This window comes from Ischnura elegans, chromosome 3 (genome assembly GCF_921293095.1).
Source record: "Ischnura elegans chromosome 3, ioIscEleg1.1, whole genome shotgun sequence".
In the NCBI taxonomy this organism is placed as follows: Eukaryota; Metazoa; Arthropoda; class Insecta; order Odonata; family Coenagrionidae; genus Ischnura; species Ischnura elegans.
This window is the reverse complement of record NC_060248.1, coordinates 5,288,336-5,349,283: the sequence shown is the minus strand read 5'-3', so window position 1 is coordinate 5,349,283 and position 60,948 is coordinate 5,288,336. Positions and strand designations below refer to the sequence as shown.

Here is a 60,948-nt window from a genome sequence, read left to right as displayed (position 1 = left end):
AATAATGAACAGTGGCATTTTTCGGCATTGGCAGCGACGAAAAAATATTGTGGCAGTAAAATGAAGACAAAGCCCTTTGTAAACTTCCGCAGATTTTTTTCTTATCTCGTTAACGATCTAGCATCATTCGGAACATCGTTATAAAAACACGAAATCTTGCCCAAAAGTTGTAAACGGGGGGAATTTTAGAGAGGAAAAGGGTCATTGTGTAAAGAATTTGCCGGTCGTCCACGAAGTAACGCGGCAACGCCTTCGCATATAGTAATTTTTAAACGGTCAAATATGCGACGCAAATTGAACTGCGCGCTAGCGCTCCTAAAAAGGGATGTCAACAAATCAGCATTCATATTATTTAGGTAAGTAATTTAGTTATTTTATAAATGCATAATTTTTTACTTAGCAGACAGCTCTCGTGTTATATATATTTTGCGATGGTGGAAAAAGGTCTAGCGCCGGCTTTTCAAGTGACACCTACGATTTACGTACGCTACGGAAAATTCTGGGAATAAATAATACCTATTAGCATATTTATAATTAGAATGAAAGGGAGGATTGGATTAAAATAATTTAAAAAATAAATTTGCTTTATAACAATCAATTATATTTAATATATTGAATAACTTATTAAATATTTTCATGTAATGTTGTACGTATGTACTTACAGAGTTTTCAATTAAAATTTTCAAACAATTTACGACATAATTTTATTTTTTATATTCTTGTCACAATACGTAAGAAAAGAGGATGCGGATTCAAAGATCATCTAAGAAGTGAATCTCATTTTAATTAAAAATCCAGAAGCGATTACTCTGTCAAATGTGTGAAATGTAACGGATAATTTTCTATTTTTCACGGCATTATGATATTTCGAAGCACTTGGAGACGCAAGAGCATAAAAGATATTTAAATACTGCTGCATCTTCCTCCAAAATACAGACATTTTTATTAAAAACAATTTATGGAGACGAAGAAAAGAAACTAGCATTAGCAGAAGGATGTCTTTCTATGCTATTTTTCATAGTCATTCCTTCAGATCTAAGGCTTGTATATCACAAGTTATCAAATCGATTTTGCGGCGCACATGATACATAACGCCGTTCAAACAGCTGCTGTTTTGTTGCCCGCAGATGTGGAAAATATTGTCATTAAAATATATTTCTATTTCTACATTACACTCTGCGTCTTCAAATGCTGAAAGAATTTTGTGAAACTGCGGAAGTCGCATGTATAAGAAAATACTTGGTTACTGTAAAACGCGCTAGTTACCTCTTTCATCAGCTGTAGATAGAATTTTTAAATTATACCACACCATGAATTCCTACTTTCTATATCAGGCTTAATGTCCTAGAATTGTAGAAGAGAGTTTGGAGAAAGAATCCTCAAAGTTAGCTAGAGTTTAAAAACAATCAATCACCTTTTTTAAAAATGCTATTGAAGTTATTGAGGGTGATAAAATATTGGTAATAGAAGTAGCGAATGAAGTTTAAAATATCTGAATCAAAAGCGGTCAGAAAGTCAAAGCGGTCGACTAAAATCTCTATGACCTTTGACCCCCATTATGACTTTCTGAGGTCAAAATAAATTGGTGTACGGATGAATGAGCTGCGTAACCGACTTTGGCACCCTTCAAAACCTATGGTTTGACACGTTGGTTGTCATGATGGCCAGACATTCAACTCTATGACCTTTGACCCCCATTGAGACCTCGGTGGTCAAAAAATCAGCAATACGGATCTATTAACTGAAAAATCCACTTTGGCACCCTTCAAAACATCTGGTTCGAAACCTGGGTGTCACGATGGCCGGACGTTTACCTCTATGGTCTTTGACCTCCGTATTAACCTTGGAGGTCGATTAGTGAATAATACGGGTATTTGGACAATACCAATGACTTGGGCACCCTACAAAACCCATGGATCGACACCTTTGTTGGTATGCTATTCCTTTTGCCACCCTTATGACCTTGACGGTGACCTTACTGGGTTAACGGTTGAATTTTCGTAAATGAAAGTGTTTTTTTTCGGGTTTCTTGTGTCCGTGTTGTTCCTAATTTGTTTGAGTTAATCCCGCCCCATAGAATGATTTTTGTATGTCTTTTGTTTGTTTCATTGAATAGTGGGTAAAAAGAATGTGAATAAGTGAATATAAAATGTTAACTCGTTGGACTAACTGCTAGAGTTTTATTTCTGAAGTGAACCGAAATTTAAAACGTAAAAGTAATGCTAGAGAGGATTCTAGCCTCGTATTTTAACAGTCCGAAAACCCAAGAATTGACATTTTGGTCAATGAAATTCAGACATTTTTCAATCTCGATAACCACAACCACATAAGGCAAATTAAAATTTTAACTCAACAAAACTTAGGACCTTTCCCCATAAGTGTGCCAATTTTCATGAATATTGCTCGGTGCAAAGTTACTAAAATTACGGGTTAAAAATGACACACGACCGTTGGGACAGTCTTAATATTCATTTTCTAGGAATGTCACCGTTAGGTTAATCTACTAGTAATAAGTAATATTTCTAAAATAATTTTGCCTTTTTATGGACCCCTCCCTTCATCCTTTGTGAGATATCGTGGGATTTTGCTCCACGCCTTCTTTCTAATCTCACGTAGGATTTTTCAAAATGCGTATTTTCAGTGTAAATACGTTAATCTAGGCTTCATTGTGTTGGGTTTATAAATAAAACGATTTGTTTAATTATTTTTATTGAAGATTACCGAGATAGCAATAAACTGGTTTTTGCGGAAAAAATTACGTGATATTTGCCAGAACCCCTTCTTTTTACCTAGAGGGGGTGAAGCCATGGTCTAGGGGGAGGAAAGCCATGGTCTAGGGGGGGAAGCCATGATCTAGGAGGGGGGGGGGCAAGCCAAGTTGTGACATTTTAGCATGGAAAAGATGAATGAAACCAACATTATAAGAACATTATAACAGCGCTTTATTAGTTTATGAGATTATTTCCTTGAAAAAATAGTTTTATTTCAGTTACTTAACTTATACTAATACATATCATTTTTCGTTGGTTTGAAGAAAATTTGTTGAATACTTTCATTTCAATTCAATACTGATTTTGCTTAAAGACTTATGCGATTTTTGCTTCCAGGGGGACAGCTGCTCCCCCTGCCCTTCGCTGGGTACGCCCATGTTTACATATGACATTCTTACTCAATAGGGTGGTTTCCCACACAGAAAATAAACATCTATTAGATATCTAGTAGATATCTACAGATAGATAAATAGTTATCTAATAGACATCTATCATAGATATCTATTAGATATATTATTGTCAAAATAGCAGCAGTTCTAATAGATATCTACGGTAGATGTCTATTAGACATCTATACTGTATGTTGAATTAAAACTTTTGGGCTATGTCGCCGCGTCAGATTTTGGGTGGCCCCAACGTTTCCCGACCGATGCTGGTCGCTTTCTCAAGGGAATCTGAAGAGGTGGGATTTAAAATTGGTATATTTAGGTATACGTGTCAGGTGGTGGGGGGAGGGGAGTGAGAGGTTGGAGGAGTAGGTTGTCGATTATTTTTGCCGATTACGGGTTGCCAAGTACGGCTGATTTTAAGGCCAGTGTCTCTGTTAAAGTTGTTTTTCTTCTCTTTAGATATTTCTATTGCTTCTCTTACGAGTCTCTGTTTAAAGCCTTTCACTCTCGCCACAATTTTTGCTTCCTTAAGGTCGATTGTGTGGCCCAGCGCTGCGTGTTCGGCTACTGCGGACTTCGTTGACTGCCCCAGTCGAATTGCTCTCTCGTGCTCCTCTAGACGTGTTTTAACCGATCTGCCTGTTTCGCCGATGTTTTTAACGAAGAATCTATACTGTAGATGTCTATTAGATATTTAATTATCTGTTTTATACTTATCTATATCTATAAAAACTTTTCTCATGTCTATGCTTGATGCAATTAACATTAGTGAAAAAATTGTCGCCGTATGATCAAAATGAAAACTACAAAAAAATACCGCAACGTGGCATTGAACTTATGCTCCCCGTTCCATAGCCAATCGCGCTCACCACTACACCAACTGATCCTGCTGTTTAGTTAGAGCTTTTTTGAAATTATATAACGACTGTTAAAAATACCACTCGGAAATAAATTAATTACAGCCAAACTAAGGCCCATTCAATGGAATCATACATCTATTCATAGATGAAAATAGACAATATATAGATACATTTGGCATAGTCGCCACGCATCGTTCTACGCGTCGCAAAATTTTTCAAGTCCGCCATCACTCCAGTAAGGAACCAAAAAAATTGTCCCTAAATCAAATGTTATATCGCCTCCATAGCTCATGAATCGCGTTTTAAAACACACTTTCGGATATGTATCCAAAATCGCCCCTTGTCACCTGCACATCTAATAGATGTCTAATAGATATCTATTAGATATACATCTATTCATAGATGAAAATAGACAATATATAGATATCTATAGATATCTATTTTCCGTGTGGGTTCCTATTATTTTTTTATTGCTTTAATAGAAAGATTATTACTCCTGGAGTACGTATTTCACGCTTTTAGATTTTTAAATGACAACATCTATTTTTCGCGATTAAATGAAAAGTGAAAAATTTCAAGCGCGCGAAAACGCGACGCTTAAGTATGAATGCCGGGAAATATCTCCGTACGTCGTATTTCTGGTTCCCCCTCCCGCCCGGTGAGGTGATCTTGAGGCGAGGCTTAGCACTGATATGTCGCAGGATGCTAGCGGATAGCTGAGTACCTTGCTGCATGGTAGCGCTGGGCTTAAAAAAGGTTTATTAATACCTTATCAAACGAAGAAAACTTTCCGAACTTAGCCAGTTTTAATAGGTGATTATTAAGACATGTTTCCCTGAGCTCTGTGCCTCATGCATGCCCAGCAAGGAAAAACTGATTTCCATGAGATTTGACACTGATTTCCAACAGGTTTGACGCACTGATTTTCTTCTCCTTTGAATCTGTTTTGAAAATTGAAACAGCTGGAAATCAGTAGGAGGACAGTGGGAAATCAGTTGTGAAGGTCCAACATGGCGGCTGTTTTCCTACTCATTTCCATGAATGTGGTTTGACTCTGGTTTCCACCGTTCAACAGATTTGAATCCGGTTTCCCCGTTTAAGCTATTTCGAATCTGTTTTCCACCTTCATACCTATCTGAATCTTGTTTGCGACTCGATTCTCACCTCCTATGACCTGCTGGTGCATAAGTTAACTTCGGATACATAAATTAACTGCTGATACCCGAGGCGGAAATAATTATTTCCGCCAATTCCAAGTTTCGCAGAGCTGCACTCAACCAACGTTTCTAACTTCACATGCTACATCTCTATCATCAATCTGGATGTAGACTCAGCTGAAAAAAGTTGACAAAATACAGCCTAACAAAATGAACTTCATGTAAGTCTCCCACCACAACAAAATAACACAGGCTCTATTAACGTATTTATTAAGAATGCACAAACTCTGTTGGAAGTACATATTCAATTGAAAATACATAGTCATCTAATTTGGTAAACTTCTGCGGCAGAATACACTTAAAATCTCAATTTCATGCGTTAGAAATAATTTAGGGAAACACAGAATTTACAGATGAAATCTCATTAGAAGGAGAGTTAGACAAACTAGTTGTGCTTTTTGTAATTGTTTATCAGTTCTTGAAAAGTCATCGAAAGGCAAAAGCTTTGCCAAGAGTAACAGAACAGTCACTGCACCAGAACAACAACAACTTGCATGAGATTCCACAATCTTGAATTATCGAGGAGCACAAATTTTTCCGTGATTAACAGAAAAATCACAACACTAGAAAATATTTCAGATGCCTTTATGAAAGAAAGACTTCTTTACGTGACTTATGAAAATAATTCTGGTTCAGAATTAAGCCAACGATATCTGTATGTTACACTACAGAAACTTGCCATTAATGTTTAAATACATGAACACGGTCGTTTCACTTAGCACAAACAAACCAGCAAGATACACAATACTCTGAAAATCCTGGTAGGTTCTCTTCGGCGACGTAACGCAAGTACATATTATACATATTGCATACAAAAATATTAGTAATCGCTCAAAATCTGTTGACACAAGATAAATTATTCAATGAAAACACAAACGATCGAAATCACATCAGGCTTCCACTGTCGCTTGAAGACTGAAGAGATGCACGAATGGCTTAATTCAACACTGCGGGAATTTAGCACTGGTTAAATAATACTGATATGATTATTTTTTCTCCACGCTCTATTACTTTAGCACAAAACAGAACCACAAGCACGTAAACATTCAGAACGGAATCGGCGTATCGGCGTTGCTACTTTGGTTTGCTATCTTTTGTAGTTAGGTGGCAGCACTATGCCCGCTATATTTTTTTAAAAGGCGAAGTCGCAAAGTGAAGTTTAAACGTGCTTAAGCCGTATTAGCCACTTAAATTGCATGCCCGGTGAGCTCCAGCAGGTGAAATGATGCACAATACAAAATGTGGATGATGTACAGTAAATTTTTTGCATCACCCGTGAATTTTTGCAAGACGGCAAAGTACATATTTCCTCTACGTCATTATTTCTGACCATGATTTTGAACTAATTATACTCATTGAAACCTCAGAAGAAGTAATTTTCCAATCAACGCAGTCGTAAAGCCTGTGTGAGATAGGTTTTTATAAGACACTCATTTCCAGAGAATTTCAAATTCATTCTACAATTCAACTCTGTTGGAAAGCACTTGTGGAAAACACTTTCAAGCCAATAAATAAGGAAAAGAGTTTCAAATGACATTCAATTCAGTGTCAATACAGTCCATGTGGAAGACGGCTGGAAACCAGTTACAATGAAAATGAGATTCAAATCACTTCCTTCCATTTCCTGTCCGCTGGAAACCAGTGGAAATCAGTGTCAACACAGAGTCAAATCAGATTTTAAGGATTCAGATCAGATTCAAATGAGGTTCAAAACTGTTGGAAATCAGTTTTTCTTTCCTGGGTGCATTGGTAACCTCAGACGATGTATAACTCCTATCCTCTCGCGTAGAAACTAGGTCCCTGTGACGTCATGCGGAGTGCAATCGCATGGGCGCCAATCTGGCCTTTTTCAAATGAGGATAAAATTTGACCCTTGCCATTCGTCAAAACCGGTATTTCAAAAACCAAATAATTAGTGTATTATGAATACACTAATGGTGGGTAACGAATCTCAATCAATGCCTTTCGTTTTCTTTGATGAAGGAAACTACCCTATTTATTTAATACGATCGCTTCTCGCTTTATCTTGATTTATTTAGCTTTTTGCGCACAGTCAAGGCTATAAAATGCCTTAGGTCATCGTAAAAATATATTTATTAAGTGTATAATCATTTTGCGTGCCCAATATAGTCACTTTTCAGTGACTTTGCAGCGGATGAGCGTTAAAATATCTCTAGCGCGAATACGGAACATCGTCTGCAGTCCCAACCGTGACGTCACGCTCCCTCATCCCACTCACTTCCCCGTCGTGCGATGTTGGCCACAGTGTTCCGCCCGAATGGCAGGTCTACTTACTTAAATGGTCTAAAGTCACCTAATTCAAACAAATGAATACTGTCCTCCGTATCGCAAAGTTGACGAGGTTACCTCCTTTACCCGCAATCCGAGGTTACCAGCAATATGTCAATGTTATGATTGGATACGATGCAATCGGCGATGGATTCCAAGGATAGAAAAGAATCTAATCCCGATGGCAGCAGCTTTCAAAATCTCTTGGCACTATGGGAAGGGCATAGTTGCGGCGTTGAAGTACGAAACAGAGTCATAGCATCTGCCTTCTTAAATATCACTGTGTGGAGCCCGCATTTGCTTACTTTACAGAAATTTATATTTTCAGTTTGGCCTCTATACCTTGGGATTAGTTAGCCTGGGATTAGCACTGAAAACTGTGAGACCAGTGAGTATTAGCGTGTGGTTTTACCATTAATTGCACTTAAAACCTTACCGTTCTTATAACCTTTGGACTGTCAGTTTCTTAGGCTAAGAACACCTCAAGACATTCCTTCCAGCTTCCTGAGAAAAAATATGAGCTTCAATGGTAGAATCATTCGAGTTGAGCCGACTAATGATTCGCCCGTATTGATAGTTCAGCACAACCCTATTTTTCGTCTAACAGCAGGCGAAGATGTGGATTCAGGATTGCCTGTTAAACCTATTGGCACAGATATTGGACCCAACGGACTGGCATGGATGCATTACTTACTAGTTGGAAAGGAAGTGACATTTACCTTGATGAAGAAGAGTCCGGATGTTGTTCACTGCATTGTTACGAGAAATGTAAGTTATCTTCAAAACTTGAGGCATAACTTTTCCTTTTTTAAATCATGCCATATCCATCGTAATGAAAGACCGGAAATTATTTTCAGAGTAATGATGTTGGTATGAATTTGGTTTCCCTGGGATTTGCTTCGGTGTCAGCATTTGACTTAAGTCTATCCCAGAACAGCAACTACAAGAATTACTACAAGAAGTTACTTCAGGCCGAGAATCGAGCAGAGAAACGTGGAGTTGGAATGTGGAGAGGAGGAGGGAGCATCTTGTATATGTATTGGTACAAGTTGTGGTCTAGGCTAAACAGGAAGAAGCTTGTAGCCATCGCTTAAAGCTGAGGCTCACTGAAAAGGGTTGGTACTTGACATTGTGCCTTCAAGTAGTTAATCTTTTCTTGTAAATAAAAGTTAATATTTTTCACCAAGGCTGTAAGTGGTGTGTATTCAATTTTGACAAATTATTAAAAATTTTAAGCTGTGACTCTTAGCTTTATTTCTCATCTTTGGATTATATGACGGTAACAGTCATAATAGTATAGCGAATACATCATTAATCAATAAAATAATAGAAAATGTAGAAAAAGAATACTGAAATAGCCAACGTGTAAACTAGTTTGAATCTAGCAAAAATAAACTATCATGTTGGCACAAAAATTATATATATATATATATAGCTGCAAATATCTCACTGGAAACAGCAATAAAAACATAGTTGCCTCTTTGGAGAATAGGTAAATGATGGTAACGTGAGAAGTCAAAGATCCATTACAGGTACTTAAGGGTGGTGATTACGAGATCGAGGGGACTGGTTCCTTAAAAATAATGTGTGCCTGGATCGAGCGTCACCGCCCACTTTTGAATCAACAGACGTGTTTTTGCAGCTTCTCAACGGAGTTCTCCTGTAATAATGTAAAACGGGGAAAACATCACTCGACTGCCCAATCAGGTCTATTGTCAAATGAGAACGTAACTGTGTGAATGCATGCATGTACCTTAGCGACTGGTGGTGGCATCCGTAATTTCTATCCCGAAAGGAATGAATCGGAGATTCGATGTTAAAAGGACTGTACAGTTTCGTTGGTGTCCGGCCCAACAATTGCCGAGACCTTGACCGAGGAGTGTTTGACGGCGTGCAAGGAGACGTATCATTCTTCAACGGCATTCGGCGTCTTGTTGACCTCCGTAGCTTCTAAAAACAGCAGTGAAAGCTATTAATGCCATTAGTTTCATAAATGGTAGTTAGAAGATTATACTCTCACATTACGTACCTGCGAGAGAGTTCCGAATGTTATTTTCACCTCTCTGAATGTCTTAGTTAGCTTTTCTGCCCCGTCCCGAATGGCTTGTCGCGGCTGAAGACCTACGGACGGGAACGTGAAGTTAGTGATGGTGCTCCTCAGGGTACGTTCACTTTTAAATGGAGTTGGAACCGAATGATTGTTTTCAAATCGATCCTGTATTCTCCTACGAACGCTATGATTTGTCGCCGCATTTTCTGAGCCCTGAAGGCCTGAATGCCATGTGAAGGAAACACTCCTCGCGTCAGGCCTCATTTTTCAAATTGTTTGGTAAAAATTTGAACGACACCGCTGATAAAACGATCATTGGCGCTGCGGAAGTACTTCTCCACCGGTACCAGAATCAAACAGTTGGCTATCGTAGTGCGTGAAATGATGAACGTAGAAAAATCCCGAGGTGGCATTGGGGAATTATACAATTATTGAAATATAAGTGGGCGTTCATGTCAGTTTGCCTCGACTATTTAATTGAGTATATCTCTCTCTCCGCTGTACGTCTTTCATTGATTTTAATAAACTAATGTGAAGGTGTAATTATGGAAACATCACAAGAGGAATCTATGTCTTGGGAAGGTAAATAGAAGCGATGGGTGGTTGTGTTAAGTACATGTTAAACATGTTTTGCTCTTCGAAATTTTAGTGTGTTGCCAATTTAGAAAGAATCGTTTTTAATTGCTAATTACCCTCCTTTTTTTGAAGAGTTGCGGAAAGTCGCCAGACAACTGGAAAATGAAATTGACCTCAAACTGGTTTCCTTCAGCAAAATTGGTGCTGGACACCGAGGAAGTTCTTTTCAGTCAGGAAGGTAACGAAGGATAATTTATATAGCTGTAATGACTGTCAATGTATTGTATATACGTGTCTTAAATGTGTTATTGTATTCATGTCTCAAGTTTTGATGAGAAAGTACAGTCACTTGTTGCTAGTTTTTATGTTCACGTAATGATTTCTTTTGGACTCAAAGTCCTTCGCAGTAGCAATTTTCGAATACGACATTTCTAAGATAAAGTGCTGCAGTTTATAGCGCTAAAATTCAAGTAAATGTGTTAAACCGTGGTTCCAGAAATTTCAACACGATTTTTAATAAGTTAGTAGGGTATTTGATGGTTGAATCTATTAACTATTTATTTCTTTATGGAAGTTTATAATGGCCTAATTGGAAGTGTATAATGGGAGTTCAGTCTGATTAAAAATTCTCATTTTTAACATCAATTTCAAAATTGACTGAAGTCTATTAATATTTTTTTACGTATACAGTAATATCACGGTTGTAAAACTTGAAGTTTGGTAGTCAATTAGATTATGATTCAACCTATAGGTTTCGATAGTTTAGGGTAGGTAGATCTCACCCCCAGATTAATCAATTACAATGTAGGTCTCTGAGCATTGCTCATTCAGGGTAGGGTACCATCTCTTTCACACAGCTGCCTCGCTCTGCAAGTAATTCTTTTGGAGTGTTTTTAATCCGGGATTTGAACCCATGATCCTTCAATCAGAAGATCAGCTCACTACCCCTAGGCTGACACTATAGACTTATACTGATGAATCACATTGGCGTAACAGAGAGAAACTGCCGTTTTTCAGACACTATGGTCTCTGATGGCAGTTGTACCTCAGAGAAGACTCATGAAGAATTGTACAAGCTGCATATAACATTACACTATCCAGGTTCCTGATTTCTTATGGCAAATGTACTGAGGCTGATGGTATTTTTTTAGCTCATGTAAATTTGTTCTCTAGGCAATTCATTTTAATTTTATTGCTGTTCATGCTTTGGAATTGACATATTTAACTTTACCTCAGTGATGGATTCGATAATCAGTTTTTGTATGAATTGTGGAATTGGAAAAATAAATTGAGCCTTATTTTTCAATCTGTCCTCTACTTCTAAGAATTATTCATGGTGCAGAATGTACTTCCGTGACCCTTTCACAGATTGGTTGATGATTCAACAATTCTTTCCGAGTGGATTATTGCTCAACAGCTGCACCTCTCCGCCTCGTATTGTTGTGTAAACTCTTTTGAGCAGTTCCTTTCCTCAGTCAGCAGTTATTCCTCAACCAGTTAATAAATGAACCAATCATCCCTCCAATGACATCGCCAATTCATTATAGCGGGTGGCAACTTTTGCAATTTTTTTATTTTAAATGAGAGAAGTATGGCTATATGAGGAAGATTATTTTATTCTTTTTACATATCTTTCTCTTCTGTCTGCTGATTTCTTTTGATGCATTGCGATTTCATGTCAGAGTTAATGATCCTCCTGAGGCAAAAGATGAATGAGGCTGTAAGATAATGGCTTTTAGGGTTTTCTCATAAACGTGTAAGCAACAGAGAAGCATGTGCGGCGTATCACTATCAACAATAGAAAAAAATGTGGTGATTTTTTTTTTAAGTAGGCTTAAATTAATGACCCCTTGTGTTTAAATGCATCTGATTCTGGTTTGTTGCAGTGATACTGCTCCTCTTCTTGGTGATGACTCTTTTGAGGAAATGCAAGCTGACTTGGAGCAACTTCTTTCAAAGGTATGCTCCCTCCTGATTTTTTTAATGTACGCTTTCTCCTCAGTGAAGCATCAAGCCGACGGAGATAAACTATTGGACACATCCAATTTGATTGGCAGTTAGTGTCCTTTTGAGAATGGAACTTAAATCAATTGAGGAAATTGATGCTTTAAAATTTTTTAGGTTATTCCTGGAGTTTAAAATGTCAGAGAGCCCGACTTGACTGATTCCTTTCACACTTATAAAATTAAAAGTTATTGACAATTTTCCTAAAATACTGAGTACAGTGGAAGCTCGTTTTAGTGGGTGTGGCATATAGTCGAGGAAAGTTAAGACGAGTGATTAGCAGTGTGCCGTCAAGAGGCCAATGATTAGCACGTAAAAAAAATATGAATATAGCTGGTAGAGGAAGTCCCTACCATGGTGTGCACTTGGTATTACGAGGTATATCTCTTCTAAGTGGTGCATAAGTGGTTAAATGTAAAGTAAATGGAGGTCACTCATTTTACGGGTAACGGTGGAAGTAATTACTCTGAAAACTGGTACTCAACTTATATTTTGCTGCCTTTAAATGTCTAATCATTCCAAATGCAATGCACTGAACCTCATCAATTAAATCGATGGGTACAACTTAACTGAATGATTACTCACATTGCGGTCACAGAATCCTTACAAAAGATGTGCAAAATTAAGGCTAGCATAGCATTGTGCAATGCATAGACTCGTGCTGGGCTGCCAGCTGTTGATCGGGGGCGGTGTCGAGGATAGTGTTGAGGGCTTACAGAGAATTCTCACCGTACTGATCCATGCCATGCCAGGCTGGTTAATACTGCACAGGAGGTAGGCAGAGATCTTGCCGTAAATGTATGTATTTTCTATCTGTACTTTTTAACTACAAGCTAGAATGCAAGATGTGCCACGTCTAAGGTATGGAAAGTCCGAGCATTGCTTTAGTATTGACAACTCGTTGAAGCCATGCTGCTGACTCCAATTGTGCTCTGATGTACTGGTCTACAAGACAATTAAGTAACACATTATGTATGGCCTCTCATGGTTCATAAAATCACAGTCTTAGGTAGTTTTTGAAATCAGAATTCATGAAGTGGGAGGCTGATAAGCATCCAATAAGATGATATCAAGGAGTGATGGTGTGGATAAAATGTGTCGCTTTTGCATGGATGGAGTTGAGGGGTTGGGGAACGATCAATTGGGTGATAATTGAGTTGATATCAGTGTGCACGTTCTGTCCACCAAAAATCTCTGCCGTCAATTGATTTGTTTTTTTTTCCCTCCATATTTTCTCCTCCCGGCTCCCATGTGTTTCAGCTTATGCCATTAATTAAACTAAATGAAACCACAGAAGCATCCTATCTGGGAAGTTAAATCTTCAGACCTGTAAAATAAAAATTACAATGAAACAGGATGTGCTGATTACAGAAGCTGTGTGTGCACCAGCTTGTCTCAGTCCCTCTCAATCCTGGACAGTGAAAAGGAAGGGTGAGCAACACTGGCTTATGAAGAGGGCAAATATGCCCACTAAAAGATCTATGGCCACAAGTGCTTTTATTCTGGAGCATCACATCTGCTGGCTGCATGGTGCACAAATTGTTTCCGATCGTCCTGGACGATGCAGTTGTGCTGCATGCTCATCAAACCGCACTCCACTGCAACTGTCTCTCTCGCGACTTTGTGTGATGCAACTGTTGGTGGAGTATCTAGAATGTGGTTTTTACTATTGCTCAGCAATTTGATGCATTTTACTCATCCTGTATGATCCCAGGTTCACGATTAAGTCGCTACCTATTGTGTGTATTGTACAACCATTGATGGGTGGGCTTCGGAAATGACCTCTGACCTCCAGAATTGATTTATGATATTTTGTGTGCAGAACGATGTCAAATATGCGAGTGAATGCGAACACAGATCTTATTCCTCTGTGAATTTGTACCAATGCAAAAAAAGTAATAAGTAAAGATGAAGGTGGGAATGAAGGAGCTTCACCTCCTGATGTAATGAGTGCCTGATATAGCGAGTCATTTTTCCGGGATAATCGGCTCTCGTTGAACTGAGTTTCCACTGTATATATTTACATTCATCACACACTCTGGGAATACTCTTATTTTCAACAGAGAACGTTCCTCTTCCTTTCAAAAACACATTCATGTCACCCACGGCACTCTCAATAATATCCGACCATCTCCGCAGTCGGGATGGGGTTGCCTCCCCTGGCCTTTCGTCCCTCTCAAACAGCGTGTGCACGCCCCTCGGCAACATGCTCCCCTCCCCTCTGCTCTCGCACAATCCGGCACCAGGCCATGCATCGCCCAGCCACCTCTTCTGGTCTCATGTAAAGCACGTGTTCGCATACCACTTATTGAGAAATTTGTGGGATATTACATGTAAATTTTAATTGTGGATGCAGTAGTATATATACAGTAGACTCTCATTATTAAGAAGATCACGGGACTGAAAACTCAGAGGTTTGTAATAATGAAGTTCATTTGAACGTTTCTTTTAGCAATCGTTGCAAAAAAGCACACCTTACCAAAATTTCATCTCTCTTCAATCTCACGTACTTGTAGTTGCACTGTGGAACAGCTTTAGAGCTATATGTACTATATGTGCGATTAAATATACACATATATATTTACATATAGCATATATATACAGTAGGGTTATGACTTTTTTGTAACCCCATATTCCTGTGCTATAAATTGATGAATATTTGTTCAAAAGTAAAGAAAAAGACATTATTTCTATTCAGTTTTTGAAAAAGGTCACCCCCAACCCAAAAAAAACTATTTCTACCATAGTAGCGTATAAGGTAAAAAAATCATTTTGTGGCAGTTTTTTATTTAATTTACAAATCAAATTATAATGATGCAATTTTATAATGCCTATGTAGTAACACACATCCTTCCAGTGGCGTGGCGAGGGGGGGGTCTGGACCAACCCCCACCACCGAAATATAAAACACAATTACTTCCCCTCGTAAAAGAAAACAAAATATTGAAATATCCTGAATTTACAAAAGATTTCTTTGACAAATGAAGTTTTTTCCTTATGAAAAGTGTTAAAATTAGTTTTAAAACTTGTACTTGCTACCCTGTTTTTCAAAAATTCTTCCCCCTGGTTTCCGACCCCTCCCCTCGCGCACGTAATTCATGGCTACCCCAGTGGATCTGCCCAACTGTTTTAGATTAATCTAAAAGTTCTGAGTAGCGAAGTTCTTTTTTCTGGTAAAAGAATAAATGACAATAGAGCTATTATTGATTAGGAATTCCACCTGGCGTTACTTAAATTGGGTATTTTCTGAAACTTTACTGTAGGAAATCATCGGAAACGGAAAATCCGAGTTAAATGAAATAGAAATTTCATATGCTGACGTTATCCTGCTGATTCAGTAATATCTTCTTTGCCATTCTTGAAATTCATTCATTCATAATTAATTACAAGTACCTGAATAAATGGATATTATCAAAGTTGGGATACGTCTCGTTTTCTCCAAGTCCTAATCCATTACTAAGCGAAGAACTCGATCAAGAACATGGTGCTGACAGGCAATGAATTGTGGCTTTTCTAGTTCCTTTTCTGCAAACACTGAATAACAACTCCATTCTTTCTTCCAGTATTCACATTTGTAGTGTCCGCAACAGTCATGTTTACACTTTTCCATAAAGTTTTCCATTTGTTGCCATTCCAATTTCCATTAATTTTTTAAAATTAGAAATTTTTCTAATTGTGGCATTTTCTTCATTTCTCCTTTCATTGTTGTGGTAAATCAAGTATCTGAGTTATTAATCTGGATGCAACTCATTATTTATTAATTCCATCTGTATATATGGATATTTACTATTGCACACACATCAGCCTCCTTGGCATAACAATCAGGTAATTAGCAACACAAACAAAACAGTTGCCAAGAGGCAAGTTACTAGAGACACTTAGCAACATAAATAAAATAGATATACAACACTCCCACATCAAGTTCCAATTAAATTTACAATAACATTTCAATTTACACCCTTAAATCACAATTACATATTACATAACAATACAATTATGCATTACAAATTTAACCTATCTGGTGGTTTTATAAGTCTTTTTGGTCTACTTGTTGTTGTCATCTCTTCATTATTTTTACACCCAATATTCTTCTCAATCCTGCAATCCAAATCTTTACTTGGACCTTCATTACCCTTAACATCAACAGGTTTCAATAATATTCTACCACTTTCACTCTCAATTGGGTTCATCACTTTGTCATTAGTTTCACAATCAATTGGACTTGAATAAGGTTCAATTCTACCATAAAAAGGTTCCTTGTACAACTCATTTTTAGTGTTAATTTCTTCGAAGTCACTATTCATAACATGCCCTTGCTCCAAACCTGAATTGAACTCGCACGTTTTAATCATCTGATCAGCATGTCTACGCCATATTAAATCTTCATTTTCAAGTTTAACAATATAATTTCTGCAGCCCAACACTTCTTCCACCCTACATTTTTGCCATACTCTTCTGTTAGCATTCCGATAATCTCTAGCATAAACAATTTCTCCTACATCAAAGTATACCTCCCTACCACTTGGTTTCCGAGAAGGTTTGCAATCTAATGTAGTTTCTTTCAGATAATCAAATCTACTTCTAACTTTCCTATTGAACATCCTATAAGAAGGACTTTCATTGGTTATCCAGTGTGGAGTATTTCTATAGCTAAACAAAAATCTATTTATCAGTGTATTTAATGAGCAACCTTTGTGTTTATCATCACTTAACAGTTTACATAAAGAATATTTGAAAGTCTTAACAGCATTTTCAGCAGCACCATTGGTTGCTGGATGAAATGGAGCAGAAGTAACATGTTTAATTTTATTCACAGCACAAAAGTTTGCAAATTCTTGTGAAACAAACTGCCTTCCATTGTCACTCACTAGCAATTTTGGTATTCCAAACCTTGCAAATATGTCTCTCAATTTTTCAATAGTTGTTTCTGAATCTAGCTTTGCCATTTCATATACCTCAGGCCATTTTGAAAAGCTGTCTGTTACAATGAGATACTGCTTACCTTTAATTGGACCTAGGAAATCTGCATGAATTCGATCAAATACCTCTTTAGTTTCTGGCCAATTTATCACTTCACATTTCTTTGGGTTTATGCTATTTGACATACAAACATTACAACTTTTACAAAATTTTTCAATTTCATCATCTAAATTTGGCCACCAAAAATAACCTCTGGCTAAATTTTTCATCTTTGACATTCCCATATGAGTAGAATGCAGCTCAGTTAATAACTGAATTTTAAACTTCTCTGGAATGACTATTCTATAACCCCACATGATTGCTCCATTTTCAATACACAATTCATTTTTCCGTACAAAATAAGGCTTCAATTCCAATGAATCGCAATTATCTAACCATCCTGACTTAATGTAATACAAAACCTTACTAAGAACCTTGTCTTTTTTTGTATCAATTCTTATTTGATCATTATCAATAGGTACACAATTACTAACTAAGTTTATATAATCATTCACAAAATTCTCAGTTTCATCCTTAATGTCATTTTCATCAACTGGTAGTCGAGAGAATGCATCTGCCAAATTACTGCTGCCTTTAATGTATTTTATTGTATAGTCATATTCAGACAGAAACAACGCCCACCTCTGCAACCGATTAGCTCCCATTTGTGGAATACCTTTATGTTCACCAAATAATGCTATCAAAGGCCTGTGATCTGTCTCCAAAATGGATTTTCTTCCCAACAAGTATTGAGAAAATTTTTTTATTGACCAATAAATTGCTAAGGCTTCTTTGTGAATTACAGAATAATTCATTTCAGCAGGTGATAGAACTCTTGACACAAAGCATATAGGTTTTTCCTCACCATTCTCAAAAATATGCACCAACACCCCAGCAATTCCCTTACTGCTGGCATCGCAAATCAATTTTACTGGTAAATCAGGATTATAATGCACTAATATCACATCTGATGACATAATTCTTTTAACTTGAATGAAAGCTCTCTCACAATCATCATTCCATTCATATTTTACTCCTTTTTGCAACAATTTATACAATGGACCTAATACTTTTGACATATTAGGAACAAATTTCCCATAGTGATTGCAGGTACCAACGAAAGATCTAACCTCAGTCACATTAGTAGGCCTGGCCGCCTTAACTATAGCTTTCACCTTGCAAGGATCCTTTCTAATTCCCGCAGCATCAATAATATGACCTAAGTATGAAATTTCTGTTTCAAAAAATTTACATTTATCAAAATTCAATCGAAATCCAGCTTCTCTAAGCCTGGAAAAAACTAACCTCAAGTTATGTAAATGTTCTTCATCACTTTTACCAGTGACTATGACATCATCCAAGAAATTTTTTACACCATCCAAACCCTGCAACACTTTTTCCAACTCTTTTTGAAAAATAGCACAAGCTGGCTTCACACCAAATGGCAATCTATTAGGAATATAAATACCTTTATGTGTACTCCATGCCAACAAAGGTTTTGTTTCTTCCCCTAGCTCTAATTGATTATAAGCATTTGACATATCAAGTTTTGAAAATTTCTTTCCACCTTGAACTGCTTGAAATATTTCCTCCACTCTGGGCATGACATGATTAACATCATCAAGATAACGATTAATTTAATCAAAATTCAATCGAAATCCAGCTTCTCTAAGCCTGGAAAAAACTAACCTCAAGTTATGTAAATGTTCTTCATCACTTTTACCAGTGACTATGACATCATCCAAGACATTTTTTACACCATCCAAACCCCCCAACACTTCTGTATCTGTATATATTAGTGATGGGTCGATCATGAACGATTCGATCAAAAAGATTGAATCACTAGGTGAATCAAATGACTCATGATTCATTTCGTTAAACAAGTCGATCATCAATCATCAATCACTCCGACTTCCGGTTTCATATCAATCATCTCGGTTTCCGGTTTGATTCAAAATTTGGAACGACCGATGCTTAAGCCCGTATGACACTTCCCAATTTATTGGCCAATCCATTGGATATTGGATTGTGGACCCACTGACACACACCAATTTCTAGCCCAATCTCCGTTTCACAATATTGGGGACAATTTCTTGGCCAATCTAGATTTTAGAACGGGTTCTATTTTCTCGGGGCCAATCTCCAATCAGAACTCAGTCTTGTCGACTCCTAGTGGCCAAATCTAGAAGCTCTTTGCAAAACATTTCACCTCTGAATTTTAATATCATATATAAAAACTTTAGAAGCATAGCAATCCATGGAATAGCTCAAATAATTAATATGTACTTTGAGAGAACATAAATTCACAAACATCAACTGTCTAAAGTGGGTAATTTGGAAATAACATTTCGGATATGTAATGAATAAAAACGTCGTGATTCTCCTCGATTGCGTCTATATTTTGTTTAAATTACAATTATTAAACTATTTTTAATGATTTTAGCGCTAAAGTTTCGGGTGAAAGTCCCAATTGATGACACAATCTCTGTTTATTCGATGAACATATTCCAGCCAAAACGAGCCGCTACGTTATCTTGGCTCATCTATGAGATCACAATATTTCCTATCTCTCATCATTCAAGGAACTCACCCGAATGAAATTTCGAGCAATTCGAAAATATCTTTGCAGCCCCTCGAAATAGTTATTAAATTTACAATTATTATGCCATCTCCCATTCTGTAGCTCTTTGGCAATCAATCTGCGTCTTGAGATGCTCTTTCGTCATTTTGTGATTTTGTGTTATGTGGCGTTCTCTAGTGGGGTATTAGAACACTATAACGGCCAATATTGGTGTAAATATTGGTACGTGTCATACGATGCCTAAAGCCCAATATTTTAACCAATATTGCGCCCCGATATATTGGCCAATAAATTGGCAAGTGTCATACGGGCATTAATCTCTTTTCGTCAGGGCAGAAATAGTTGTGATAAAATTAAATACTATGTTATGAAGAACTGAATACTTGTGTAATCTTTTTCTTAAATGTTTTCCAGCAGTTATCAGTATTAATAACACCAATACACGTAAAAGGAAAATATTAAGATGACTCCTGTAGGAGAACGTTAAGAAGTAGAAATTAAAGCTGGTTATATTTTATTGTGCCGTTCATAAAATTATCCTGCAGATCAGATTCATGCATAGTGTGTGGTGTATTTTGTGTTATATTTTGATCAACTATAGTTAGAAATTATTTTATTAGTGTTAAGAAACTGTGGCAGTTTCGCCTTCCCAAATATTTTCATGACACTGCTTCCTTCATTTTTGCAATCTAATTTACTCATCTAGGAATTCACAATTAAAATAGTATATGAAATGATAATATGGATAGCAATCAGCGTTACCAATGCTCTTCGCAGATGAGCCAGTATTTATTCGATTATTCAAAGTGATTTATTACATCCATTGATTGAGTCTTTTCGATCTTGATTCCTTTTGAGTCTTTTCGATCATGATTCCTTTTGAGTCTTTTCAATCATGACTCCTTTGAGTCTTTTCGATCATAGTGATTGAATCTTGATTTGAGTCTTTTCGATCATAGTGATTGAATCAATTGATTGAATCACTTATGTGACTCGAGTCAAAATGATTGAATCACTAAAATGATCGACTTTGCCCATCACTAGTATATATGGATATTTACTATTGCACACACATCAGCCTCCTTGGCATAACAATCAGGTAATTAGCAACACAAACAAAACAGTTGCCAAGAGGCAAGTTACTAGAGACACTTAGCAACATAAATAAAATAGATATACAACAATTGTAATGGCTTCTTTGATTGTGGATCTGTAAGTACCCGATTGTGAAGGCATATCCACATTAATCCCGTCTTGAAATAGCTGTTTACAAACTGCTGATGCTTTGCTGGTTGAAAGATGTTACTGATTTTGTTGCAGTTTTGGTTTCGCTGTACTTCTTGCATGTGCTTGGGGGTTCTTTTTCTTCGGATCTTGATATTAACTCTCTGTCTCTGATACACAAGTTGACATAATTTTTGCAGTTGCTGTTGATGAAATAGATGCCAAAGGCATTTTTTTTTCATTAGGATGGATGTCTAGACTCATTATTTACAGCCTTTTCAGTAGTATACCCTACTTTTCCTTTACTCTCACTCTGTAGATGATATAACTTTCTGTCCTCACTGCACAGCCATTCACCATTTTTATTGTTATGACAAATACTTCACTAAATGAATAGTATTTTCCTCGCTTTACGCCAGGGTTGATAAAAATCATGATTTTTTTCAAAAAAATCATATTTGTTGATTTTTTTGATTTAAATCGGATTTTATTGATTTAAATCTGATTTTTTTGATTTAAATGAGATTTTTATGATTCTCCATCCATCAAAGATTCAGTTAATTACAAAACTAACTATTTGGGCAGCATAATGGAGAATGATCGTTTGCTGAAACAATAAGAGGCAACAGACTCTAAACTTGATACAACATTTAGTCAATCAGGGGAGAGAACTATGGAAATGCAAATGGTATCAAATTACAAATTAGGCCAGCATAGTACAAAATTGTCATTGGAAGTATCAAATGTGCTATACCTATTACGCGGTTCTAAAGCATTTGAAGTTTAGAAAAATTCTGTAATTGCAACTTTGTACGGTGCCTACGCTTAGAAGTTAAATCAGAAAACAATTTTTTTTCAATGGATACACTAGTATTCTAACCAAAGCCTTTGACTGTGAGCCATGAACCAGTAGTATGGGTTGAAATGGCAATGCTCAAGCAGTACAATGTATAGGTAATGTGATCTCAGCAGTTAAGAAATCAAGATGGAGACGAAGTGAGGTGATCTCTGGCCCCAACTAGCTTTGTGATGCAATATGAAGTCTTCACCCCTCAATACCCAAAAATACAAAATGTAACAGTATCTTTATGATTCTCCATTCACCAAAAATTCAGTTATTTGCAAAACTAATTTTTTTGGGCAGCATATTGGAGAATGATCGTTTGCAGAAACAATAACAGGCAACATACTCTAAACCAGATGAGCACCAAGGAAATTCTATTGTAAGAATAATTGAACCGCTTTTCATTTTCCCAGCATCATCAGCTGGGGAGGAAAGTCTTTTCCACTTTTAACTTAGTTCATTCAAAATTGCAGAATAAATTAGGGCACAATAAAGCTGCAACGTTAGTTGTCTTATAGAAGCATTTAAATGATAGCCATCCAATGTAGGTGTCCTCATTGCACAGTGTTGATAGGAATACTATATGATAAGTACATGGTTTTCTTTTTGTATATACGAACTTCTCAATATAAAAACACTTGTTAACCATGATTAGTGAGTGACATGAGGTATTTATTAACATCCTATATCACTCACATTGTCTGTAATTGGCTAAATCATTAAAGTGCATGACAACTTATATTTGCTCTTCATGCTGTAAAATATGCAACTTCGTTATAAAATTTTTGTTTAATCTAATTGTCGAATGTTATCTTTTTCCTTTATTGTGCCTTCATTTATGTGACATAGTGCCTTCCCCTTGTAATTAGAAGAAAAAACAATTTTTTCCTTGATCCCACATGTACTTTGACCTGACAGACCGACTACTCACTTCTAACATTAAAAATTGACGTAGGTCATGGAATTTTTCTAAGAATTAAATGTGGCTCAATTTATTATCTGTCAATTTTACTGATGATTTTCTTTGCGCTAATTGTATTTTCTATTAAAAAACTGAAATGTAAGATTTTTTTAAATTTTCATATTACATGCATTCCTACAGTATCATTTATATTTAACAGCCACCATTGTGCTGATAATTGTCAAATCAATGTATGAATTAAGACATAAAAATCAAAATTATACATGTACAGCTTCCTTTTCTTGACTCTTTAAAAATCAAACATATTGATCACATTATGATTTAAATCACCTGATTTTTAAAAATAAAAATCGAGTGATTTAAATCGTGATTTAAATGGAAGTGATTTAAATCAATCAACCCTGCTTTACGCACTCATCATAAGTTTTAGCATTTGTTCTTGTTTTGATTTTACTACTTGATATGATAATGTTAGGTACTTTAATTTCTTTTGCCACAAACTTATAACTTCTTTCATAATTTCTTTCATTCTTTCCTTCCTTTGATATATGGTCCAAGAGTTTAAAAGCGGCCACCAACGTAGATTTTCAGTGTTACCCTGCTTTTCTTTTCCAGTGGTTGTTCTTCTAGTGGAACAGTTTTTCTTTTCCTATGTGAATTTTGAAATTGAGTAAGACTCCTTTCCCAGATCTTCTTGTTCCTTTCAAAAGTAGTTGCATTTATCTTATGAGACATTATAATTTCAAATTGCAGTTTGAGACTTGGAACAAATAAATTAGAAATTAAGAATAAAAATTACTGAGAAGAGCACCAACTTATAGAGTTATATATACTAAAAAAATGGAGAATTTTCTAGAACTTTCTGGACACTTCTATTAAGAAATATAAAGGTCAATACTGTCATATAAGATTGCAGAGAGTCTTATAAACATCCTGACTCCTCTATATAGTCCCATCATACAGATTGAGATCTTCGAGGAATGTTTGACAAGGCTCAAGGAAGAACAGGGATGTACCTTGTATATGACTGAAATTCCAATTAGCAATTTCTTGTTGGGGGTGACTTTTTTAGAAATGGAACGAAACTAAGACTTCTAGCATTATTTTTGTGCAAAAGTTCATCCTTCTGTGGCACAGGAAATCAAATTTTGTGCAAAAAGTCATAACCCTAATATACAGCATATTCATTTGATTTTATCAATAGAAGAATGCAGCTAAACTATGAACGTCATTTATCCGAGAACTTCCTCAATCATAGCATTCCATTAAGGAAAAACTAAATAATATGTAACTTTAATTAAATTTTAGAATAATCGCATCTACCAGGGAATGCTTGATTGAAATCAAATCGACGTATCCAAAATAAAAAATAGTGTAAGTCGCTAGATCATCTGGGTCTGTCGAGGGGTCATCAGGGAACCAATTAAGACGCCTACACAAAGGGTTCAAAGACTCTCGCTTTATTCATCCATTTATTTATTTATTTTTTCCCACTTCCCCGTAAACAGCACATTGTGGCCTTTATAACGGGTTTACAACATTAACAAAGCACAACACAAAAATTCATGCCCTGGTTTGGGATCACCTACCCAGGCGGGATTCGAACCCACGACCTACGGATTGGCAGGCAAGGACTTTACCCTACCGCCACTGAGGCCAGCAAATGCCGGCATTGCGTATAGTATATCAACCAAGACTCACTCTAGTTCTTGAGCGCACTTCGCAGCTGCTCGGCATCACCACATGACTTCCCCGTTGGCTTCCATCGCTCGTTCGTCGTCTCCTAGTCACCTCATGCATTTGCAACTTGAGTTCTCCTGCTGAGCATGCACTAGCAATTCCTCGGTGGGTGGGTAGAAGAGCTGATAAAGTGGTATGGGACAAACAAGGAATGGGAAGTGGGTGGAATGTGGAGTGGGAAGAAAGGTGCCGAGTCATTGGGTGCACTTACAATAGCTTCTTATCAGTTGTACGAAATTAAGCATTATTGGCACACACTAGAATTTTTTGCAATTAAAGAGGTAAATTTCTTACAAAATAATGTCTTTTAATGTACTGATTTGGCTTTGAAGTCGCCTACTTGAAAAGTGATCCTTGGGAAAACATAATTTTCGACTGCTTAGCTCATGCCCTCCAAATTCATACGGCAGTTTCGTGTCATCCTCTCTTTGACATGGCCATTCGCCATCAAACACATCCATGTGTACGATGTGTATTGTGAACACGCAATTTCCTTGGCTGCTGCACGACACATTGGAGGTTGGATATCTTCCCGATTAGAGAAAGACCTCAACATCCGAAAAAATGCATTGCAAGACCTTTTTCAAGAGTTGATAAACCTATGCAAGGCATCAAAAAGGGTTGTTATCCTGTGGAACGCGTCACTGCATTGCAATTTTGGCTTCACTCACCGTTGTGATAAACCGATCCCTCTGGATGGGCAATGCAGCTGGAGCCGAAAAAAATTTGCTGACCACGGGAAGGAAGAACGAGCGAAATGCTGAACAGTTCTTCACTTCACGACAGATTGTTTAGATTGTGCCCAAATGCTCGATCCTCTGCACCACACTGTGTCGCAGCGGCCAAATTTGAAATTTCAGGCATACTTCAGTTTTTCAAATTTTCATACCTACGAAAGTATGTAGGAAGAGAATTTACTATAAGGCCAATTTATGGCCGATAATAAGTGGGTCACCACATGATTCCACAGGAATTAAGCTTATTGTATGATGTTGTGTGGGTGTAATGAAGTATCTCCTGCTGAAGAAAGAACAATCATTGATGCTCTTGGCCACTGTGCACGAGGAGAACTTGAGGGTAGCGCAATGGTTACAATGTATAGTAGTGTATATCCACCTAAATGCCATTGTTTATCAATGGAACTATGTAATAAAGTTCTTTTTGTATCCGCCAGGACTGGGACTGTGGTTAGTAATTTTGTAATAATTAAAATTCAATAAAAACGTTTCTTTTGCAATAGAATGGAATAGTCTTTTTGTCTGGGCCAACAATTTGCTTCATAAAAACGAGAACTTCAAAATAAGGTTGATCATATTAATGAGAGTTACTGTATTTTAGAATTACACCTGATTAAACCTGTAACCTATTCTCTGTAAACCTGCGCAAGTGTCTCCTTGGCAAGGGACCCCCTTTTGCATTAAAGTATTTCTGAAAACCTAAATCCTTACCAAGCAACCCAATGATCCCGAACTTACCTTCACCATTTCAATGTGCACTGTCTCTGTAGTTCCCGGTTATCATTTCTCAATAATTATTTTATTTTTAAAGTCTAACATTATAAAACAATCTGTTAAACTCATCATCCAGGATCTTTTGCCTATTTTTTCAAATAACCCACCTGCTGGCAAAACTTCCCCAACGCCTCCATTGCTCCTGTTTCTCTTATGCACATCAAGTACAGTCTTTCCAACATGTATTCAAAGCCATCAAACTCTTATTTAAAACTTAAATCCCTTCCTAATTCCCTCACAACCGTGCTGCACTTGCCAAACATATTTTATTCTCAGTACCACCCACTTCTGAGTAAAATTTTGCATCAGTCCTTTCCCCTCTGTACCATTTCCCTCCTGCAGCACTAGCAACATACCATATGTCTCCGAATATAGTCCCCCTCTGAACATAGTCCCCCCCCCCTAATTTTGAGGCCTCAGTTTTGTGAAAAAATAAAAAAAAATATGCTTGAATGTGGTCCCCCTCTTTACTTTTTACACTACTTTGACTATATTCAGATAAATGTGGTGTATAATTTATATCCTCCAAGGCCAAATTTGCACAGTTACGTGAAAAAATTAAAATACCAAAACTTAGTCAGGTGCATCACAATGTCTAATGGATTGGAAACATTTGCTGTTAAACAGGTAACGAAAAAATGATCTAGCTTAGATTTCAGGCTGGATTTTCCACTTTTTCTTTAGTGTAGAAAATAACATTATTTTAACGTAATACATACATGTAAATTTAGTTTGGTCTTAGAAAGGGTTTGCCCTCGAGAGGGAATTACAGGTACAAGAATTTTCATAGAATAAGTCCAGTTCTGCTGTGGCCCTGTGCCAAAGTGCTAATACTGCCGGGAAAAATATTTGCATATCAATTTGTTCTCCTTACCCATTTATTTAATTTCCAAGTATTTATAGTTTGAATGAAATTTCTCTCATAATTATTGGAACTAAAATAGTAAAATCCTTTATTTATGTAAAACTTGAAAAGTTGCATTTTTTCAAATAAAACCACTTAAATGAACTCAGTTAAACTCAACCCTTCAAAATGTGAAATTATGCTTAAATTTTATATTTAGACTTTTGTGGACGCCCTGCTGTTTTAAGTCTATATTAATGATACATATTCTTATAACATGCCTTTGTTCCAGCTATCTTCCATCAACGAAAAAATGGGTGAATTTTCATCGGGTCAAACTCAACGTTATACCCAGCAAAGGCATAAAGAAGTGCTTCAAGACTATAAGCAGGAATTCGCAAAAACCAAAGCTAATTGTTTAGCCCGAAGGGAAAGGGAAGATTTATTAAATAGTGTCCGTAAAGACATAGAGTGAGTATATACATTTGTTGCATTGGCATGTATTCAAAATATGTATTTTGATGCTCTCGTCTGACCATCAAAAGTTGCTTCTTGGTCATAGTCAGTCAATGGGTGAAAGCCTTTGATGCTGTTTGGATGAGAAGGGCTAAGATACCATCCATAGCATAAATGTACAGCTTTTCTTCATAATAGTCATACCAAGCAACTACCAATACATAATTATGGTGCATATATGGCCCCTTAAACATCTTGATATTTGTACACCAGCATTTCCCTTGAATGGACAAATAACATTTTTTGCAAAAATTGCCAACACCAACACTCATTTTTTTCCTTTTGAACATAGAAACTTGGAATTTTATTAAACAATGTGGAATTTTATCCCTATCTGTTTTCGTTAACCAGTGCCAAATTGAATGGCAAGTTGAAATAGTGATTTCAATGGGAAATTAGGGGTGAAGGGATGTTTTTGGCTTTAGCCAAGGTGAAAGTAAGAAATTAATAATTTTTAATGTTTCATAGTTTCAATAAAAAAAGTTAAACTTATTTCGTTAATAGCGAAAGTGGTGCATTATTTAATGCAGATACTTTTTAAATCAAGTTTTCCACCATTGGGAAACTTTACTTTTCCGTGGCTTCGGCAATAGCACCAAAGAATCTGATTTTGTACTTCATTCATGGTATGACATTAAGACAAAAGTAAAAAAAGCATCTTAGAGCTTTTACATTAAATTTATTCAAAGCTTTGAACCTTCTCTGCGTGTATCAGTTTCTGTGCTAAATTCTATTAACTGTCATAATTGTCGAAGGATATCCACTTAATTAACTCATGTCTGTGTGTGGGTGAGATAAAATAAACCTCTCAAATTCTCTCCGAGCTCATCTATTGTTTATTTTACTTTAAGAAGTCTCAGTTTATTGAAAGTATACATGTAGAAAAAATCAATCTTTGAAAGTATGTAGATGTAATAAAAATGTATAATGGTTCGCAGTGCTAAATTGTATTTACAAAGGGATCTTCCATCCAGACATGGAATGTTCTGAGAATCTAATTTTCAATATTAGATTATATTTTTCCAATTATGGTACAATTATAAACTATGTTAGCAATTTCAGTTGTTATTAACAATCAATAACAGCTAATTAACCTACAATACCTTAGATAAGTGCCACATACGTATATGTACTGCATTACTGTTTTAGAATTACCCATGTGATGTTGATCTCATGTTGAAAAGGTCTCATGCATAAGTACGTCTTGATGAGCACGGAAATCTTAGTTTGTTGAACTTGATTGTAATTAGCTGGAAATAATCAATCACAGTTATGCCTCAAATAATTTATGAAAGTCTTGAACTTGGCAGAAAATTAAGGAGGATATCCTTTTTCATAATCATTTGGTGCCTCAATCAGTTGAGTTCACTGCACCTTTTATTAGTTTTTTTTTTAATTTTAAGTTCTAAAACTAGGCTAGTAACACTAGATAAAACTAAAACTCTAAAAAGTCTAAAACTAGATAAAAAATGAAAGAGTCGGAAAAAGTGATAAAAATCCTCCCATTGATCCTCATAATCAGCTTTATTTGTGTCTTTAGTACTCATAGAAGTCTCCCCCATTGCAAGTACCACAATGATTATTCATATTTCCTGAGGAGACCATTGGCCCAGGAGCATTTATTTTCGAACGCACCACTCTTTGATATTGATACATTTCATAATGTCTGTCGATAACCTATGATGAATTTCACTTTCAGCACTATGCACACCAAATGTAGCACTGAGTTAATGAAATGTGTGGTTTTCTGATATCTGTGAAAATTTGTTGATTTTGATGGCAAAATATCAGTCTAGGCAACTTGCATAGCACTCAATACAATATCTGGCTATGAGCCGCCTAGGAACAAATCCCTAATTAACATACTGGAGTAGCCGCCAAGTTATGCACGTGAACAAGTAAGGCCTTCAAATCTACTCACAGACACATACACTTCCTACACTAGCAGGCCCAGGCATCATGTAGCACGACGAATCTAAGCATGTTTTTTGTGCAACTTTGCGTTTGATTTGGCATGGGTTGGAATACTCTGACCTCATTAAAATTTTGAACAGGCATATTGTAGAATGATGGTAACGAAGTTGAGGGCTCAAAGCAGGGATCTGGAGCAGCAGGGTAGCGGAGTGAATTTTCATTGTTGCTCCAAGTTGCTCCCTCCGCTGTGGCCGGAGCTGAGCAGGTTGGTGCAAATAATAATAATAATATTTATTTGCCCAAGGATACAATATGTCATGATAAAATCATTAAACAAGTATATAGGGCACGTCAAAATTAACAAATTCACATATGAAAATGCTACATTTCAGATTGAAGATATTCTTTTATACTATAAAAACACTTCTCTATTAAGTAAGCAAAGACCCTCTTTTTAAAAACATCAATATTTTCTATACTTTTAATGTTTACAGGTAGGTTATTATACAATTTTGTACACATGAGCTCAGGCCCTCTAGATACCAGAGCTAGGTTCGATTGTTTGACATGAACGTCATTACATCTCCTTGTTTCATAGGAATGTATCCTATTATTCATAGTAAAACAACCTTTATACCTTTTTACATATATGACACTCTGATATATATATACGCAAGGTACAATTGGAAGCGGAGCAGTCGGGTGGAGTGGCATTTTGGAGCTCCCCGGAGCAGAGCGAATAATGCTACAATGCTGCTCTGCTCTGATATTTGGGAGTCTCTATGAGATCAACTTTGTTCCAGAAATTATGATGCCACTCGGAAGTGCGTGTTCCCCATAATTAATTACTTACAAATGTAATGGAGGGTTACTCATACATATGTAATTGTAATGCGAGATTTAATTGCAATTCACCTCGTTTTTATACGTTGATCATGCTTTTATGTTTATATTTGGAATATATCACTTTATAAAGAAAAATCGGATTGTTAGCGTAATAATAACCATCTAAAAGTGTACTGATTTTCATCAATATGTCCACAGCCATTTTAACGATACTAGCAAAGATTTAATTTTTAGGTTAAAAATGAAATGAAGCAATAATGTCTGTTGTGTTAAAAATTTAAAGTATATACGTTTAAAGTAGGGATGGTACGTTTGAATAGTCCAATCACTGAATACCTCGATTAATGAGCTTTTACACTATTCAATATTCGCTGATGCAAAGTTATCAATTATTCATATTACGAATACACAGCACAGAGCATCCTCTTTAAATCCTTAGTAAATGGTTGGGTCTTACATGAAGGTTTGTTTGGTTCAATAGGGTGGTTTCCTATTATTTTTTTATTGCTTTAATGGAAAGATTATTACTCCTGGAGTACGTATTTCACGCTTTTAGATTTTTAAATGACAACATCTATTTTTCGCGATTAAATGAAAAGTGAAAATTTTCAAGCGCGCGAAAACGCGACGCTTAAGTATGAATGCCGGGAAATATCTCCGTACGTCGTATTTCTGGTTCCCCCTCCCGCCCGGTGAGGTGACCTTGAGGCGAGGCTTAGCGCTGATACGTCGCAGGATGCTAGCGGATAGCTGAGTACCTTGCTGAATGGTAGCGCTTGGCTTAAAAAAGGTTTATTAATACCTTATCAAACGAAGAAAACTTTCCGAACTTAGTCAGTTTTAATAAGTGATTGTTAAGACATGTTTCCCTGAGCTCTGTGCCTCATGCATGCATTGGTAACCTCAGACGATGTATAACTCCTATCCTCTCGCGTAGAAACTAGGTCCCTGTGACGTCATGCGGAGTGGAATCGCATGGGCGCCAATCTGGCCTTTTTCAAATGAGGATAAAATTTGACCCTTGCCATTCGTCAAAACCGGTATTTGAAAAACCAAATAATTTGTGTATTATGAATACACTAATGGAGGGTAACTAATCGCAATCAATGCCTTTCGTTTTCTTTAATGAAGGAAACTACCCTATTCTTTAATTATATTTTTACGAAAATTTATCATTGTAAGTAAGCACTGATATACATAAAATGCTGATCCCTCCACGAGAATCCCACTACGAAGGATGTGTGCCTTATACGTTCAAATGCCCGCGTGATTGGCTGTCCCTTTTCTGTCTCCCTGTTGCATGATGAAATTCATGTTTTTACATATTTACAATTACAAAGTAATTGTCGATTTTTATTTCGTTTAAGTTTTTCCATTCGTGCAATGAAGCATTACTAATATTATAACTTTCAAAATGCATATGATTAAAAAAAAAAACAAAAGAATTGCGGTACTCCATGCATGCAAGTTTGATGTAATTGTGGATAATATTTGCGTCAGGATTTAGGAGCCGTGTTTAAGTAGAATGACTTGCAAAGTGTATATTCAGTATTCAGTGGTGCAGTATTCGATATTTGAGTGAGGTATTCAGAAAATAATTAAATATTGGTATCCGATTATTATTATTATAGTATTCTACCGATTAAGGTAGGTTTCCATGGAGTACGCAAGAAGTGATCTGGGAGCCTCCCTTTCCTTCCAGCACTGCCTTCTTTAACTCACAGTAAGGCCTACTCTCTTTCAATCTATCTAAAAATCCTATTCTTCTCCTTCCCCTCCCTCGTTTCCCTAACATTCTACCCTCTAGCACCATTTTCAACATCCCCTCACCACTAAGCACTAACTCCATCCATACCTTCTGTCTCCTCCGTATCTCATCTAAAAGCTGCCTCTCCTCGCCAACCATATCCAGCACTTCGTCGTTCCTTTTCCTCTCCGTCCATTTCACCCTCTCCATTCTTCTCCATACCCACATCTCGAATGCCTCCAATCTTCTCTCGTCTTCTTTCCTTAGTGTCCACGTTTCCGCACCGTAGAGAGCTACACTCCAGATCAAACTCTTCACTAACCTTTTCTTTAAACTCTTACATAACGATCCTCTTAGAAGCTCCTTCCGGTTCATGAACGCCTCCTTCGCTAATGCAATTCTCTTCCTAATGTCCTTACTACTGTATCCGTTTTCCTCTAACGTACTGCCTAAATAGTTGAATTGCTTAACCTGCTCAAGTTTTTCACCACCCACCTTTATCTTAAGTCTCACATTCCTCGCTCGTGATGCTTTACAAAACCGCATTACCTTAGTTTTCTTGTGATTAATCCTCATCCCATATTCCTCGCAACGCTCGTATAACGCATCCACTAGAGCCTGAAGCCCCCTTGCTGACTGGCTAATCAGCGCCTGATCATCCGCGAATCTCACTGATTTGAACATCATTCCTCCCACTTTTATTCCAGCTTCTAACTCATCCCATGCTTCCCTTACCATCTCTTCAGCGTACACGTTAAAGAGCAGCGGCGACAGAGGACAGCCTTGCCTCACACCTCGGCCAATGCTTGCCCACCCGGATTCTCCGTCCGCTACCCTCACTTGCGCAGTCTGGGCCATATACAGATTACGAATCAGTCGTCTATCCCTCCAATCTACACCTATTCTCTTCAGAATATCCATTAACTTTACCCAGTTCACTCTATCAAACGCTTTTTCAAAATCCACGAAACACGCATATACGTCCTGGTCGTATTCTAGGTTCCTCTCCACGAGGGACCTCATTATTGCTATTGCATCACGAGTTGACTTCCCCTTTCTGAAACCAAATTGATCTTCGCCCAAATACTCGTTTGCCCTCGCCTCCATTCGTCTGTTCAATATCCTCAGCACCACTTTCGCCGCATGCGATATTAGGCTAATAGTCCTTTAATCTCCGCATTCCACAGATTTCTTCTTTTTCGGAAGCGGAATTAAAACCGTCTTCACGAAATCTTCCGGCCAGCATCCCTCCTCATAGATCCTGCGCACTAGTTCGAAAAACCTATTCTTACCTTCCTTCCCTAGATTCTTCAGAAGCTCACACGGGATATTGTCCACGCCTACTGCTTTCCTAGCCTTCATATCACGAAGTGCTCTCTCTATTTCCGAATCTAATATCCCCGGCCCAAGATTATCCTCCTCCACTGCACTTTCCTCCTCTAGAGTCAATCTCTCTGGTCTGTTCATTCCGTCATACAGGTCCTCCACGTATTCCTTCCATCTACTCTGTACCTCTTCTCGCTCGGTTAGCATCCTCCCATCTTTAGCCTTAATTTTAGACATGGCTTGTCCTCTTTTGCCGCCCGATAGCGACTTAACTTTGGCGTACAACGCGCCTATTTCTCCATCCTTCTGGAACTTTTCCATTTCCACACACTGTCTTTTCCACCAAGCCTCCCTTGCCCTCTTAGTTTCACGTCGTAATCGATTATTCAGTTCCCTATACATTCTTTTTCCCTGTTCCGTGTCCACGTTCTTCCACTTCCTCCTCTCCTCCATTTCCCTTATCATGTTCTCCGTTACCCACGGCTTCTTTATCCTTCTACTGTCAACGTAACCAATTGACTTCTCCGCCGCTTTGACTATTCCCGTTTTAATATTATCCCATCTTTCCTCAACAGTCTTAGTACTTTCAATCTCCCGTATACTAATGTCCACTAGTTCCTGATATTCTCTCCTCATACTCCCCTTCAGGGCTTCTACGTTCCATTTCTTCGCCTTCCTAACTTTCATAAGTCTTTTGAATCTTACATTGCATTTCATGAGTACTAGATTGTGGTCCGAATCCGCATCCGCTGCGGGGAAGCTGCGCGAGTTTTTCACACTATTCCTAAACCTCTGTCTTACCATAATGTAGTCTATTTGATATCTCCCCACATCCCCTGGACTTTTCCACGTGTACCTTCGCCCTTTATGATGATTGAACCACGTGTTAGTGATGAATAATTTGTTTCTCCTACAAAATTCTGCTGCTTTCTCTCCCCTGTCGTTTCGTATTCCTAGACCAAAATCTCCTACTTCGTTTCCATCCCTCCCTTCCCCCACTGAGGCATTCCAGTCCCCCATCACTACCAGATTTTTCTTACCAGGTGTGTCTCTAATTATTTCCTCGAGCTGTTCATACACCTCATCTACTTCTTCTTCCCTATGATTGCTAGTGGGCATGTAAACTTGGACCACCACAAGGTTGGTGGGCCGCGCCTCAATTTCTACCACCAGAATCCTATCGCTTACCTGGTCTATACCTACCACACGCTTACCCATCTTCCCGTTTAATACTAAAGCTACCCCTCGCTGGCTCTCTTCCCCTCCACTATATATAACCCTATACCCATCACTCCAATAGTCCCCCCCATCCCTCCACCTCACCTCGCATAATCCTAAGATCCTCCCTTTATCCATTTCCCTTTTGATATTTTCTAACTTTCCCGCCCTCATCATAGTCCTCACATTCCACGTCCCCACATTTATAGCCGACTTGTTCTTCTCCATCTTCTTGGTCTTCTTTTCTTCCTTCTCCATTGCTGCTGCAGCTGATGATGATGATATTCGAGAAAAATGCTATTCCACCCATTACTAGTTTAAACATATTTTGTACCTTTCAAAATTTAAAATTTCTTCTCGGCATTTCGTCACATGCGACTTCACATTTTTCAAGGACGTGTATGTGGACTTTTTCCCTCCAGTAACAATTGATTCTTTCTAGGAGGAAACACGAGGACTTAAAAGGGGAGGTTTCAGTTGAAGACTAAGTATTGAGGAAAATGATTGAAATATTGAATTTCAAAATAGGTGTTATCAAACACCAGTTAAGACATTGCTCAGTAGGACCTCTGATTACAAAGCATGTCATTCAGAAAAAAAGCTATTGGTTTAGTATAGAATATGTTTTTTTTCACATTGAAGTATATGTTGTAAAATTCCATGAAATTTATTCTTTGCACTCAACAAATTTGTTAGGCACTTATCCTTAGCATTTTAAATTTACACTATGGCATCGTTTAAAAAACACACAATTCCGACCAATTATCGTGATTAGTACTTACTCTGGGTGCAAAATAGGTAGAACTGAAAGGTGAAGTTTGGTGGGCAATGGGCAATTTTGCTAGAAATCCACACTACCAAAATGGTGATAGTCTTTGTGGTTTAAGGAGGAGGAACAATATCAACATTTCCTTGCATGAAAAGTTTGAAAATATTTTTTCTACATAGCATACTTAACTTCACAAAGACTTTGCTGTTCCACAAAATAAGATATATCTTTGGCCTGTAGTGTTTTTTGATGTTTCATTGAGACATGCATAGGGAAAATTCAAGAGAAATGTTTCCAGTATGTGCACATGATGCCGTTGAATGCACCTCTGTCCTATGGATTACTCAGGCTCTGGGTTGAGGGTGACTCAGTGATTGGTCGTGTTTTTGATGGTGAAGAAAGGAGATAGTTTGCCTTGTTTGAATTTCCCACTGAGACTAAAGAATAACAACCCACTGGAAAGGAAACCTATTTTCCCGTGGAGCGATAGTGGTGGCACAACCTTTGTTCGAATACTTTTTCCCCCACATGTGCACAGTACATTTCCAGTAATCCAGAAGGTGTTTCAGAGTCTCATAGGATTGGCGGCGTCGGAAACGGATTCAGTCCGAGTCGATCGGGAACCTATACTACGCTTGTCTTCCGTGCCTTTCACACATACTACCAGGAAGCGTTCCGCTTTTGGTATGACGTCAACAGTTATCCTAAACGGGAAACAATAAAATGTCACAATTTTCAAGAGTCAAGTGAGCAGCAAAAACAACCTCCCGCCAGGTTTGACACTTCACAATGCAGGCGAGAGGTACCTATATACGGGCATACGTAAGTGCTAATTGATAGATTGTCACATAATTGACGTTATTGCGGGGTAAAATTATTTTAAATTTATCCACTTGTAGTTGGTTTTATTGTAATCCCCTGTCGTTCTGTGCAAATTGCGGAAATGAAGGTAAATTTTAAACGAGTTTGTTCTTTCATTATTTGAGAGCACGTTTGATTATTAAGGTCATGTATGATAAGAATTAAAATACAGGTAGTCGCGAAATCCATCCTTTTTTCCGACAACATATGGTTTACTTACTCAATGGTTTAACCAAATTGTCATATTTTCATTGTGTTTCTTCTTTCAATATGAATATTGACCTTCTTTAATAATGAATGCTAAGGCCTTTATAATATGCCCTAAACATCCTACAAATTTTCCGTAAAAGTGGAGGTCGCTGGAAGGAAATACTGTGATTAAATTAGGTTAAATGGTGTTCATTACTATTAATGGCTCGAGTTACCTAGGTTAAAATAATGAAAAATGATGTGGTTAGAATGTTATGTTTTTGCACATATTTGGTTATTTTTATAACTCCATTTTATTTGGTACAAAAATGACTAACAGTTACTATTGTGGCACCTTTTATTATATCTTCTAAACCTTATGTCATTGTGCGAAAATTCAATAGAGAAAAATATAATTGCCATGGATTTTAACGCGTGACCCTGAGAATGCGGAGGAGTGCTTAAAGGAACTGCACCACCGATGCTTCTGTTGCACCCTTGGAAATTTATGAGCTATATTTACCAAGATGGTGTGAGGGTAACTCCGTATAGTGTTTACCGTGGCTATTCCTGTTATGCTTGACCTAATGTTTCATATTAAAACGAATATTTAGGATGTAAACTATGGAATCAATTGTACTAGGTACATAGCCACGTCTAATTTTGATGTAACTACGATGCCAAGTCACGCACACAATCATATCAAACAAGACAAATTGTTATACTTCCAAAGCCACGGACATGTATTCTATGCATTATGCTACCAACATATTTGTAAGTCATTACGCCATGCAATCCAACTTGTTTCTCATTCTTATTGCCATATTACACATCCAAATAACAATGCAAATGAACTTGCACCGACAACGACAGTGATACAGTCTGCGCATTTATTGTCTAATTTACACGAGAATTAAATTCACCTACACCTATCAGTACATCCACCTATACCAGCACTCATGAAATAAAGTGGTATTATTTTATTAGAGCCAAATAATTAATAAGAAACAGCATCATAACATGTCACCACTCGCAACCGGAATGACTTTCCGGCACCTTCTAGCCCAATGGACTTCTATCCTATTGGAAAGCCGTCCTTGGGTCGATAGGAAGCAAGTCTGAAACGCACGGATTGCCTCGCCGATAGTAAGTGACATAGAATCGGCATCAAGTCTCCCGATCTGCTCGGAAAGGGAGACTCTGAAACACCCTCCCGGTCTTGTCATGATTGCATGTTTGTCGCATCACTGAGAATGCTTTGTTCTCATATTTTGAATTGAATAATCTTTAAAAATGGCATTATCAGAGGTTACCTATGAATAAGTACGTTTAATATGATAATTTTAAGTTGGTGATATTTTTCCTTTTTATAAGAGTAGTCTGTAATTGATCTTATCAATTTTATCATCTTTCCCAATTAATCCACAGCAATTATAGGTCAGGACTGAATAGAAGAATGGACTTATATTTGAAAGAAAACGAGCATATCAGAAGGTAAGTTGTGCCTGGATTATCATTGAAGTTGTTATGTTGAAATGATTAACTAGAAAGAAAGAAATGTTGCTTCCAAATCTATGCTACATTTTTGGTTTAGTTGGTTCCCCCTAGAAGCAAACAAGGTACATGCCATTTCATGGGAGTTATACGTAAGCTCTTATAATCTTTACTACTTCAACGACTGGCAACTAGAGAAATTTTTCTTCCTGTGGTGATAGTTGCTGGTGATTATATTAGAAAGTCAGAAGGTCTATTTAAAAGAAGTGTTGATTGCAACTTTCCTTTTTACAAAAAGTTATAAACATTTCATAATAATTTCACTCACTTAGTGAATCAAACCTAATTTTGGATAGGTAAGGGTAGAGCTTGTCCTTGTGTGATTCTAATACGTATTGTGTGCATAATATGATGAGTTGGTTCTGGTGGGAGCACTTGCAATTCTTGGAGTTTTTGGTCCGTGAGGTTGGTGTTGCATAAACCTTGAATCATGCAAGGAAGTTAGATCTATTTGGTTGTGTGTGTCTGTTCTATATCTGTATGTTGCATGTTTGCCGGAAACAAAATACAGTAAAACCTCTATGTAGTGAAACTCTGTACATCGTAAACCTCAATACTTCATACCACCCCTACGGTCCCCTCTGATTTACATGTAAATTTATAGGCAAACCTCTTTGTGGTGAACCCCTTTATATCGTAAAACCTCCACTCATCACATCAAGGAGATACCCCCAAATGGCATAACTACCTCCGCAAATCGCACCTATACAACTAGAGACCATTAATGCAACCGCGATTACGTATATGGAATGACATTTTCAGCAATAAATGCTTCACTCTTTTTGTTTCTTATACATATACCTTTAATATGCTGTCATTTTCACGTTAATCATTAGTTGTGGCCATTTTGTTCCATATGAGAGCATACCTAACGGTAAATAAGAAAAGAGGAATCCGACTATCCCAATCATTTTAAGTGACTGTTGAATTGAGAGAGATTACATCGTTTTCTCTCGAATCATGGTAAAAATCATGCGATAGCGCTCCCTTTCTGTTATTAAATACTAAATAATAAATGTATGTTCACTAATGCATGAATTTTGTTTAAACACATAAATATAATGGTTTAAAAGGCAGTAGTGCCTTTCATTTCCAAAGGATATGTAAAAATGGTGCCTATAACTTAAACCTCTATATGGTGAACTTCCATACATCAAATTGCCCAAATTTTGGTCCCCTCCATTACGATGTAAAGAGGTTTTACTGTAGCATTTATGGAGACAATGCATGTATGTATGTAGCTTACTTATGAATGATACTCCACTTGTGTATGGGGTATGTGGAAATGATATTTTTATGTACAATGTGCCATCATTGTCTTTTTATTGTAATTTGACTTGTAAGTAATTTCTTTGCAAGCTATTGTTTTTCATGGATGTGAAAGTATATTTGCAAGCTTTGCTATCCAGAAAATGTTTTTGAAGAAATTTAGTATCTAATTAATTGGTTTATTATAAATTTAATTTATTTTTGTTGCAAATTAATGTGATAGTACATTTTTAATTTTCAGTATAATAGAATCTTTTCAAAGGCATGAGTAATCTTATTGTTTTACTGTAATATTACTTTATTTCAATTGCAGCTCAGAGAGACTCCTTGATGATCAAATCAGTATAGCTGTTGAAACCAGAGAACATTTAATTTCTCAGCGACTCACATTCAAGAAGTTTCAGACAAAAATGAACGATCTCTCAAATCGATTTCCTCTAATAAACAGTTTAACGCAGAGGATAACGTTACGCAAGAGGAGAGATGCTGTCATATTGGGTGTTGTTGTGAGCGTGTGCATAATAATTCTTTTCTTGTACGCATTTCGTTGAATGGCTCGGAATGAATATCTATGTATGACCTTGAAGTTGTGTAACGCAATGCCCTCAGCTGAAATGCGTTGCATGGTAATTTTTCTGATTGTTAAGTGGAGAGCAAGAGTGAGCCTGTAGATGTGCAACGTTTCCTGTGATTTTGAATGCTCTGGGATCACCACCTTCATCCCCATTATGCACAGGGTTTGCGGGAAGTTTTAAACAAAATATTTATTTTTCTAATAAATGAGTTCATTGGAATATCTTCTGTTGATTCTATCCAATCATTAAATGTTTGATTGAGGGCTGCTGTTGAAAATTGAATGTGATTCATTGCTGGGAAAAGTGGGCACACATGAAGGGAATGTCTTGCCTAATAGTGCGTGCCCTACATTTATGTAAATACACACCAACACTGATTGACTGTAAATTTGTTGGAAATTAAATTTAATATTTTATTTGCTATTAAGTGTGGTTGTTTCTGTTGTTCTTTATATTGAGCTTCCATCAAATGGTGAAGAAATTGTGCCACAAGGGAGTGGAAATGCTCATTCCGTTGAATAGTCCATTCATATATGTAGCATATTTTTTTGTTTGGGTTGCCCCTCTCCGACATTTAATGGGAAGATAATTTACTGTTGATAGTATTTTGTGTTGACTTGTCGGGGCTTCGGTAGAAAGTTGTGGAAGTTCTGCCAAGTGAATGACCGTGAAATTCATACTAGTTGCCATGGCAATGAAGGAACCTGGATGGCATGGTAGCCAAAGGTCTGTGGTTCGTTTCTTGGTCTATGGGAATTTTTCCCATGATATTTAATTTATGACCAATTAGGAGATTTTTCTTTTCCAGACCAAATAGTGCAGGTAGAACTCAGAAAAGTTTTTGACAAAAGAAGTATGAAAATCATATGAGTGAGTTATTTTAGATAAAAGCATTTAAAAAAATGGAAGGACAACTTAGTTTCGCCAAGATGTCATAAACCTGTTTGTTACGGGCAATAGAGCATAGTTTGCTGCTAGAAGGTGTGTTGGGATGTAAAAATCTTATAAGAAGATGGCAATCGCAAGAGTTAGGATCTTTAATGGGTTGTAGAAATTGATATCTCTATTGTAGAGGCAAGGCATTGTACAAAGTGATATTTTATGCAATCCAGTGATGTGTATGATGCGATAACAAGCTAGGTACTACATATTTCCTCATTGCCGCAGGGGGCACTTGGGAGTGTAAATTTTAAACTGCCGTTTGTGGTGGAAATTTTGGATTATGAAAGTTCTGCGACTGCCAGTATAATTTTATCATCCCATCAATCTGAGAGAAAACACTATCTCATCCTGTTGGTAAAGTCTTCTTGGATAACTTCCCAGATGAGTTGGTCAATCCCCTCTGATGTTTCAACAGATATGCATACTTGTCTTCAGGGAACTCGGCATGTATAATTACTTGTATGATGCTCAGTTTGCTCAGGATGGCACGAGAGTGTAGTCATTGAAACATTAGAGGAGTTGGAATGGCTGGTGTGAATGGTTGAACCAAAAAAAACTGCCAACATCATCATCCAGGGAAGACTGAAAGCATCGGTGTACCTGGTTGTCAGCAAGATTTTAATTAGTTTAGGTTAACGTTGCTGCGAAAACCTACCTTCAAAGCCATAGTTTAGGTTAAACCTGATACTATTGAAATTCATTGTACACCTCCCAAATCCATTAGAGGAAAAGTGATAGGTGTTCACAAATTTTTGTAAGCTAGTTTCCCATAGCACCAAAGAAATTGTTGAACAGCTAAAATTTTATTATTTTTCGTCAAATCAAATTTTATACTGACTTCCCAAATGATTTCTTAATAATATTAATAAAAATACAGGGAAGAAATTAAAGATTTTGAGTAAAATATGTAAGCCTGGTCATATTGACCCATCCGGGCATAGAAGGGTGTAAGGATTGGTGCTAGTGTTGAAGGTAACTTCGTCGTGCCAACTGATGTTATCTACAGCTAATCTAACTGTAATGGAAGAGACAGCACAAATTTATATTGCAGTGTATTCTATTGTCACCACTACCCCTTGCACAACTTCCAACCTTCTTCCTGGACACACCTTCAGCTGAAGAAAACTCAAGTTCTACCCGTGGCAGGTGATGGGTTAGGCACAGTTGAGTTTTTAAGGAGAAAGCAAATAATCATGACGAACACTTGGTGGTGTACTTGTGACCTTCCCTTGGAAGGAGGTCACACAAGGCTGGGATGTTGTATATATAATGATAAATTTTTGGACAATTAGTTGATTGATAAAATTTTTGTCTGTTTCCACCTATGATGAAGATAAACTCATATATACGGAGTGAAGTAAGGAAATAAAACTTTGTAAGGTTCACTGTTATTTAATTATGGGCCCAACACCGGGTGGTGGCGGTGTTGGGCCCAACACCGCCACCTTCTTTAGCTCTCGTCTCCTCACCCACTTTAACCCCGCCCTCCCCTGGCTGGTCAGATACCTATCCTCACAGGAAAAACCCTCGTCCCAAATCAAGGCTGCCCCTTTCCCCCACCCCCTCTCCCTATTTCAGTCCTTGTTTAACACTCACCCCCGCTCTTTCAACCAGTCCTTTTCCTTTCCGATAGATGTCCTCACAGTCACTTGTGTACTTTGTGTATAAATGTATGATGCATGCAAGATCAGTCACCTGACGATGTAACCAAGTTACGAAACCGTGCCCATAATTAAATAACAGTGAACCTTACTAAGTTTTATTTCCTTACTTCCAATATGGAGAGGTTTCACAAAGTAAAGCCTGAAGTTATTAGTTATATGGAGTGAGCCAACTTAGGACAAAAGAAAATTAGTGAAACGGCATTATGTATTTTCTTATCAGTAATGTTGTTGGCTCAAGTATATTTCTATGCAGATGAAATTTTCTCCAAGTCAGTGTTACCAAGTTTGTATTCACAGATTCCCATGCTATCAAAATTCTTAAAATTATATGTTACTTCCATTAGACCTTAAATCATAATCAGTAAATGTTGAACATCTTGGGAAAATAATCCATACAGACAGACATTGGGTGGAAGTGTAAGACATGTCTGGGAAGTGAAATATCTAGGTATTCATAGTTACCACTTAAAGCTCTAGTTTCCGAGAACCACACACCCATTGTTGTGTGATGTCTCACAGCATGATCGCTTGCCAGTTGCCTTCTTAGGAGCTCCATGACACTGGTTTCCAAGCAATGTGAATGTTGAGGTTGAGGGGTCATATTGTATATGTAATCACCATTTGCCTGCTCCGGCACACCTCAGAAAATTTCGATGAGGGCCTGTTTTTATGCAACTTATTCATGAATTTTCGCTCTGGGCATTTTTCACAGTATCCCAGCCGATACCTTGGAATGTCTGCATGCCATGGGTAAAAAAAAGGTTTCTCCAGCAAAGGAAATGGTGCCAAAAGAGCCTTCTGGAAAATTAAGCTTTCCTCCCGTGGTCTCCATGTGACTATGGAAATTTAACACTGATGTGCTTAAATGTTAGACTTATACAATCTATTTTATCAACTTACCTAAAGTCATGCCAGATGATTAAGACTTTTCGCCACCGTGGTCTCCTCTCCAACACTGATTTTCACTCCAACGGGATTTCAATGAGTTTTTTTTATTAGGCTAGGTATTTTGCGTACATAGGTATTCGCTTAATTTTCACTGATAGACAGACCTTAGAGTGTTTTTTTATTAACTGCACTGTGTAAATTATATTAAAATTTTATTTTTTCCTCGATTTTTGTCTACCATTGGACGTCAAAGATCTCCCAAGTAGATGGCATTATGATGTTCAAAGGTGTGTGAGTGTAGCCTTGATGGGGAAAACATTCAAAAATAGAGTAAATAAAATTGTAATGGAGGTTTACTTTCACATAGCCACTCCCATTTGATAGGAAAAAATTTGACCCACATTGGAGACAATGCATCAGTTTATTAAAAGGTCCCAATCCAACGGAGGCCTCACCTATCAACATGAGAATTTCAAAGGACTCGGAACTTGACAGTTATTCTCCTTTAGTGAGTTCCTCACGTGCAGCATTTGAGGAGTTGGAGAAGAGCGAATTAGAGCCGATTATTGTTGCGGTGTGATAACGGGAGGTTCCCCCCTGCTCCGCCAAATGGTCTTGTTTCTTTGGGGAGCGAGTTGACTACTTTCTGCCAATGTGGTGGTGTTGATCTGCATCATGTGTTTGCTCTGGTGGGGTGAGAGTGGTTACCTCAGGCTCATGGGTTCAAGGCCTGGTTGGAGCCTCCGAAAACAACCCAAAATCAAATATCCTTTAGGTGCGATGTCAAGGAAATGAACTGCCTCCAGACCTCAAAGTTACCAACCTGTTGCTTAGTTTGAGATGATCTCCACCCTCACCAAATCAAACTCCACGTTGAATCACTGAGTAAGTGAAACAGGAGAAACCAGATTTATATCCATGATCCCGATCGAAATTAATCTGATTTTTCTATTTTCGACCAAGATTAAGGACATAATAAGAGCAATAGGTATTCAGCTTCTGGTGTGAAAAGAAAGCAAATTTGAGAATTCCCTTCTCTCCATCCACCACACTTGCAATCATCAGTCAAATGCAAATTCACCAACAAACAAACTTTTTGCTGTGGAGAAGCTTTTCAGCTGCAGGTAATGGTCTGTGGTGGAAATATTTGTTGATGCGAATTGGACTCCAAAAGTTTTAACCAAATTAGACATTCCTTCACATATCTATTCAAGAGGAAGAATCAAGTACGTGTCCACTGTAATCTAAAACTTCCCTCTGTATTTCAGGGGGATTGGTATATTTTCCTGTGGAGTGCAATCCGTTAATTAAATTAAGCTTTTTAGGCTAAATAATGCTTGAGGGATAGAAATTACTTGCCAGAGGTATCCTTTTCGTCACTTTAATGATAAGCGTAACATCTTGAGATGATAGTCTTAACACATTCAAGTTATCCAAATGAGATGAGATTTAATGCACCGCCTGCATATTATATTAACCTCCAGCTCACAGATTAATGTAGGAGGAAAAAAACAGCACAGAAATGAAATTGCATAATTCAGGTCTTCGCAAAGATGAATGCTCTTCACTTCATCCTCCAAAAGATGTCCACCGTGTATGTTCACTACATGACAGCTAATTTAATACCATGAATTACCCCATACAGTAACTGCTTTGAAATAGAATTGAATTCCATTGCACTAAGGCTGGTTTCTAAATGTGAGCTATAAATAACAAATATTGAGTGGCAGCGATTATAACAAGTTTTGTGACGGAAACGTAGTGGAAGAAGGTAAAGCCATTTATTATTCTAGGGAAATTCAAACAAATATCTGACAAGAGTATTTTAATGGCTTTGAGTGCATTGTGTGTATGCGTCTAGCTTTCATGGGACGCAGCATGCCTCAAGAACAAATTTTCACTTACTACTTGCTCAATTCCCATCTCTTTTTCCAAAAGAGCACAATTCCCAGAGTACTCCAGGTTCCTCCCCAAATGAAGGATTGCACAGATTCACTTTCAACCAGCATGGTCTTTAAACCCCTCGAGTTACTGTGAGACATGGCTACAAGCAGAAGGAATATTTGCCCGTTTTATAGGTTGTAACGAGGTAACTTTTATATGGCTTCATTATTCTGTTCTTTAACAAGCTGTACCTCCATTCCCCATCATACCTACTCCTAAGAATAGGTCTTTTTATTAACTGCATGCATATTTTTGAGTGATTACAACAAGTAAATCATCAATGAGTGATTCTGGTTTTTCTTTGAAGAAGGAAATCGGGAGTTGGTATATGGAATATCCAGCAAAAATTTTGTAACACCATTTGGTTAAGCTCATCACAGCAAGCATGGTTTTAAATAGCAGTTTGATAACTTTTTCGTATATGCTTCTTCATTTGATCATTTTTCATTAACACGCAATACCAATTAGCCATGGAAGGTGCTACTACGTATAAAAATTAACCTCCAGAATTGAGACATACGCAAAAGTAATGTGTGTGACCAAAAGGAACACTTATCAGATCACTTTTATAAAAAAATCCATTTCATCAAAAAAATCACATTTTTCTACAATTTCTAAATACACCCATGGAATTATTTCACTTTTAATGGGGGCTTACATTCGACTTGGCATCCCTTAATTTAATTTCCAACTATGCTTCTGAACACAGGATATTTTGCTAAAAGATCGACCAGTATTACAAAAATGGGTAGTGTTAACCATTATATATTTCCACATTTAAATATTTTAGATTTACAACACTTATTTACATGGCATGTGACAGCTAAAGCACTCAGCACCACTTTCAAAAGATGACATGAATTTGATATCTACTTTAAGTGGTAATATTCACAACTATGACAAATTTGTAATTACAAAAGTGACTCAAAATGCTCTATGTATAATTCAATTAAAAAATATAAATGAGTCCTAACACTCCACTCCAAAGAAAATGCAAGTAGAGATGTTAAAGAACTTAATAGAATGTTTACAGTATTCCAGGAAATTTAATACTTTCACAAATAAGTTTCTGTTACTAAATCTCAGCCTAACCCTTTACTTTCTAGACCCTCACCCGATTTCACCATAACATTACAGAATGATGTATATTACAAACAAATGCATTTACATTGATGAACTAAGTCAATGCTGGACTCCAAGAGATGCAGCATAATTTTTGTGGAGTTCAGGCTTGATATCATAAACCAGCTGAAGAAGGCGTTGAATGACCTGTAGCAATGAGTCAATTTATTCCACATTATATTTATATTTACAGATTCCACAGACTAAATATCAGCTACAATATGCAGACAATCAAATACTAAATAAAAAAAGCAGTCAATCAGATACTAAATATTACAATATTTAGTACCTGATTGACAATCAATCTGATAGACAGTACACATTTAGTATCAGATTGACTGCTTTTCAATGATACAAAGAGATTTAAGACACAAAAATTTACATGAATTTGCCAGTTAAAGGAAAATGACGAATGACTTCGTCAATGGCCTGATATCTAGTCGTTTTGATGGAAGGAATTTCCAGGCTTATGGCCGTGACCAATACGGGATCATTAATTACACTGGCGGTCCTCGCAAATCAAAGGCCATAGCCACTTGTGTTTAGCCATGAGTACTTGGTTTCATCTCAAGAATTAGAAATGATTAAAAAAACAAAAGAACGAAGATTTCATTACGACAGAAAGAACATCTGTACTTACCACTTCTTTATGCTTAACTACAGCTTGGTTCATTTCCTCGATTTTAATTTTTGTGTCAGCTTCTATGCGAGCAGCAACATCTTCACGTGACCCCATGTGCTGGCGAAATGAAAAAGATTAGGATTCCCCTTCACAGTTCCTACATCAGAAAGATGTATTCAAAACAGTGGTTACCTTCGCTTCGAATTCCCGAAATTGCCTTTCACGTTCTTGCCTGTACTTCTCAATTTCATCTTGTGCTTCCTCCTTGGCCTGTTTTAGACGACGAGCCTTCTCTGAAGAAATTAAAAGTAGACGTCAGTACTTTTCACTATAAATACAAATAACTGATTGCAACAATATAAAAATAAGTGAGCCTTAATTATAATTTCCACTTACTCTTCCTGGCCTCGGCCACTTTCTCAGCCGCCCGTTTCTCGGCAGCTAAAAGCTGCTGAATTCCTTGACTTTGGCTGGCCATTTTCACAACTTAACTCGCCGTAGACGATCGATCACATGACAATTGCCCCAGAAACCAGCCCCCGCCCCCCTCCCGCAACACGAGTAGTTACCTCGATCGCCAGGTGGTGGCACTTTAAGTCTAAGCGGGATATTATGAAATAGGAATATTAGCTTTGGCACATTTTAAATAAACTAAAAAACTTTGTTTAGATTGCGAATTCGACGTAAGTACTACTAAGTAAAAGAGCAAATATTTCAGGCAAAAAAGGACCAACTTTGCATTATATATGTACTCGAATAATATTGTAATATTTTAGGCAATATTACAACCATAGAAAACTTCCCAACAGACACAATTTACTTGGTTTCTATGAATACGCTCCCTCTGAGAAGCAATTTAAAGGAGTATTTTGCATGGAAACATTTCATAAAATATAGTACCTATAATCCATAGAGTCACAGTGTATTCAATGTAAATTATGTAACTTTTGATAGATCGTTTTATGGACTCACTAGATGAGTTTTGAGATGGTAATTGAAAAAAATCACAGCAACAAACTTATACTGGTAACTTTTTCTGAAACTTTACTAAAATGCATTTAACTAAGCTCACCTTAAAAATCAATTTTATTTGTTGCTATTTGCACAATAATTCTGAACTAGTTATTCTGACTTAGGAAATCATTAACACCAGAGGCTTGTTTTTTTTGTAATACCTTGGAGGTGCATTAATTTGAGTGCCTTGAGGATACAAAAGGATAGTGGAGCTGACATTCACCAAACTCAAAGTACATTCAATCAAGCTAAGTGATTTTTTTACATGAAAAGCTCACAATTGGGGATCATTGTGTAATTATTTTTCCCATTACTACAGGTATAAAATATAACTGATAACTTCAGGCTTGACCTTGTGAAACCTCTCCATATTGGAAATAAAGGAGTAAAACTTTGTCGGGTTCACTATTATATTAATTTCAGCACGACCTGGGTTCCGTAACGCAGTTACATCTTCAGGTGACTGATCTTACATGCATCTTATATTTATACATACACATTGAATACGACAGTGAGGACATCTATCAGAAGGGAGTGGGCTGGGGTGTGGGGGTTGAGCAGTGAATGGAGGGGGAGGAGGAGCCGCTTTGGTTTGGGACGAGGGTTTTTCCATTGTGGATATGTAACTGACTAGCGAGGGGGTCAAGGCGGGTGAGGAGACGAGAGCTGAGGAAGGGAGAGAGGATTAGCTCGGGCACATTGAGTTATCCAAGTTACAACTGTCTATGGCAGTTCATGAGTCCGGCTGTGGATGGTGCGGGCATGGGATAATGATTTCCTCGGACATGGATCACTGGGGGAATTTTGGTAGAAGCACTGCGTGTTATTCTTTCTTGGAAATGTTAATGGCACACAGGTGGATAGGCACTTAGAAATTTGAAGGTTGTCACTATGGGAGTTCACTAATGGGTATGGAGAACGGAGGGGAGCACTTGTTCGTTAGCAAGGGGGGTGATATTCTTTAAATGTTGGATTGTCTCCAACGTTTCCGAGGCATCGAGTCTCCTCCTGTTTCCTTCTCAGTGGAGGATGTCCAGCCCTCGTCTCCTCACCCGCCTTGACCCCCTCGCTGGTCAGTTACATATCCACACATGAAAAACCCTCGTCCCAAACCAAAGCAGCTCCTCCTCCCCCTCCATTCGAGGTATTCGAAATTTGACATATTCAAACATTTGAGCCATGATTTAATATTCGAATTCGATATTTAAGTTCGAGAAGTCTGCTATTCGACCCATTTCTATTTTTTTGCATTACATCTTTTTTGCAACTGTATTCTTGGATATTGACCAAGGCACATTTTATTCGTGTTTACTATTCCTTCAAATTTATTTGCTGCATTTAGAAAAATATCCTTAAATGGATGCTACTACATACATCCCATCTGCACTATAGCCGAGTCCTGGAGGGAGATTTCCTTTAATATCTTCTATATTATTTCTACTGTATAGATACCTTTTTCGCAACTTATACGCGACCAAACTCTACAAATGAAGTACCAAAATGCACAGAATTTATCAGAGAACATGCGACGGCATATCTTACTTCCTAAATATTGCTATTGTTTTTTAAACAATTAAAAAAAAAACAAAAACCGGTAAATCTTCCTGACGTTAACGGCCCACAAACTGATACATTTGTTCATTTGCAACAATATCTCGCATTCTTTAAATAACTTTTATCAAAATGCGGCTGATTCCACATTCAAGTCTCCTGTTGATACGTAAGTATGAGTCATCGTGTGCGTTTCACAGAGAATTGTGTAATTACTTCCAATGTTGTGGTTAAAGAGGTCCTCTGACCTCAATTTGTACATGCACATTCCAATTAAATTTGTACATAAGACCCTGCCTTTTTTTCTACATTTTAAAATTAGAAACTCGCCTATCCCTTTGTGGACCTGCATTGAAAAGAGCGGAGGAAGCCCGCTGGGAGCGGGCGCAGCACGCTCGTATTAAAATAGTAGTGAACCTTACAAAGTTTTATTCCTCTATTTCCAGATATAAAAAAAATTTTATGGCTTTATTTTGAGGAATATGTGCCCCATTTCAATGTGTCCTGTCTGCCAGTACCAAATATGTTTACTTCCCTATATCTTCAGCAACACCTTTAGACCTGTGCATACAAAACAGCAGCTTCCCTCAGTAAGGGCATCTGCAAGTTTTCTTTGAATCCTGTGGCAACACCAAAACTATTGATGTTGACGAAGCTATTTAATGAAGGTCACTGTAGGCATTTAACTACTAGGGCAACTCCACATGATCATCGGTTGAAAATTAATGTTTTTTCAACAGAACTTGTATTTTCTGATCAGTTTTACTGGTATGTATATTCTTCTTAGTACATATTCAATATATGTTAGTGATTTAGAAAGTACCTATTTCCCACTTATGACCACGTAGTAGTGGACGGGCATGAGCACAAGTCCATGCACAGAAGTCACTGGAAAACTATCTGAATGTTCGGTACTCCTCAGCCTTCTTACCTTAAGTCAAACATTTATTACTCACAGATTTAATTGCTCCTATTTTGACATCGCAGTGAAGTGAAATTGAGGTATTAATTAGATTAGTTCATCTCATTTAGACCCCCTTATCTTGCTGACTGTACGAAAACGTACTAGTGGCTAGACTATGACATAGGCAGAATAGTGTCTGCCTTCTTATTGAGGAGTATACCAGGAGCCTGCCCAAATGAGTAAACATTAGTGTGAGTGTGATTTCCAGGGGATGAAAGGCTTGATAGTTTGTGGCTTTGTTTGGAGTTTGACCTTTTCCTAATGACAAAAATACTATTACATAACCATAATGAATACGAGAGAGGGGAATTACAATTCGATTGAAGGCAGACTTTAGAAATATTCAATGAAATTCCAAGCTTTTCTAATATAAAGACAGATGGCGGAAGAGGGTTGAGATGAATGTTTGCAAAAACAAACTGGCTCCATATCCGCCACTAACAAATGGAGGCAAATGATACAGTATGAGGGAAGGTGTAACCAGGGTTTTCCAAACCATTACAAACAATTTTCAAGGCAATAATTATTATGGTACTAAAAATGTATTGTAAAATAAGCATACAGAACTTTTGATAACACTCGAAAGCTTATTACAGTACACAACAGAGATGCGAATTACATTTCAAACAAAATAATTATTGGAGATAAATCTTCACAGCCAGCAAGCAAAAATGCTTGCCCATGGGCCATGAGAAATTCCTTCTATAATTAACTTATTTAAGAATCTCAATGGTGTTTCAATTCATTTAAATAATAGTAACAACACACAAATTTTGTGTTGCATCTCTGAATTTGTTTCCCAATAACAGAGATCAAGTACATATCAATGTTATTCAACTCCTACCAGAGATAATTTACTCACAACTATATCAAATCAAAATATTAAATAACAGACGAGCAGATGCCAACGAAGCCTTATTTTCAGTTTCCAGGGCTTTTTCATACAGCTGGATAGTCCTTTTTTTTTTTGGAGTTCTACTACGATCGAGAGGGCTGGAATGCCCTCAAATAGAACCTTCCTTGGGTGTTCACGGACACAATCACACTATCTGCCTTCTTGCTTGGCCTTCCTGACTGTTGGCCCCACTTTCCTCCCAAGCAGATCATAACCTGAGAAGGTTCCTGGGAGTTCATCATCCGTGTTTGAGCTCACGTCACTGTCACTGGAGTCTTGGTAATTGCCCAGCCCAGGAAGAACTCCAATACACTGAAGGCCTGCCTCCACCCTTGCTGACCCCCGCTCCACGAGATCCGAGACTCCTCCTTCACGGCTGCATGCTCCTTCATTACCGACAACCTCTTCACCTGTGGAAAAGTGACATGCATTAATAATAACTCAATGCTCTTCTTGAGCATGTAACCTCAATCACATTCTTAGGAATCAATTTTGATAGCTGTCTTTCCCTTAAACCACATGCTCAATGTGTACTTTCGACAGCTCGACCCCAAGAACCAAGCATTTTCATCTGAGTGATGGCACTGTCGTGGGTCTGGATAGAAGGATAGCAACAATGAGCCAAACACATGAGTCGGGTGAGATATTTGCCTCAAGCAAGCGAGACCCATCAGCTTGACCTGTCAATACTTGTTGTCAGCTCGCACACAAGGCAAGAAGGGGATCATGTGAGGTAGTGTTGGGACAACCCTAACCTTGTTTGTTTGTGATTCTCATCATGCCCCTGAGCTTTAGAGGTCTTTCATGTCAAGTATGCAAAACAGCATCAAGGTGAAGATCAGTGGGGGATCCACTATTTCCTCTAGAGTGATTTGGATGCAAACATCCCAACACGGAAGGATTTTCATTCATCAGAGGAGCCGAGAGGTACGCCACAGGAAGTGTGGAGGACAATTATTAACAGATTGGACGTGAACCGGGTGGATGTCCAACACAGTCAATCACTCAAAAAATACAAATTAGCCAAAAATTACCATTACGTATTTATTACAGTTTCTAAATCCTATTGACAAAAATGAAAGCAGGCACTCACATGTATTTTAAGTAGTACTAAGCGGTATTAATTAAGTAGAACTAAGTTGTAGTAAGGAAATAACTTACATATATTCTAAGGCCACCTCGCTGACCCAACCCCTAGCCAGTTCTACATTTCAGTACATGCACATTACAATATTATACTTCCCAAGCTCTGATATTTAAAAAAACTGCAGTTATCTCAAGTTTATGTCATATTCAATGAATAAAAATTATCCGAGTACGATCAAATTTTTGTGACACTATCTCTTTCCACATCAGAGCAACTTCTGATAATGAAGTGTTATGAATATGAACATGTGCTGACATATATTCAGGCCTGCTTACGCAATAGACCAGTGGCGTACCTATGACAAGGCTTTGGGGAGGGGAATGAATGAGATTAAATAGCACACCATACTGGGAAATAATGACCAGGCAAAGCAAGGCATGGGTTAATTAATAAAGAAACCAGTTAGAATTTGTTAATTACACAAACAATTTGAATCACTAAGAGAGGCAAAAAAATTATTACTGTATTTAAAAAAAGTAGGATTGCTGTGATGTGAGTATGTTTATAATTTTTAGGGATGAGGGTTTAGGCTGGTGCTTGTATTTATAAAAAATGATCCAAAGCCTCAAAATGTGCAAAATTAGAGAAAAGAACTTCAGACAAAGCCCCAGGTTTGTGTGACGATGAATGGCTGTGCCTAAGGAAAGGGAATAAATGCAGTTATTTTGAATGATAAGGTTTTTGAGCTGGAGCTGGATGAGTTTTGGAGCAGGATGGATGAGCTGGAGCTAAAAAATAAGGTAAACATGATATCTCAAAGACCTTTAGGAAAAATTTCAACCGTTTGCCGTATCTCGATTCATGCCAAATCGCTGCTTCCAAGGCCCACACTCCCCCCCAATGCCCTTGCTCGATGTGCACGACACTCCTCAGTCCTGTGGATCTTTCCTCTTTCTCCGTGCACGACGGCAGAGTGGATGTAGAAGTGAATTGGCAAGCCTGGTACAACAAGATTCATTAGTATACGCACCTCAAGTGAAAATGGGGTGATGAGCTAGCAGTTTCAGGGGACCAATGAAATGACCAATTACCTTGAAATAGCTGTACGACATCTCATTACTTTTCATGCTTAACAATCAAAGCTGTCTCTTTGTCATTGGAAAAGATTTTGCGGAGGTTTTATACTGTCAATTATGAATGTTGATTGGACTCTTTTTTCTTGGCAATAGTTCTACATATTATAATCAGTCATAAGTTTCACTGCTCGCTCGGCACGATCATTTGCCTCAAATTCTGCTGCTTCTCTTCACCTCAGATATAGTCTTCCCTTTTCTTCCAAAACTGCATAGGAACATTGAAAGAGGAAGTACTGATATCGAGGATGGAGAAGTAACATCCTATATTTTTATTGGCCAAACTGAGTGACTGAAATTATAATTGCTTATGTAGTAGTCACTTTGATCTACGGCATATTTCTTAGATAAGTCAAATAATTTATCTAAACCATCACCAAATACTTTCACCGCAGGGGTTTTTTTCATTCCCTTTGGCGTGCTTGTAAAAAGTTGCCGGTACTAATAATAAAGACGTATACGTTATATACATATAAATAGCCCTTTCAATAGCCCTTATTCCCTGTATGAGAGGCACCTTTGTTTTCCGCTAAACTTCAAACACCATCTGCACCATTGTTCTGGAGCCATGCCTAACATCACACATCCTCCGGTTGAGGTGGAATAACTCCTTGGGGACCTCTCTAGTTGTTGGAGGGAATGTGTCACACCTTCTGATGCACTTCCTATTACGCTGATTTCACTGTTTTTCCTCAACTTGGATGACATTTTCACTTAGTCAAAAGCTGACTATTCATATTCTATATAAGAACTAACTATTGCAGCTACACATCAGTCACAAAGAGCGTGCAAACCAAACCAAACCAGGTAGAGTTACAGGGGAGGGAGAGGACCATCGAAAAAGCTTTCCTGTTGACATAAAGTCAACTTTGATTGTTAGGCATGAAAATCAACAACATCATCTGTACAGCTGTTTCAATGGATTTACATAGAATCACTGTAAAAATAATAGTTCTCCTCCCCAGTTTCACTTGAAGTGCGCACACTTAAAAAAAAATGCATTAATAAAAAATGAATCAAGTGATCTCATTTTGCCAAAAGAGCTCTAAGACACCATATTTTCCTTAAAAAACATTTTAATTTGAAAACCTCGATATTCAAAATAACTCCATTTAGGCGCTTTAGGCACGACCATCGGTCATTGCACGAACTTGGGCCTAATTTTGTATCATGTTACACTTGGGTGGTCCTCGTTTTTAAAGTTTTTGATTTTCTTTTGAAATTTTTGTTCCATTTGGTGAGAAAATAAATCATGAAAATTATTTTTGCATTCGGATACCGGAAAATGTGCCCCATCGCACTTAAAGCTTAGAAATGTTGGTATTTATGGACGTTTTTTGGACATAAGTGAAGATGATATCACTTTCGGATTATTCTATCGCTTTATGTTTCCTAAAACAACTCATTATACATTTGCAGAGTATCATCTCAAATTTCTATCATTTCTGCCCTTTGGTTCCCAAGATATCGCACTAGTGAGAGCTCTCACTCTAACCTAGTAGATTTGTCTATGGAACAAATCGGGCAAATGTTATCTTTCCTGATAATATCTCATATCTACCTGGAATTTAAAAAATATTCTAGTAGACTGTACTTATACCCGCATTTCTTTGTTGTAGAATAGTTGACAAGAGATCAACTGCAGAATTAAAAAGGGAAGAACAATCATTAAATTCTCCACGTTCTACTCTATGGGACCAAAATATCAGCTGTAAAACGAATGTAAGAATATATAAAATAATGACAGAAAAGGAGATAACACATGGAGCAGAGCTCTAAACGGAAAGAAACGAGTGAGAAGCTTGTGGGAGTGTGTTCTTCTGGTATTTAATCCAATTTCTGTGGCGTTTGGCTGTTTCCCTTTTCTTTTCCAATATCTATGTTGGCCATTATAGAGATAAGACCTTGGGGAATGGATTCACTTATTTCAATTAGGGCATAGCCGTATAAATTTAATTAATTCTGATGTTCTCCGAAAGGTTTTCACTTACTTCTTGCTAAGCGTGGCCTCTTCTCAGGTGATGCCACTGCTTCGGCCAGCGGCCTCTTTTTTACAACAGCACCGGCAAGAAGACGATGCTGGGAATTCTTCTTAGCTCCAATCGAAACCGAGTTTTGCTTCGAATTCCCAGCTGCGAGGGTTGCTGGAAGTCTGATTTCGGCAGAGAGTCTTTCAGAAAGGCTCTGTTCCTGAAGGGTAGAAACTGCTTCCCGAAAATCCCGAATCTCTTTGGCTTCTTCTGCCCACTTGCGCTTCTCTTCTTCTGCCTTCCTCTGCTCAACCAAATCGAGAAACTCGACCTCTTCATCGTCCAATCCTTTTATCATATTTTCTTTAAAACGATATAAAAGTATACAATTTCGTATAATTAGCTACGAAATACATTTATAATTCAAATTCATCCTACCCTACTACTAATAACTATTTTAGACACTGGCATTACTACATTAACCACGACAAAAACATGTTTGAGAGACAAGAAGAGACTTACTGAGCTTAATTGACTCTTGATATTCCATATCTTTTTTCTGCTTCTGTTCCTGAAGCCTTTCAAAGAGGGAACGGTGATCATACTGCTCCTCTGGCGCCTCTTAACAAAAATGAAAAAAATGATCTCGAATATTAGTGCACTTATTTCCCAAGATGTAGGTAAACTTAATACGACCAATGGGTTAACTTACCCATAGGCTCGTCGGGTTTCCTCACTTTCTCCCATTCTTCTTGCCTAAAACGCCTCCTTTCTTCCAATTCTGCCTCCGAAATGAATCCTGAACTCATTTTCACCTAAATTTCAATAAACATAAATTTTTCCCATTAAAATACGACTCGGCTTCGTTCACTCCAAAAACAAATGATCAGCATTTACAAAGTAAACCAAACGAAATTGAGGTCGAATGAAGTACTTGTTAATCAATTGGCATAGGAGAGTAATGTAAGATGATTGATCAACTTCACAATTTTTATCAACATTAATTTCAACACCTTATGGATTTCTTTCAATATGACAGTCAGTGTGCGCGGTATGCGCCGACAGAAAAACAAAGAATTGGCGAAATCTATCGGTTGCCAACTTACCACATTTCTTCTGTACGCCACATTGGGCGATAAGTTAGTGAAAGTGACAAGCGTGACAAGTATTCATCACTTGCATGTTGGTATCAATACTTATGGTGGCCCTACGGTACCGTCGATGTTTTTGTGAGGGAGTGGTAGGGACCCTTTGGTAATGGTGGAAATATTGTGGACTGATCGGTATCTGTATTTAAGCCGAAGTTGGGTACCGTTTTGGTAACACTATACTACTTATTAAGATTTCGGTAAGCTCATTTGTCTACCTTATTTCCAAGCGTAGGTGTTGATGTAGCTATTACCGGTCTCAGGTGGATGCACGACTGCTTATTATTTTTTTCCAATTGCATCTGTGGTTAATGTTTTCACCAGTTTCCTTGTTAATTTAGAAAACCAGTGGATTCATCTAATGATGCAGCTATATTGTGAAATTTGGTGACATTTGGCAATTCACTCAGAAGTGTTAGACGCTCAAGGGGAGTGAGCGCGTGAACCAGTGTGAACACAACCCTTAATATGTCGTCGGAGGAAACGTCCCCTAAGTCCGTGGATGATCTGGTGATGGACGGAAAGAACTGTAAAACTGTTATGTGCTTACACTGTCCTTCCAAAATTCTGGCGCCAAGAAACGGAGAGTATCGGAAAGTTGAGGTTTGTAATTTGGAAATACTGAGGGAAGTGTACATATATGCCATATCATAATGGTGGATTTAGTGGATTGAGTGAACCATTTCTTAATTAACGCTGGATAGACATTCCAATAATTATTTTTTTGTCCCTGGACATTTCATTAACCGAATTTACGAATCTTTAGTGTGATGAACATGTATCTCAATGTGTCAAAGCACTTTTGGGTAGTTCATGCTTGTTTTTAGTGTAAGTAACCTCGTTTATTTCCAACCTTAAAATAGGTTTCCCGCTGTTGTGTTACAAGTCGAGCCAGGTTTCATCTCTTTCAATGCGTCTTTCTCAAGAATTCGGTTCTTTAATTATGACTTGTAAAAATTGAAACCAGTTCAGGTCATTGCGATTGAAAAGTAACGATTTGGTAATCCCTCATGATTTACTCAAAAGACTGTTATTTTGACATAAAACTTCATCATTAAGGTATAAAACGCTGCAGTAGTATATATGTGAGTTAGCATTTTGAGGTCACAATATGGCATTAGCATGAGTTAGACAAGAGGCTGCTATGTTAATAGCAATCTGTACCCGAGCAACAATTACCAAAGTATATAACCTATCTCAATCACAAATTTAACACACTCAATGAAATCTGGAAATGAATATTGAACCTTAAAATGATAATTATTAACTATTTATTGTTAATAATTATTTAGTCAATAAAGTTAATTAATGGACATATGAAATCGGTTAGAATCAAATTAGCCCTGAACACTGACATACAATTACAAATAGCATTGATGATATTCTCCGTGAGCCAGCACTACGCTAATGGGTGTTGCATGCAAACTTAAAAAAAATTATTTGCAATAACTTGCAATTTTGATGTAAGAAAGCCTGATCTAGTATTAACAGTTTATGGAAAAAAAATTGTTTATACCACTGAAATTGATTGATTTGTTGTATATAATGTAAATTTCTGCCAACTTTGAAACCAATGGTTCAATTGAAAATTAATTGGTACTGTTGTGTGCCGCAGAATATAAGAAATGTTGGTGCATAGATCACACATTGTTAAATGCCAACAGTATATTCAATGCCCTTTGATATTTATCATCGTTTTGAGCTCCGGTTGTCACTTTTTCTCTGCCTAGCGAGGCAGACCAAAACAAAGAAGCAGGAAAGAGAGATAGGTCAAAACAAACAGAAAATCGGCCCAAACGGGCTTTACTTTTACGTTTTACATAGGAATAGCACTTTTTCGGACCCAAAGATCTCAATTGAGGGTCCTCAGTACTTAGGGCCCTTGGGGCACGGGTTGCCGTTATTTTAAAGTAACCAAATTTTAACATGTGAATATGAACCTCATTTGGACCATTTTGAGACTAGGAAAACATAAATTTTCTGAATTCTGAAAAATAAGGGCCGGCCTATTGTACAGCATACATCAGTATCAATCAATTTTCTATTGACCCTTTGGATTCTAAGTTATTAGAAATTTGCATTATTGACAACAATTCCGAAGTATTTTAGTGGTATAAACCATTTGTTTTCGTCATTAATACTAGATCAGGCTTTCTTACATCAAAATTGCAACTTATTGGAACAAAAACTACGGGAATACCAAGTGTTCAAAGTTGGGAAACTTGATTTTACGTGCAAAAAACGGGTTCTTTATTGAGAAAAAATGGGTACTTTATTGAGAAAAAATTGAGTGCAAGAAATAATAGGGAGCCGAAGAATTTTAAAAGTATGTGATCCAACGAGGAAATAAATTGTGTTTTGTATGCTTTTTGTTGCATTGAAATTGATTGTTTCATTTAGATGCAAGAGCTCCTCAAACTCGGGTGTCTGGCTTTGTTTTTTGCAGACATTAGCTAAGTTTTGTTCCCATGGCACATTTCATGGCTATTAAAAATTTCAATGTTGGCATAATATTGTGATTTATGTAGAATTTTAAATGTATATCACACTTAGTATTCAAACTGTTACTTTTCTCTCAGTAAATGTGACAAGTATCTGATATTACTCCAATGGAAAGACAATTTCAACGTCATAGCTGTATTATTTTCCAAATTGTAGACATTTGAAAATTGACTGTTACCCGTCAGCTCACCAGAATGGCAATTTATGCTGTTATTTAAAAATGGCTGTTAGTGCACGAACAGCTTCCAGTTTGTTAATAATTCATCTGTGACACATATTTTTTGAAGAAATATTCTGGATGAGGACCTTGTACCTCCTACATGAATTGGAATGGAATGGTTTTTCCAAATTTTTTGTGGCTACAGATTTTCAATTTTATGGTCACAAAAACTTGCAACCATAAATTCAGAATGTTCTATTGCTTAGGTTGTACAGATCTCTGTGCTTTACCATCAGGTAATGATAATGACGATTAAATTATGTGGAACTACCAAGAATTTTATTTTCTAGTAGAAGAATTGGCAAATACTACGCATAATGGACTCACACCTGGGATCGCTAAGTTCTCAGTTGGGGTCAAGTAAATAAATAAGTTTGGAAAGCACAAAGCATGTGTTTTACACTTAAGGGCTTCCTGAAGGATAACTGTACAACAATTGAATTTTCTTCCATTAGTGGGCTCATTGTATTCTGTGAATTATTATTCCAGTTCAGCTTGCCAGAGCCCAGGCGTAAGAAGGTGGTTGAAGGTGAAGCGGACAGTCCCAAGGAAGAGCTCCTGTCCGACTTCTGGTTGGTGGAGGACATGTATCGCTTTGAGAATATGGGGTTCTCCAATTCAGTGGGCAACATCAAGTACTTGGCGTGTGCTGACTGTGAAATGGGCCCTATTGGCCTCTATGAAATGGACACAAAACGTAGCTTTGTAGCCATTGCGCGGGTGCAACACACTGCCTGAATAAGTGAAGGATGTGGCCGTTTTAATCTTGCTCCTCTCACTTGTCTGCCTCGCTCCGTCTATTCCCATCCACAGCAGAGATTGGAGTAGCCATTGGAGTGCTCACCACTCAGTAAAACAGAGTTACTCAGATGGCACCGGCAGTTCCACCACTGAAATGGAGGGGGCTTACTTGCTAGCCTGTCAATGACAGTGACTTGTAAGTTTTTCTGTGACATTATTTGAAGCAGGTGCATTGTCATAGCCTTCATGAGAGCAATTTGATTGTTATCCGTGTTTTGCTTTGAAATAGCTACGACTCATTTCAATGATTGCAATAAATTAGTATGTCTGGTGATTGGGGCAGTCTTTAATAATCAAACAGCTCTCATGGAATCCCCTCTGTCCGTGGGCAATCCTATCCAGCACGGCTCTAGATGTTGGTTGATGTCACCGCTGCATTCTACTACTATGCAGACGTGGCACACGCCTTGGGAGTGAGCCACTTTCATCTCAGCCGCACAACTACCGCTATTAGCTGCTGTCACTCTGTTGATCGTGCAGTGAGCACTCTGGTTATTCCTCTTCCCCTTGCTCTTCCCATGCATTCCTTGTCTCTGCGCTGCGGGACACTTCAGTTGGCAAAGCTTGTCGCTCTTCACTCTAGTGAATAAATTGTGTGCCAAGCTTGTATGACATCTTTCATTATGCCTTGCATCTCAAGGGAAGGCCATTTTAGTGTATGGTGTTTGTGTATGGGAGGCAGAAATCGATTTGGTATCCTTGTTGACGGCTCTTTTTTTGGGGCTGCTTCTGAGGCAGCGCATGGAAATGTTCTTGGAATTAATCTATACCTTACGTGAGAGATATTTCCCTTTGCATCACATGTCATATTGTTAAGAGTGCTCAGAAAACAGGGGTTGGATTTATTCCGCACAATTGTGCTAGCTGGGGTGTAGGTTGAGGGTAATTCTCCCCTAGAAGAGGCTTGTTTATACTC

General features: G+C 37.5%; 7 protein-coding genes across 14 annotated transcripts; 3 read left to right on the top strand and 4 right to left on the bottom strand.

Annotated features, from left to right (window-relative positions):
* Positions 1 to 7,570: 7,570 nt before the first annotated feature.
* On the top strand, positions 7,571 to 8,768 carry LOC124155361. The gene is made up of 4 exons (XM_046529111.1): positions 7,571 to 7,766; positions 7,855 to 7,914; positions 7,989 to 8,294; positions 8,384 to 8,768. The coding sequence occupies exons 1-4, from the start codon at positions 7,662 to 7,664 to the stop codon at positions 8,618 to 8,620; spliced, it is 708 nt and encodes a 235-aa protein (XP_046385067.1). The 5' UTR covers positions 7,571 to 7,661; the 3' UTR covers positions 8,621 to 8,768.
* LOC124155363 lies at positions 8,756 to 9,944 on the bottom strand. The gene is made up of 3 exons (XM_046529114.1): positions 9,556 to 9,944; positions 9,280 to 9,476; positions 8,756 to 9,186 (listed from the first exon to the last, which is right to left on the bottom strand). Exons 1-3 carry the CDS (start codon positions 9,838 to 9,840, stop codon positions 9,063 to 9,065), a joined length of 606 nt encoding a protein of 201 aa, XP_046385070.1. The 5' UTR covers positions 9,841 to 9,944; the 3' UTR covers positions 8,756 to 9,062.
* Positions 9,945 to 9,978: 34 nt separating this feature from the next.
* LOC124155362 (Golgi SNAP receptor complex member 1) lies at positions 9,979 to 39,992 on the top strand. The gene is made up of 6 exons (XM_046529112.1): positions 9,979 to 10,158; positions 10,285 to 10,390; positions 12,039 to 12,111; positions 27,074 to 27,252; positions 37,596 to 37,661; positions 39,304 to 39,992. The coding sequence occupies exons 1-6, from the start codon at positions 10,122 to 10,124 to the stop codon at positions 39,539 to 39,541; spliced, it is 699 nt and encodes a 232-aa protein (XP_046385068.1). The 5' UTR covers positions 9,979 to 10,121; the 3' UTR covers positions 39,542 to 39,992.
* On the bottom strand, positions 15,888 to 18,898 carry LOC124155359 (uncharacterized protein K02A2.6-like). Of its 4 annotated transcripts, none has more exons than XM_046529110.1 (2): positions 18,762 to 18,898; positions 15,888 to 18,377 (listed from the first exon to the last, which is right to left on the bottom strand). In XM_046529110.1, the coding sequence occupies exon 2, from the start codon at positions 18,192 to 18,194 to the stop codon at positions 16,158 to 16,160; it is 2,037 nt and encodes a 678-aa protein (XP_046385066.1). In that variant the 5' UTR covers positions 18,195 to 18,377; positions 18,762 to 18,898; the 3' UTR covers positions 15,888 to 16,157. The 4 variants fall into 4 exon arrangements, with proteins under 4 accessions (XP_046385066.1, XP_046385065.1, XP_046385064.1 ...); XM_046529109.1 differs by having other exon boundaries at positions 15,888 to 18,334; positions 18,805 to 18,869; XM_046529108.1 differs by lacking the exon at positions 18,762 to 18,898 and adding an exon at positions 18,421 to 18,746 and having other exon boundaries at positions 15,888 to 18,349.
* Positions 39,993 to 45,752: 5,760 nt separating the features above from the next.
* On the bottom strand, positions 45,753 to 47,291 carry LOC124155358 (V-type proton ATPase subunit G). The gene is made up of 4 exons (XM_046529106.1): positions 47,144 to 47,291; positions 46,940 to 47,040; positions 46,766 to 46,864; positions 45,753 to 46,272 (listed from the first exon to the last, which is right to left on the bottom strand). Exons 1-4 carry the CDS (start codon positions 47,223 to 47,225, stop codon positions 46,186 to 46,188), a joined length of 369 nt encoding a protein of 122 aa, XP_046385062.1. The 5' UTR covers positions 47,226 to 47,291; the 3' UTR covers positions 45,753 to 46,185.
* A 3,508-nt stretch (positions 47,292 to 50,799) lies between these two features.
* On the bottom strand, positions 50,800 to 56,441 carry LOC124155356 (PSME3-interacting protein). Of its 4 annotated transcripts, none has more exons than XM_046529100.1 (5): positions 56,375 to 56,441; positions 56,074 to 56,176; positions 55,884 to 55,982; positions 55,383 to 55,724; positions 50,800 to 51,581 (listed from the first exon to the last, which is right to left on the bottom strand). In XM_046529100.1, exons 2-5 carry the CDS (start codon positions 56,168 to 56,170, stop codon positions 51,322 to 51,324), a joined length of 798 nt encoding a protein of 265 aa, XP_046385056.1. In that variant the 5' UTR covers positions 56,171 to 56,176; positions 56,375 to 56,441; the 3' UTR covers positions 50,800 to 51,321. The 4 variants fall into 4 exon arrangements, with proteins under 4 accessions (XP_046385056.1, XP_046385054.1, XP_046385058.1 ...); XM_046529098.1 differs by having other exon boundaries at positions 56,296 to 56,405; XM_046529102.1 differs by lacking the exon at positions 56,375 to 56,441 and adding an exon at positions 56,259 to 56,368.
* An 87-nt stretch (positions 56,442 to 56,528) lies between these two features.
* Positions 56,529 to 60,639, top strand: LOC124155357 (guanine nucleotide exchange factor MSS4). Of its 2 annotated transcripts, none has more exons than XM_046529103.1 (3): positions 56,529 to 56,709; positions 56,851 to 57,112; positions 59,721 to 60,639. In XM_046529103.1, exons 2-3 carry the CDS (start codon positions 56,978 to 56,980, stop codon positions 59,967 to 59,969), a joined length of 384 nt encoding a protein of 127 aa, XP_046385059.1. In that variant the 5' UTR covers positions 56,529 to 56,709; positions 56,851 to 56,977; the 3' UTR covers positions 59,970 to 60,639. The 2 variants fall into 2 exon arrangements, with proteins under 2 accessions (XP_046385059.1, XP_046385061.1); XM_046529105.1 differs by having other exon boundaries at positions 56,561 to 56,709; positions 56,834 to 57,112.
* Positions 60,640 to 60,948: the final 309 nt, after the last annotated feature.

Coding starts and splice junctions, on each gene's coding strand:
- LOC124155361 (XM_046529111.1), top strand. CDS start 7,662: ATGCAATCGGCGATGGATTCCAAGGATAGAAAAGAATCTAATCCCGAT. Junction 7,767..7,854: donor GGCATAGTTGCGGCGTTGAA/GTACGAAACAGA, acceptor TTATATTTTCAG/TTTGGCCTCTATACCTTGGG. Junction 7,915..7,988: donor CACTGAAAACTGTGAGACCA/GTGAGTATTAGC, acceptor TTGGACTGTCAG/TTTCTTAGGCTAAGAACACC.
- LOC124155363 (XM_046529114.1), bottom strand. CDS start 9,840: ATGAGGCCTGACGCGAGGAGTGTTTCCTTCACATGGCATTCAGGCCTT. Junction 9,477..9,555: donor CATTCGGAACTCTCTCGCAG/GTACGTAATGTG, acceptor TGCTGTTTTTAG/AAGCTACGGAGGTCAACAAG. Junction 9,187..9,279: donor TGCCACCACCAGTCGCTAAG/GTACATGCATGC, acceptor ACATTATTACAG/GAGAACTCCGTTGAGAAGCT.
- LOC124155362 (XM_046529112.1), top strand. CDS start 10,122: ATGGAAACATCACAAGAGGAATCTATGTCTTGGGAAG. Junction 10,391..12,038: donor AGTTCTTTTCAGTCAGGAAG/GTAACGAAGGAT, acceptor GGTTTGTTGCAG/TGATACTGCTCCTCTTCTTG. Junction 37,662..39,303: donor GAAAACGAGCATATCAGAAG/GTAAGTTGTGCC, acceptor TTTCAATTGCAG/CTCAGAGAGACTCCTTGATG.
- LOC124155359 (XM_046529110.1), bottom strand. CDS start 18,194: ATGTCAAAAGTATTAGGTCCATTGTATAAATTGTTGCAAAAAGGAGTA.
- LOC124155358 (XM_046529106.1), bottom strand. CDS start 47,225: ATGGCCAGCCAAAGTCAAGGAATTCAGCAGCTTTTAGCTGCCGAGAAA. Junction 47,041..47,143: donor AGTGGCCGAGGCCAGGAAGA/GTAAGTGGAAAT, acceptor TAATTTCTTCAG/AGAAGGCTCGTCGTCTAAAA. Junction 46,273..46,765: donor TAGTTAAGCATAAAGAAGTG/GTAAGTACAGAT, acceptor TCATTGCTACAG/GTCATTCAACGCCTTCTTCA.
- LOC124155356 (XM_046529100.1), bottom strand. CDS start 56,170: ATGAGTTCAGGATTCATTTCGGAGGCAGAATTGGAAGAAAGGAGGCGT. Junction 55,983..56,073: donor GAAACCCGACGAGCCTATGG/GTAAGTTAACCC, acceptor ATTTTTGTTAAG/AGGCGCCAGAGGAGCAGTAT. Junction 51,582..55,382: donor GAGGCCACGCTTAGCAAGAA/GTAAGTGAAAAC, acceptor ACTTTTCCACAG/GTGAAGAGGTTGTCGGTAAT.
- LOC124155357 (XM_046529103.1), top strand. CDS start 56,978: ATGTCGTCGGAGGAAACGTCCCCTAAGTCCGTGGATGATCTGGTGATG. Junction 57,113..59,720: donor GAGAGTATCGGAAAGTTGAG/GTTTGTAATTTG, acceptor TTATTATTCCAG/TTCAGCTTGCCAGAGCCCAG.